At 39.8% G+C, this 60,948-nt stretch overlaps 2 long non-coding RNA genes across 7 annotated transcripts in view; one reads left to right on the top strand and one right to left on the bottom strand.

The window, feature by feature from the left end:
• Positions 1 to 1,175: 1,175 nt before the first annotated feature.
• Positions 1,176 to 40,982, bottom strand: LOC111250226 (uncharacterized). Of its 6 annotated transcripts, XR_002673226.2 has the most exons (6): positions 40,818 to 40,982; positions 11,715 to 12,120; positions 9,648 to 9,688; positions 7,765 to 7,922; positions 5,549 to 5,854; positions 1,176 to 1,515 (listed from the first exon to the last, which is right to left on the bottom strand). It is a non-coding gene; the product is annotated as an uncharacterized LOC111250226 (long non-coding RNA). The 6 variants fall into 6 exon arrangements; XR_002673228.2 differs by lacking the exon at positions 9,648 to 9,688 and having other exon boundaries at positions 11,744 to 12,120; positions 40,818 to 40,978; XR_002673227.2 differs by lacking the exon at positions 9,648 to 9,688 and having other exon boundaries at positions 40,818 to 40,958.
• A 9,360-nt stretch (positions 40,983 to 50,342) lies between these two features.
• LOC147755786 (uncharacterized) overlaps positions 50,343 to 60,948 on the top strand; it is an 11,251-nt gene continuing 645 nt past the window's right edge. The window contains exons 1-4 of the long non-coding RNA XR_015326558.1: positions 50,343 to 51,034; positions 56,806 to 56,946; positions 57,139 to 57,879; positions 59,757 to 60,948. The exon at positions 59,757 to 60,948 is cut by the window's right edge and continues 645 nt beyond it. This is a non-coding gene — a long non-coding RNA (uncharacterized LOC147755786). The remainder of the gene's footprint in view (positions 51,035 to 56,805; positions 56,947 to 57,138; positions 57,880 to 59,756) is intronic.

The raw sequence follows: 60,948 nt of genomic DNA, 5'->3' as shown, positions 1-60,948 counted from the left end.
TAAAAATAATATTAAAATTGATATAATAAAAAAACTAAATATCACTGAAAAGCGACTCCAACAACCTAACCGTAATCGTACGGTACAATTCAGTATATAATATTACCAATACTATAATAATAAAAAGGAATGTCCACTAAGTAATTATAGTTTATTTATCTAGTGTTACGCTTCAGGCTGTACGTAAAATTGGCGAAACGGAATCACATAGATATCGTCGAACGATCTTAAATACTATCAAAGCGTATAATTTGATAGTGTCTTGCGTAACCTGGGTAACAAATAAAGGTCATATTAATCAGCTGAATAGGCGGTTTGGCGCGATGGCAACGTTATAATCCCGAAGTGGATTGGTTTATGGTGGGGGGTTCGAGGCGAAACGGTCAGCCAAAAACGAAAATTGTCTCATCCATTTGCAGCATGAGCTTTAATGTGACCCTAAAGAGTAGAGCCAAGTAGATAACGCGGCCATTGCAATATTGAATCACAATTAGAAACGCTAACTGGTGCCTCAATTTGTAAAGACTCAATTTGTTTGATCGATACCATTGCTTTTGGGGCAATAGGTTAGCGATAGACAGAAGATTTTCTATGGTAAACCTTGAAGAAATCGTCTCTGTTGAGACGATTTCTTTGAGTTGAGACTTTGAGTTGAGATCATTCGACTTCCTAGTTTCCTTCAGGGAACGGGCGACTTTCATTCCGGTAAGAATCGCGGCTCACTAAATCAAAATAGTCAAAAACTTTAATCTATAGATCTTGTATCAATCTAGATAATGAATAACAACATTTCAAATCTAAATAGTTCTAAGGTTTGACGGGAAAGCACAAAGAAAAAAGTTTCCAGTTCAGGTGGAAGGTGGCTTTTAGCCCCTTGAAAGCTAGTCAGGACCGAGTTTTGTCCTATGGCAAAATCACTTGGACATTTTAACGACAATTCAAGGATCATTCATTTATCAACTTAGCTGCTTAGTTTACCCAGTTGATATCCACAGAATTTTGCGCTAATTTTTTTCGGTTGGCATTTTGCAAACTCAACACTAGGACACTTTTTTTTTCCTATTTTGCCAAACATCCGGAACAACCCTCCGTGTATACCTAGCCTTGCGCTGAGCTAAAATTGAAGTAGTAGTAGTATACTACTAATCGAAAATAGCAATTGAATACGCGTAAGGTATAGTATCATATCAGTGTTTAGATTTATACCCAATAACAATTCTATGTTCTCGATCCTTTCCGTGATGCGCAGGCGAGTTGAAGTTATGTGCATAGTCTCTAGTCGATAAATTCCCGTTTACTTCGGTCCAATAGTGCCTGAAGTTTTGTACTTCCGAAACATCATTATCGCTAAACCTTTACTTGAATGCCTATTTTACTGCGACTAATTATAGGAAAAGCTAGTTCAAATGCATCAGAATACGTAGATTAACTGCAGAGCGGGGGGGGGCAGATCAATTCGGGAGCAAGCGATACTTTTTTCTTAAAGCCACGACTTGTCTAATTAGCGTCGCAAAGCTGAAAAGATGAACAATACATTATCTTATTGAACTGTATGATGAAGAGATAAGTAATCATATTATTTATGGACGTTATTCCTTGGCGTCGTAACGAGCCGATTGTGGCAGTGGTGACCGTAAGTTATATCATGAACTACACGACATTTTTGTAACAGCTCTGCTCTTAACTAGAGTCTCAAAGGGCGCATTGAATTTTAAATTGACATGCTTCTATAACTAGATAGGCACATATCTTGTACATCAACAATTTTCCCAATTGGTTTCCTAAATCGCTATCGAGGCTACCAGCTTATTACAACGCCGGGAATCGAAATTATGATCGACTCGGTAGCAGGCCAAGTAGTTCTTGGTCGATGCACGCTTGTAAGCCATGTTCATTAAATTTATGCTTAATTTTTCGGACACAGCGTATACGCTTTGCTATTTCTGAAGTCGTCTGTAGAGATCTCTTGATCTCTACAGCCAATTGATCGAGGATCTGTCGTTATTTTATCGGAGTCGTTTGAAATTCCCGAAAAGTCACTCTGGATCTAATCAGCTGTTGTTGTTTCTTAACATTTATATTTTTCTATACTCATAGCGTTTTTTTTTTTATAGATACAAAGAGCGCAAGTGGGCAAATTGCAGCATATCTGGAAACCAGTGTTATGAGATATACCGATAAAGGAATTAAAACACGAGAAGAAAGACAAGCTGGTAACTGATGATTAGAAAAATGTGTTTTTACGTGAGACGTATCATGTAGCAGGAAACAGGAACGGTAAATGTTTGTACGTGTGTTATCGATAAAGAGCGAGAACATCCGCTAGAAGGGTTTTTGCGAACCTATATAAAGTGAAGCTCTTCGCCGGCAGCTATCCAAAGTGGTACGACTCGTTTACTAATGATGAAATGAGCGGCAGCTGCAAATGGAAGCTTCAGCGGGCCTGCATATTATAGTACATTGTCATTAGTTAATAAATGCAACATATTATCTCAATAGATAAATAATAGGACGTAAGTTGTAGATTGTAAAGTGCTGGGTTGATTGTATTAATGGCAAACTTAACCTAGTGAACAACGACGCCAACTATCCCCGTACCCTAATGGAAAGAGTTCGCTATTTCGGTAACTTGCTTTGAATATTTAGAAATAGAATATTTAGAAAAAAAAACTTGCGACATAAAAGAGGTCTCTTTTCTTCTGGTAAATAAAAAGTCCCGTGTATACATTAGCCATTATAGAAACAAATGAAAAATGCACAAATATAGCAATTATCAACAAATACAGCCAGGCGCCTGTAGCAGTTAACAAGCGTTCCATAAGAACACAGCATTGCCGCTATGAGATGAGTGAGTTAAAATGACTTAAAATAAGTTACATCGTTATTGATTATTACCGCATGGCTCCAACAATTCCCCTATTGGACAAGTTGATCGTATTAAAACCTAACGCTGGGTTACACGGTTTTATAAGACAAGACAGCAGAGAACTAAATGAAAGCCTCGAGGACCAGGTTTATACACGACGCTACGCCCATTTTCATCTGTAATGGGTGCACGACAGTGTTACTTCCAATAAACACTTTTCAGACATCACCGAACAGTGTTACTCTACGATGCATGGTAGAGATATGGAGTTCCATCTAATGGATGCGGCAGTAACGGATCCGGTACGATAGGTCAGTTCAGCGTAAGTAACTTGCTCGAATCTGGATATACGTGCGAAACGCGTATTTCCCACACAAGGTTGATAGCAAGGCACAAATTTAAATCATCTATGCCACTCTTGCCTATACATACTTTCATTATAACGAATAATTTATATCGATACACGCGCGAAGGACGTTAAAATGTAGCTGGTGAATGTGTGTATTCGTACGACCAGCGCTCGTCCACCAGAGTCGAGTGGCTCAGCTACCCCCAAATAAATTTGGTCTAGTCTGGCCTCTGTTGGCAAGATACGTTCATCTGCATGAAATCATATGCGTGACCCCTCCAATTTGCTCCACACAGGTTGGCAGAGAGTGTTCAATCCTTTATGCTGGCCTTGGTTTGGACAGAATGCTCTTTTGTGGATAAGAAAGGAAACGTCGTAAAACATAAATGGGCCCGCTTTCCCGCTCGTATTAATGCCAGCGGGAGCCTGTCAACGACACACAGACGGATACTGTTCAGGCTATGTCATAAGCCAACTCTGGTCTAGATCGAAGAGTTGATCAGTGGTTAGGCGATCCAGACGAGGAATCGGTCGAGTGCTGTTAGGCTAAACACGAAGCTGGTGGGTGAGGTCGGAGCTTCGAAGTGTCATCATTGAACGAACGGTATGAGGAGACATTGAGGTGTGTTCAGTGAGATGGGGTCGAAAGCAATGAAATTAGTATTTGTAACTCTGTGTTGTTGATGTTTAATATCATTTGACAAAGAATATTTTCGATGGCTTTGCTTGCCCGTAGTAAAACAGTTGACAGAGCATGACTTCTATAACGCAGTACATAGTATAGTCTTCGTACCACTGTAGACTGTACCACGCTCTACGTGTTTGAATCGTGAGGTCCATTGCCAATGATCTCATTGGTCTACAGGAGTTGTATATTAATTATTGTCTTGTTTCGAAATTGGACAAAATCAATTATATATTTCGAATAGTTTCCAAATTGATGCAGTGTGAAGACGGGACTGAATGAGCTGCAGCTGGGTTTGACTTTTTGTTAAGGGAAACAAAAGACCTGTATAGAAAAAAAAAAACTGGCCTTTAACTAGACCATTGACTTGCGTGCCTGGAATCAAACGCGTGCTAAAGACGTATTACAAATGGGTACCTCTTGGCTTTACTAGTCAGTACATTAGAATAAACGGCAGGATAATTAATGCTGGGCCTATTCATCTGACGGGCCGTTCGTACTTAATGCGAGTGATTGTCTCTCTGAGCGTGAGTCCTGACTTTTCGGGCTCTCGCCTGTATGTATACACTATCCTTGCCAAAATCTCTAAGCTTACTTGAGTGATTACAAGATCTTACATAAAATGTACACAGGCGATCTCAGAATATACAGCCTGGTGCCCACACTCCAATGATTTTCGCCCTAGTGGACAATATTTCCATACAAGGGGCCACAAATTGTGTTTCACGTGGCGCATCCGTAACAATATGACATTTCCAGTTGAAAAGTGTGTTACCCTTAAGGTGAAAGCTGATTATGTAATTTACGTAGCATCGAACCAAGCTCGGAAACCTAAGCGTATACAAAATCTTGGGATCACGTTCAATTTTTAAGTAAGTATCATCAAAACGCGATGAAAGTTGCCTCCTCTTCTTGTAATCTTTTTCCTTGAGTTTTTCTAACTTGAAATAGAAAACGTGCCTTCATTTAGACGAGACTTTATCATATGAACGCTAACGTACTACATTCGTGTTTGAGCACTTTTTCTAGTTAGAAAGATCTTACCCCTTTACGACGTATTTATGATAAATTTTCTAGGAAAGATAAAGCGATCGAATAAAGTAAAGCACACACGAATGTATCGTGCAATGCTAATGTTATATAATTTGGGCAAAGAACCCACTGCCTAATGCAAGGCAGTTAACCTTACGCTGTTACAGAATACTGCAACAACTTTAAATAATAGGGACAAAATCATTAACTGTTTTACCTAGCAATCGAATAATTTGCGGTAATTCAAATAGGCCGCATCAAATTGCTACGGCCGTCGGCGCTAGCAGTGCTTTCCCTCGTCGCGTAATAGTTACCGTTAAATGCAATAGAATGATCAGAAAATCTAACCAAATAATGCTTAAACTTCTTTTTTTTCTAATAAATCTATCTTAATTATATTTGCTTTTTCAATCAATTTTCCACATTTGTTCCACACACACACACAGAAAACCAAAAAGCTCTATTACGATATGAGGAAATAGCATATCATCGTATAACTAAGATAAGATACAAATGTTAGCTGCATTATCACTAACAACCTGAAGATTTTTGGAATCGGAAAAGAAGTCCGATAACAGTACTTGATAAGTAACTACTTTTAGGAGCCTGCACTTACATAAAGCCATCGTTGACGTTTACTTCATTCACCTTTTTTCTTCGGTGTAGATCGCCAAGATAACGGAAATGGCATTGGCAGTTGGGCAGACCATGGCCTACTTGATCGATTCTAAGGCCTTACAGCTTTTCGGGATGGCTTGGCCTTACCCGTTTTTTGGTACACTCGCCATATACCACTTGGGTTATTAGCAATCCAAAGCCATAGTGCGAGTTAGCCGCACAGGCCTCAAATAGAACAACATCTGCTCGTCGTAACTCTCGACGGCAATCTCAACGACTACGAGAAGAGTAGATTTTGGGCACCCTGGAAAAATGTAACATGGATGCCTACTGATAGATTAAATTGAGATAAGGTGATAATCATAATAATTATGATTATTTAGATTGTCGCAGATTGCCAGGCGTTAACAATTAGTATCGGTACTAGATTTTAACTCATATAGACAAGTGGAAATAAAGGCCAGTTGACATTATTATGCCATTTAGCAATTGTTTCTTTGGCTACCAACAAAGTCAACCTCGTCATCGAAGGTCCGGGAACCCAACCCATGAAACGGATACGGATGCTTCCTTTGAAAGAATTTAGCGCAACAATAAAACCATGAAGAGTTCGCGAACATAGCTATTTCGTTAGTACGATCATTTCGCGGGTTTAATGTGGTTATCTAGAATTCTTCATTTGAATGCGGACCAAAAAAGATTTGTTGTTATTCATTGGAGCCCACGTAATTAGAAGCGGCCCGGTAAACCTATAATGTTTGCATTACATTTAGGGGTCTAGTATTGCTGAAGAGAATTAGCAGGGACCGTCTTTTCTGCTGACAAACGCTAGTTTATGGATTCACGATCGCAACTACATGTAACGGGTATCTGTAAAGCCAGTCAAAGTTACCACAAAACCTCAGTTGGTATAATAGAGTACACACTTCTCGTTTATCTATGAAAATTCAATCTTGACACACTTAAAAATATACAAGGTATATATATATACACGAAAAAATAACACAAGAAGACCCGCACCTAGCATTTTCAGTTACAATAAAAATGTTTACAAGTTTTTCCACCTAATTTCTTTCACATTTAGATGGTTAGATCTGATGAACTCGTTCACTGAACGTAAAAACCGAGTCGTGCAAAGTGAAGCGTCCTAAATGAAACGTAATCTGATGAGTTGCACTTTTCGAGTTCGTTAAAAAAAGTTGAACTTGAGGTCATGAAAGTATTTTCACACACAAACCCTCGTGAGGTTGTGCAATATAGTCTCTGTTGAGGGTAGCGAAACCTTTTTAGGACTACGTGGAATTTTTGACACCATGAATCATGAAATTGGTAGCAGTATTCTGATTGATGGACCTTAATAGAAGACATCATACAAACCATAATAATTTTTGTGACTGCACAGCGAGGTACATGAACCTTTATAGATAATTTTAGAATATATATAGTAATATTCCATACTTTAGAAACCCCGGTAATCCTAGCTTCAGATAGGGCGATGTTCGACTAGAATTATTCTTTTAGCTACGATAACGGGGAACTGTAGCAGCTATTCATAGTGATACTGATTTGTCTTAACCTTGTAAGCTTAAAGTTGCTTCTATAATGCATCAAAATAATTACCGAGAGAGATATGGGTTGTTTTACTGAAATGGATAAAAAAAAAACTAGCTGAAAAGAACAGTAAACGTCTTTCTCATTTCAAACGGGCATTTCTATTAAAAAAAGAAAACGTGCTCTTTATACTATGTAGACCTGCCAACTTGAGCGCCTAAGCTTTTGCCTAAAAAAAATCAGGGCCCGCTGATCCAGCTTACCGCTGACGTGCACCGTACATCACCTGACATTAACAAAAGATGAATTATTATTCGCAATATATATATACACACCTCTAAAGAATGATTATATGTTAATCAAGTTTTTGTCAGCACCTCTAACCTTTCAATTAAATTGACTTGACCCATAGCCTAGTTCCGGCCGTTTTTAACCACCATCTCCAACCCTTTTAACTTGGTCTTTCACCGAAAAGGTTCCCTTTACCAGTATCAATTCGTCCCTAACTCACTTCTTCATCTATACATGTTCGCATGCAACGTATACTCCTTAATAAGCTTAACTGTCGTCGAAGGCCTCCTTCTAGACCATTATTTTATAATATTATCAAGTTCAGTATCGATTTAGTAGGCCTTTGAGCCTGTCTACCGCAGCCTGTCTTACCAATAAACAGGCGAAGCAGGCGATTGTCTAATTTGAGCGATATTTCTGCAGTGCGGTTTGCATTCGACAACCGAAGCGATAGCTGAAGCGGGTATCCTTTCGCTGGTTGGCCGCCAGTGTTTTTTTAGTTTCTCCAAGGCGAAACAGCTGGCCCTTAACTGAAAATGACATCTCGATGTCAAAATTACCTTACGATTGATAGCGCTAGACCAGTCTGTGTAGTAAACTTCCGGTGATTTTCCCATGATCTTTGCTGCCTAGAAGTGCACAATAAAAAGCGCAGGATGTACGTGTCGAAGTATTTTGCCACCCTACGACAAGCGCTTAGATTGATCCGGTGTATAGATGAATATGTGACCCCACCTCCGGCTGTTCTACCCCACTGAATTGCCCGCGAGTGAGCACGGGACGTCCGAACAAATTCGAAAACTTTCAACGTCAAAAAATGTTCGAGGCCAGAAACGTGTGAACCTAATACTCGTCGCTGATCACAGCCGCAGCGATAAACAGGAATTTGTCGCCTGGAAAAAGAGCTGATGGGGACTAAGGCGGCAAATAAAAAAAAAAATAGCCACCGCAGCGATTCCGGATTATCGTTTGGTTGAATAAAGAAGTAAGCCAGGAAGTTTTTTTGATGTTTGTAAGTCTGTTAAAAGATCTCCATCAATGCGTATAGTCGTGGCCGTAAAGGCATCACTATTAGCGATTAAATGAAGGTTTACCCCAGGAGTATATACGTATAGATTTAGAGAAGGGAGTCTGAGTCAACTCATTCAGAAGAACTGGCTCAATTTGAGGTATGATTCAAAGTCCCTTGATGAAAGCACCAGGAGCGTATAATTTTTGAAGAGATCAATTTGTAAGTATAACCCATATCTTGGTCTAAAGGTGTTATTGTATGGATATGCAGCATAAAATTACATAATGAGACTATGAAACAAGGTGACTAAAGATTTATAAAACGTTTGTAAGTCTAAGGTGGGCCTGAAAAAAGGGATATTTTCAAATTCCCAAACCCGCGAGGTTGCATAGCGATAAGAATGAGCTTTACAGCTGTAATGTAATAATAATAATAATAATGATAAGACGGAAGATATGGAACGATTCAGGCCGGGGCTTAGCGAAGGGAAGTGTAGAAATTTGTGTTACAAACAAAACAGTCATCGTTATTCGAAAGTCTAACAATAAGTGAATCTTATTCTTACCCTGAATTTTCGCCAAATTGAGTACGGATCGATATAGACGAAGACAAGAAATACAGCTTTTATTTGCAGATCTTCATTTTTAACGTAGAAAGTACGAAATGTGTCAAGGCTTAAATATTTACAATGAACACAGGACATCTGCATAAAACGACTTGCGTATTTTATATGACCAGCAAAAGCTGCCTAATAAAATCATAAACAATATCTATCGTTTAAATAAACACCGTTAGGTTTAATATGATAACGTTTAATTTTTGTCGTTTTGCTCCAAATGTGTTTAAGCTCAATAACAGCAATGCGTGGCCAAATTCAAATCTAAGCTTAAAAAAAATCAGTCTGCCAGCCTACAAAATGAGAAACCGCTCGACCTCACAATCAGGACTTGAGACGGCTGCACTGAGGACGACAACAATTTCTCATTTCAAAAATAAACCCAGAAAAGCTTATGCGTCACGTTTTTTCCAGAGATGAAAAGCAAGCCATGTTATTGCAGGACAACTGCAGCATATGGCTAGCAAGGATCTGCAATGTAATTCCAATTTGAAGGCTTCATTTTAAGTCGTTACAATTGCCTATGTCTGCATCTATGATTAGATGTTATACGGTATGTTGCTTGCAGTCAGGATGAATAGGGTAGTTAGTTCAGAGGGATACTGATAAAAAGTTTCAGTACTTTACCTTGCAGGATAAGAGGATCCTCTTAAGAGAGCAGCTTGAACCTTGGATCATATGTGAGAAACATCGATTGATTATTACTGAAACAACTAATTTAAACGAATAAGCCACAACTCTAGTATAATTTAAGATCAATGTAAGGTCGGGTAATTTTTTTTGCAAAATTTGTCTAGGCGAGCATAATAATAATAATAATAATAGTAATTTTTGTTATTTCGTCTATATTTAAACAGATTTAGCTCGGGGTACTGCCCCCAATGTGCTGTAAGAATAATGATAATAATGTGCTAGTCTGACCCATAAATGATCGTAACAGGCATCTTATTAAAGGTATGATTCCAATTGGTTCAGGAGGTTATGTCAGACAGGTTCTAATAACCAATTCCTCTGCCAAAAAACCAACCCGTTAGTGATGGATCAAGGTTCATGCCGAGAAGTTACGGAGTAACTTTGGACACGCATTAGCTGTATACATTTACCTTATAATACACCAAAAGCCACATATGCCTCACACCAAACTTCATTTGAATAGCCAAAATAACAATGAGGTTGAAAAACAAGGCACGTTACTGAAAACTACAAGACTATGCTTTCAGTCATTCACTATAAGCGGCTTTACTGCCAAAAAAAACGATTGGCACCGCCTTCAGGCAGCGGTTTCTGCTCACAAAAACCTTCATAGGCCATCAGAAATCCGTTAAGACTGCAAGAGTGAATCTAAGAAATTATCCACGTATTTGCAGACTCTACTGCTCAGACTGTAGCAACGCAGCTTTTCAGAACAATTAACAGATTTGCCAGTTTTTAACCAACAGGAGGTCTTAGTAAATGACTTCGTTTGGATTCGCAGAGCGAGAGTACGAGACGCGAAAAGGGAAAGCTGAATGTCCTTGACGTGGTGCGCTCAGCTTTAGATATTAGTTCTTCTTAAGAGACAAATAGCGCGAATGCAAAAATGCTTTAATTACTGACTGCTGCCGCCGCTGCCCCCGGTTCTGGCGTAATGCGTTTAGGTTTCGTAATGCGATAGCGCACATCTGCGTGCTAGGAACGGCCAAGAAGATCCTGAGAATGGCCTTTATGCTAAGGCCACTCAAGCCTCCGTAATAGTGAATGAGTCATATTTTCTTATGCAATATAAGGCCAACTTAGAGCCCTGTACAACGGTAACCCCAGAAACAACATACATGAACGTCTCAGTTTGTTCTGTTATGGACATAAGCGTTGTTATTAAGTTTTAAATGTTCGATATGATCTTTTAGTAAAATTTCGATCACGTTGAAGTAGTACTCAATCACGTATGTCAAAAGTGTGACACAGCTTCAAAATGTACAATATCGGCCGCATCGGCAACAGGACATCATTAGACCTGCAGCTCTAGTCCTGACAGCCGGTAGTAGGCGCATCGAGGAGAGAATGTTCATTAACGCATAATGGCGAGCGTCGGCACGAAATAAATTTGCGCGATTCGTTAGAATGACCACATTCGAATACCCTGTTTAATTAGTGTTGGCGTTGAAAAGATCAGAACGGCGTTTTCAGTTGGCGACGCCTACCTGAACCAATAGCGGTGTTCGACTGGATGTGTCCAGAACACGTACTTTAAGAGCCCTTGTATTAATAATACGTGCTTATCGTACGTAAACTGTGTATCCCAGTTAGGCCTTGATCAAATGACCTACTGTTGCTCCTCGCTTGCCCAAAGCTGTGTGTGATCACAACATATGCCTTATTCTTAGCTTTCGGCTCGAAAAGGACTTCTTTAAAATGAAGTGTTCCTTAATGAAGATAATACTATTTCTTTCCCATAGCCGACCTTCAGCATACTCAAGCTAGAGTAAGTATATGCTACAAAATACGGGCCGCATGTAGTAAGGCTATTATAAAATTCGAAAATGCATATGGCCCTTTAATTTTACGGAAAAAGACAATTTGCTAGCAATTCAGTTTCAGGCTTATACAGCGGCACATAATGTATCTTTTTCTCTATCTTGGGATAATATCTTTCTCTATTCATGATCTTCTAATCGCTAGCGACTCTTTATTCGAACAGCTTAAACAAGAAAATACCTGCTTATCCATCAGAAATGTTTGGCTACCTTAATGGAAGGCAGCACGGTTTGTTATCGTTCCATTGCCTTTGCTTATTGTGGGTCGCTGCTTTCCTTTTTTACTGTCTCCTTGACACGAATGGAGGAATATTATAAGTGCTTGCTCTGCCAAGGTAAGGTTTCTTCAGTCTTGCCACGAACATGCGGCCCTGCTCACTGAACAGAAGCGGGTTTCAAACGTGCCCTGCTTACCAACGATGATGAGACGTTCCTGTGGATTGGATTAGTGCGGAAGAGACGACAGTACTTGCAAGATGTGGCCGGATTGACCTCTGATCGTGCAAAGTCAACGTGGGTCGTCATGGGTCTCTAAGTTCTTAAGAGGTTTGGTTTGATCCCAAGGACGAATCTATAAGCAGCGTTTTCTTCGTAATAGGCAGAGAAATGCAAAAAAAAGTCGTGGGTTAGAGCAAAAACTTCTGATCCTGTTTTTATTCTGTCTCGTAAACGGCATAAATACGCTGCGTAGAATAATCACGTTTTAAGATGAAAGATTCGTTCGTTAGTTTTTTAAAATAACCTTTTCTATTGCAACGGTGATAAGGTAGCGTATAAGCTTACAAACGTGAGGTACCGAGCTCGATCTACAGCTCAAACGTAATGGTTTTTACGAATCATTTGTGTTCTTAATAGTTTCGCGAAGCTACCGTCACAGATGTCGTTGCACTTTCCGTCTGCGAAAAAACGTTTATATATATATATATATATATATATGCTCAACCTTGGCTCTACAGTGTCACTAAAGTTTACTGGAATGCTTATTTAGTTAATAATAACATTTTTTAAAACGCCACTTTTCGAACTTTATTTATTGGGATTAACCGAATTGCTTATATCAGCGGTATTTTTGATAAATTTTAATTACAAGTTTTTAAAATATTTTTTTAGAAAGTTCGGTACATGATATACAAACGTATTATGTACTCTACCCATGTTTAAACAAAGCTCTGTTTGAACAAAAGTTCAAACCTTTAAAGTAGAACTATGTTCAAGTGTATATCCTCCTATATATCTGTGTAAAAATAAAAAATAAAGAAACAATTTTACAGAACCCAACAAAGGGCATTTTCTAGCTTTTATAGGGGCTAAGAGTTTTATGGGTGTTATTGCCAAACACTGAATGCCCTTCATACGTCCTCGAACAGTGTTGGTGTGTAAATGTCCTTGACACAGATTATGTTTTTTTTCAAATGCAGTTCAAAATGCAGTCATTTCCCATCATCCAGTATCGTAGACCACCGACCCAGAGTTCGTTCCCATTTCTACGACTACGTCATGCCAGTAATGCGGAAGCTGCATACGTCGTATTGATCAGACTGCATAACAAACCTATTTTTTGTAGTTCTCAAATCTGACATCACTAAAGCAACCTTTCTGGCCCAACATCGTCAAGGGACGCTATCGAACAAAGGCCCCAATTGATCGCGGTACGTGAGATATATAGAACGTACTTCGTTATCACAAGCTATTCGACAGCCAGGTCTAATAAGGATAGAAAACTCCTGAAGTCTCATTCAAGAAGGATGCAAACATGCGTCTCGATATAGCGCATTTCAATAATCGTTCACAATCACGCGTTTACCTGATGTTTTGGAATTAATGGTATGGATCTTCAATAATGATTCCCCTCTAAATTTCAATCGAATGCTCTCAACTGATGAATGATGTAATCAACTAGCGTGCTAATACCAATCAACACCATAATTTTATGCGATGTTATAGACCTACGATAGCCGTACTCGCTTAGGTATCTCTATAGCGCATCGGTGTTGAATCCCGCCGAACTAACGATTACCAAGCCATCATAGTGCGTCCAGGAGTGGCCTCAACACAGGCTACGGAACTAACTGTTTCAAAAACCACAAAGAAGAAACGATCATAGCTATAGGATCATCGAAATACCTCTTTTTGGAGGTACGACACCTCTTGAGCGATATTTGTTGAAAAAGAATTGTTTCCCTTATTGTGTACATATCCAGCGAGCTCATCAACCGGAAGTCGTAACGAATATGTTTCTCTATAGGCATTATGATTGCAAACTGAAATATTAAGACAAGATATTTATACAAATGTATTGGATGTACCTCTACAAGGTGTGTTCCCTTACGCGCTGTCATGTTGAGGAGCGTTTTTTTTTTGCTACTTGGTCTGTTCTCCATCAAAAACAGAGCCGCGAAAACATGCGCTCTCTAAAACTGTCACTACCTTACCTCCAAACGCTTAGCGTGACGACACAGTGCCGAATTCAGCACATGTAGAAACGTCACGAAGCTATGATAGACTTCCTGTATCATTTCGATATGTATTCGAAGTCTACTAGCATCAGCTCCCTTTCAAATTCAGTACGCAAAGAAGTACATCTAATTGTATTGCAGCTGGATATCAGCTACGTTGCTGACTATAGGCAGGATGCTGACGGTGTTTGCGCTTCAAGTTTAAGTAGTGGCTAGTGTACCTGCTCCATGTATGAAGCTTATAGTCGGCGGCGTAATTTGGATATTTGCTTAGATCTTCTAAGAAATGTAGGAGACCCTGTAAGCAGTTCTACACATGTACGGCGTGCGTGTGATAGTCGCCGTGAAGCAGAGCATCGTTAGAACGAAACTTTCAAAGGATATTGACTCTCCTCTTCGACTGAATGGACTTTCGTCCTCTCCAGATGACATCCGTGACAATCGGCAAAAAGAGGCGCTGACGATTCAAGAACTATATCGTATTGTACTGTGCTTACTAAAAATATAGATCATATGTGAACTTACAGATGCCAATATGTGTCTACAGTAAATATGTCATAAAATAAAGTAGACTTTTACTAAAATGTACAAATGTAGGTTCGCTAATAGAGGTCCGAAGGTTATAATATCCAAAGAAGAGAAAAAGAGAACACTTAGCTTGGGACAATAAGGAATATATTGATCTATAGAAGCGGTGACAATTTTCGCGAAGCTACATCGTTTATAGCTTTTCTGCTTTCGACTAATAATAATATTGCAACCATATTCATTTTTTAACAATTCAGTATTGGATCTCGATCGGGCGTACGTCTCGGATTAGGCCTTAACTATAAATTACGAGACACAAAACACATGCTCAATTTGGTAATAAGTACGCATAAATAATTACGTTTGACGCTTCCCGTCATACTCTAGCTGTCACTTATTCGTCAGAAAACTAGTGCTCAATCGTAGTAGCGTACGCGTATTAATAATCGAACCACCAAACTTTGATCAGAAGTCTTCAACGTACGGTATTTGCAATGTTCTTTTTACGAATAGATGCCATTTCCACTCCAATTTTCCGTAACGTCCTAGCATATAATCTAATCTTGCGTCTAATTAAATCTGGAATTTCATCGGCGGTTACATTACTCCAATACCAGCTGATTGGCCAGGTCCGTGAGAACGCACTGGCTACGAAGTGCAAATGCTCTGACTGGCAGGTCTGCGATAGCTCATTGACTAAGAGAAATTTGCATGGCTATCTACGTCATGCGTCTGTCACAGGATCTTGTTGGAAACGCGCCCATATGTCATGATTGTGTACGAACGCTTTTTTACCTTATTGCAAAAGTAAGCAGACCTGTCCCCTCTGGCGCACAAACTTCGCTTAGCATAGCTCCCCCGTATCCTACGTCGCTTCAGACCCCTTCGAGAGACATCAAACTGTTCCACGAAACTATATGCACCTCCAAATCGAGAAACCTGGGCTGGGTCCATCTTTTTGGTTCCTGTACCCCCACCACTCAGCAGGACACTTTTGGCGGCTTTTTTGCCGTGCTAACGACCGGCCTGCGTTGCTTTTCTAGTATCTTTTGGTCAGCGAAATAAATTTCGATTTTCCGCAACATAAGGACACGAACCGTTGCACGCTATCTGTAAGTGGATGACAATGGGCCAACTTATTGGTCGCGCACATGCTGAAACCTATGGTCTCAGTCGGTTGCGCCGCTTGGGGTTTAATGAATCTTCGGGCTTCTAGGTACCCCAGATCTATTGTTATCTCAATTCTGGTCCTAATTATTACATGGCTGTTCCTGCTTCGTTTATACTACCCTGGTAACGAAACGGAGGACGAATACGTTTTGATCCGCCACCATATATTGGCTACAAACGCCTGTTAATTAGTCGGAATGTCATTAGATTGATGAAGTTTTCATCTAATAGTCAGTAGTTTCCAAAGTAACTTTTAATCGAGCCTATTACGACTCAGGACCTTTTTGTGTTGACCTTAAATGCCTTCCGCTATTTCTTATTTATGCCTTTTTTATTCACTATGAGTATAATCGTAAGTTAATAAAGTAACTTACTATTCTCTATTAAAAAATTCTCATCACAAGACTGCATTGACTTGCATGTGTCCAGCCATATTAGAACCAAAAAGTTACCGGTTTGAAGCCCTTGGGGCTACCGCCTACTATATTTCGCGGGCATTTAATTACACACCTCTCGCATAGTATATATTATTGTCGAGGCTTGAACGAACTTTATCTCGCGTTCACCTTATATACAAGCAGCTACTTTCGAAAGCTATTGAAGTTTTCGCTGCCCTAAGCGTGCGTAAGGAGAGTCAGTAATCGGTGGCTGTTGTTACTGCTGGAGTAAAGGTGGTTTAGCTATCTAGACAGTCCAGCGGCCTGTATTAAAGTCTACCGTTTTGGGTAAAAGTTAATTCCTCAATTCGCTTGTGTTTTCCATAGCGATGAGGTCATACCGTGGAGGAGTAAACGATGTGTACGTTACAGGGTAAACAACTTCCCTTACTTACACAAATGGTTTATGGTAGTTGTGTATATAAATATGTAGTCATTTTTAAGCACGCAAACAAATCAAAGAAGGTAAACTAACAGTACAAGTGGAATGGACAATGCGCAGGTTTTTTGCTGTTCTACCAATGGAATTTTATCACTTCGGTCAAGTCTTTACTGAGTATTTGACCGGAGCGGCAAGTAAGTCAGTACTTAAAGCCTGCACGCCTCTTGGCGATATTCTAGCAATAATAATTTGGCTTAGTAAATTCACTTAAGAGTGATCGCAGATCCGAAATTTATTTCTTTCGCATTATTTTATTATTTGCGATAAGGGTAACTATTGCGTACCCAATGTTATACCGCTGTTCCGTTAATTTTGGGTTTTGTGGAATCACCTTGTTGATTTCCTTTCTTCGATCGGCGTCAGCCATCATGTACAACATCTGCTTATATTTGCCCATAAAGAGCAAAGAGGATCGCTAAATATTTTCACATATTCGTAACTTTTTTGAACGCGAAGACCATAATTACGTTTTGTGTCGTTACCGGTGATTGACACACTATAGTGGAATTGAAGATGTCGCTTTTAAAGCATGTACTTCTCTCTGCCATGCCAACAGAATTTAATGGACTAGGTTCCTGCTGACTATGATTGTTGCGACATTACTATATCAATTTGCGTTATTTACCCCATTAAAAATGTATAAATTATTGACTACTATTGATTTAAAGCTGCGCTACACCGTCTTCCATAAGCCTGTGTCTGACAGTGCTTTTTGAAAAAACACTGAACAGTATATATTAGTAACTCTATTATTATATATATTCCAGTTACCTTTTTCGAAGACTATTTCGCCCTATTCTACATGATCGTATAAGTTGGCCTATTGAATAGTCACGATCTAAGACGCTGTTTCAATGGCCGCCAGTATCATGAGTTTGGTACCGCCCAGGCCTGATTGCTTAAGCTACCAATTTCAAGATTCACTTGGTCGTTTCCACTTTGAAATCTAGTTTGAACATGTAGCGCCTCGAGATGCGGTCGGAATTTGCTAAGCAGGAATATAAATGAACCCTCGACACACCTGATTACCGAAAATCCCGAAGAGATCCCCGACAGCAAGACTCTTCTTCTTGGCGCCGTCTTGGAAAGCGGCACAACTCCACAGCGGACCTTGTTCCAAATGGAAATAGATTACCGCCAATAAATCTTATTTTCATGACATGCGTTGTATCCTGCTGTTGTAAGCAAGCTTTTGTGTATGTGCATTCCCGTGCTACCTTGAGGAGTTTAATGGCCACCGCAATCGTACTGCCTACGTTGTCATCGCAACCCAAGATCGCGAAGCCATTATTACGGAAGAGCCCATTAAGGGCAATCATCACGTAGATTACCGAATGAATAGAAAAGTTCTATCCACGTATAGAAAAACAGTTTTCAAACACTAACACACACATCGATGGTGGGCTAGTTAACACTGTTAGATATCAGGGTCGCTTGGAATTGCTCGTTGAAGTGCACACAACGTACGTAGATAGTAGCAGCAGCAATGGCGAGGTAGTTTTTATCATTTAATGTCAATTGTTGGCTTACCCAAGTTGAATAGTAATAATAGTCACGCCACAGCGGACTCGTGCGTTGAGGATCCCGAGGTGGACGCTGATAGACGTTGCATAGAAAAATGTCTTTAATAAACATGTAAAACCACATTGAACTTCCCTGTATCATTTAGGGTCTAATCTAATAATAGGGTCGATGCAACGACCTGACGTTGGTGTCGTCATCTTGCTTCAGATTTGCAAAAATGCCCGTCAACAGACTGCGCATAATAAAGCATAACTGCGTAATAAAGCTCGCTTCAGTCACCCCTTATAGTTTATTAGCGAGCACTTCTGACACGGTCATGAACCAATTCCGATCGACAGCTTGGGTCTCCTCATTACTTCTACAACATTCGAGTAGTCTCATTTAGGTAACACCGTAGGCGCTGAATAGCAATTAATTCTATGGGCTCAAAAAATAGCAGCAACTGCCCAAGCCTACTAACTTGTAACCAATGATTCACGCTAACTAAATCAATCGGATTTACACACTAACGGATCTCCAATTCTACAATTGCAGTTTGAGTTCAGCCAGCCGGATATTGCTATCCACACTCGAGCAATGCCAGCGAGAGACTGTAAAATTGAATCAGCCTCTGACGGAGTAACCCTGACAGTCTCCATATTCAACGCGCACCCTTATGAAATGGATGCTGCAGCTTCGTAAGCTGTGAATCTCTACCGCTATCAACACTCAGCTATCTATTTCAAGACAGAAAAATCTAATCAGGTAAGATGAACCAGTTGGCACGCCTCCTTCACTCGTCCCTTCGTATCTGCGAAGTTCGTAAGGTCAAAGATGTTGAATAGATTGACAAATCAGTTTTGCTCCTAATGGTCAGCTGTCTTCATCGGGGCCGTATTTCGGACCATGGAACTTGGCTAGGACAATGTTCTCTGACTATCGAACGCCAGCAATCGAACTCGTTGGTCAAACCCAGTTAAGGTTGACTTGAAGAACTAGCCTAAGAACTCTAGAATATCGATTTGAGATTCGGGTAAAACGAATTTCATAGGTAACCGTAGCAATGTTTCTTGAATTCAAAGAAGCCAACAAAAAAGCAATCGAGGAAGCAATCAACTACTAGTCTGATTGAGATAGTCCTGTCTCTCGAGCAGGTGTTCAACTAGAAAAGAAAAAGGTGGTCCAGGCAGAATGTTCCGTTAAGCACTCAGACAAATAGAAATAGCGCGTTGCTAACAGAATAGCTATAATCGGCCTTCCAACGCTACACCTCTGTGTGGACGATTTCATATCATTTGACCAGCGACACATAGGCTGATATGATGTATATACGCAATAGTGTTTCCTAGTTAGTTTTGGAAGCATTTATATTCTGAAAAAATAACCATGTTTATGAATTTGGATGACCTAGTCCTATATTTTTATGATAATTGACCACAGAAAAATATCGCCATCACCGACTGAGTCGTTTATTTGTGCCTTTCTTATGTCATTTTTACGTAAAAAAGGCATAAACGAATGTACTGTATATATGGTATAAATAATAGAACCTGGAAACGAAAAATGCGCATGAGGCATAACATTATATATATGAGATATATACATATATCTCTGTGTTAAAAACGAATATATTTTTTATATTTAACGTCTCAGCACCCACATGCGTCGTTACTCTATGAACATTTTGCACAACCTTTATTTGTTTCCGCAGAATCCTGTCTGGTTCTGCAAAACTGATCGTGTAATTGGTACCCACTTACCCTGTAAAGAGATTTCAACAGACGCTACTTGCTAGGCCTGAAAAAACTCTGTCTGTTACAATGTAAATAAATGGTACTCGAGGGTGAACGTCAGTGGAGCAGTTGCTGTTTCGTTTTCGAGCTTGAGCCGCCATTGAGCGGGGTGGCCGAAGAAGCCATTACCGGAACCACTCGTCGGTGCGGATCAGTGTGCGTAGAATAGAAAAATGTCAAGTGCACGCGGCGACAGAGTACAAGGTAGGCGGTTGAAGAATAACTCGCTTTCAGACGACGTTATATGGCAATAAAAGATCAACTATCATCGCGAAATACTGTTCTGCAAATTGGTATTATATAGGAAGAAACCCTCGTCATAAGAAGTTATAAGAGTAGGTTTACACACGGTCTAACTCGATGAGGATTTGTCTACAGCACGATTTTTTAATTCGCCATAGTAATCTTGTTGCTCTATTTTCCGTGCGAAAGTCCGTGCATGAAATCGACGTCATCTAGCTTAAAGATACTGCATCACAGTATATTTGCGCATGCCCTGCAATGTCAACACTGCTATATTATTAATAATATAGAAGTCTGCTGAGTAAATTCAAAACCTCGGGTTCAAATCCAATCATATATTCCATCAGCGATGGTCGAACAAGGGACCGAAAGGTTGGGCCGCATTTGTATTTGTACCCACTGCTCGTTCACAGCGAAAAACGAACGCCATATATATATATATATATATATAAATTGGAATTTCCTGTTATATTTTGTTTGCATAACTGTAATTAAGGAAAAGCAAACATTTCGACGAATTAATTTTTATATATCATAAAAATGCCATTATTGACGGTCGTGTTCGATATATCTGTCACCGCAGTTTCGGTTTGAACTGGAATTCTGAGCTGCTCATAGGTTCGCCTTTGTGATTCTTGTTTTTTGGCAGCACCGAGTGAAATCTCTCGCTTAATAAAGTCCTATAGATGATAGTGAAAAGGGTTCAAGCCTGAGTTGTTTGACGGCCCCATGCCCCTGCCTATCGCAGGGCACGTTCGAATTCTCAGAAAACCTAATCGATAAAACATAATTTGATACGCTCTTTTGTTGGAAGACGTATAGTCTTTCTATGGCGTATAGCTGAAACCTTCGTGAATAGTCCATGACATCGTGTGCTCATACTCACATCAAACTTCTTCACTAGCAATCTGATCGAAGCAGAAGAGTAACGAGAAATACACTTTTATAGGGCGAGGATATGTTTTGAAGTCTGCGCAATTCTGAAGTCGTTTTGAAGTCCGCAAATTCCCCGTTATTCTGAAAGCTGTTTTTGCTTCTTGTGCAATTGCATTCGCATTCGCAAAACGGTTAGCTGTCAACTTAGGAAAACCCAAAAAGTTTGTAATGCCGGTTGGACTTCGTTCAGCGCATAGGAATTAGATTACAACTATCTTGCCCGAAACAAAAGGCATTATTCTGGGTCGTGCCAAGTTTTTTTTCATTGTAGAAACAGCTTGCTCTAAAATTTGCTGCTACAAGCAGTTCTACTTAACCCATACACATATGTGCTATTGTGTGATTTCTATACCTGTTATATGTGTATATATATATACGTACATGTAAAGTATATTCTACAATGTTTAGTGCAACATTATGAGAATCATAAGAGGACGGTCGCATTCATACATGCCATCAAGGATGGGCGGCCCATCTTTTCGTGGCCTTCGTTGGCTTTCGCTTGGTCAGTTTTATACTGCGACAAAAGTGTACAGGAGCTACCGTGTTCATCTCATCTGTAGCATATGTTTACTCCAAGGATCGCTACCGTTGGCATCGTATTGCCCATACACGAGCTATTTAACAAAATCGTAGTCAAACACCCCGGTCCTTCACTATTGGCTATCGAGAATTCATGGCCTGGCTAGCCAACGCGATACAAAGGGGACTAGTGGGTTTTCCGATTTGTATGCGGAAAGCCACTGTTGTGTCATCGCCGCAGATGTTGCCACAGCAGCTACATTGGCAGAAACCGGTACCGAAAGCACTCTCGAATTCCGACATCTTTGGTCAAAAAACGAATCCGCGGGTCTTTTGTTTCGTGCGTTACTTTTTTCGTGGTTTGACTTAAAGGGGTTAGGTCCTTCTACATGGAGAAATACGTATTGTCTCCGGGGCGAACCGACAGGCGGCATCGCCGATCTGGCTGGCGCTTTCGGCGAAGACCAAAATAAGTGCATCGGTTCAGAAAAGATAGGAGTGGTTCGAAAATGAGAGCGCTGTATGTGGCTTGCCGTATGTTCACTGTGGTCACTTTGCTGTATTCTTCTTCTATTGAGAATTATCATAAATCTAAAGTCGTGCGTTTCAAGTTCTTATTTGTCGTACAGTAACATTTGCTCTGACCGCTGCTTTGGCACGGCCTGCTTGTGGTTACTTTGTGCCTGGAAGGCCTTATAATGCAGTACAAAACTGTAGTACAAATACTAGTTATGTGAATTGTAGCACAACTGCAATCATTATTTTGCTTATTGCATAATTACAAATATCACGCTATGTTCCCTATAGCTGTCACGGCGGAACTTACTCCGGTAAGGTTTTGACACTGGTGCAAATGTATGTCATGGTAACTTCGACAGAGAAGTATAAAGCTGGCAAGTAACATATAAGGGGCGGACTTGTTTTTCGTGGTTTACATTTTACGACAGGGTAACCGCCCTATCGCAGGTTTGCTAAGAAAAAAAACGGCCCAAGTACTAGTCGTATACTAAATAACTAGTATATGTTTCACAATAGCTCTTCGCAATGGAGTTAAATTTTTCTTTACTAACACCTATTTTTTTTAACGTAAATCATAATTACTAAGTCAATATCTTCCCTCGTAAGAAGATAATACGATAATCGAAATAAACTATCTTCTTTTATCATAGTTCTTTTTTCGAGAGCTTGTCGATCCTTGAAATCATACTATCGATAGGTGTTATAGGGCAAAACTTGTACACACATAATGACGATCATTAAGCTTTCTCTCATTTTTCAAATGAGAACTCACTGGAAGGGTCTGCACGATTGCAAATGGCTATTATAATATCCTCAATCTATTCTATAAAAAAACAAACGTTTGCTATTGTCAAAAAAAATTGTGTCGAATAATGTATCACCTGCATATCTTGTGGCTCTTTCCTATTACATCGGGACCTTACACGAGTTCTAGCCCTATTTCAATCAGCAGCTTAGGTGTCGCGGTGATTCAGCCTCCGAGCGCTTTCGAAATTCATCGTCTGCGAAAGCCCCAAATGCATATCTACCAAGAATATGCGTTTAGGCGGACCTGTGTTGCGCTGACCATCTGTAGGCTGTCTCCATTCTCCACAGTCTTGAACGGAACAAAGAAAGCTGCGTGCAGAATCTGGGCTTTATTCTTCCCTTTAGCTGTTCTTCCTCGACGGATAGCAGAGTCGGTAGTGGTTTGAGCTCGAGGCGAATTAGCGTACACATAGCTCGTACGCACGGTAATCGATGGAAGATCGTTTTGCTTTCGATTTCCTCTATCGGACGACCAGACGAACCTTAAGTTTCCCTTTTTTTCACTGTGAGAACACGCTTATAAGTTGACCTGATTCGAATGTACTCCTAGGGCTGTTTTTGCTGTGATAGCCGAGGAGGCGAAACGATGGCTTGACCCATCCATAGATAAGCGTGTCTGAAAGGCTTCCGGGGTTGTTCATTCCGATGATCTAGTCCATATTGCTACGTCAGCGATTTTCTATTTTGTAAGGTCACAGACGTGGGTCGAATAGATTACGTAATTGAAGGATTGGATTTATAGACTTTTAAGATTGTATCTGTTCATCTAAAGTTACGCACCCAAAACATAAGATACCTTCTTAATATTGCGAGTTTGTAGAACCAAATTCTACGTGGCTGAAGATGCTTTTTGAAGTGCTTTACGGAAAGATCACGAAGGTGTGTACGTAATCACTCTAATACACAGTGCTTAAATGAGAGGTTACTTTAGACATTTGGCATTTTAAACAGTTATCCTATCTCTGCAGTTTCGTTAACTGTTTCGATACCGCTACTTCAAGCTCCAATTAAATCCGAGTGAAATTAAACCGGGAATGACATAATCCGAAATAACTGACAAGCTTTATGGACTCTCACTTACAAATTGTCTTTTGTTGAATAAACGTCATTTGTTACAGTCTTGTTACAAACAAATGTTAATTTCCCTACTAATAATAAACCCGTCTAACTTTCGTAGATAATGTCACTTATTATAAATACATAATCGCAGTTTAAGTACACCTTGCTGAACCATTTCGCCAAATGCCAAATATCTACAGAAAAAACGTCTACTATTTACTGTAATAAAAAATGTCACGTCCATTTTCACTATTTAAACTGATAGGTATTGTTTCCAGCCCAGACTGCACCCTATTTCTTGGGTTAACTTGAGTTCGAGATATAATCGTACTTTGTCGTCTTTTTTGATGAGGCTGATGACTTTGGTTGCGGTTTGTTTACGTTATGTAAATCTAACGAAGGAGCGCTTGAGAGCTCCGTGAGTAGAACAAGGGAATTCGGTAGGTCTAGAGTGCCACTTGCGGGCTTAGTCCAGAGTCTATTTTCCAATTAATTTTGTTTTACCTCGATGAAACGAAATTCTAATATATAATAATATATATACAATAGAGGTCGGGTCAACTAATCGTCAGCTATTCTCTGTTTACTATAATTTAACCGTTTTCTTCATAAAATAGTTTAAGCACAGTTTGTCACGATGGGAACACTTGAGAAAGTGTAACATAATTTTTACAGAAATATGCAAAATGTACAGTCGATGGCATATCGACGAGGAAGATGTTGTTAACCATTTTTGTGTTCTTAAAGGGCGGCATTGTCTTTAAACACGGAAAATGATGAACAAATTGCGACTTTGGTTCATGTTCGACCAAATTAACTTCACGCTATAAGAAAAACAACTGTTTTTCTCTGAAGAAAAGTACTTGGCAATTGCTTCTACTTTTTACGCAGATTTTTCCAGAATGAGACTTTGGCAACCCAGGAACAGATCAGCCCAATTCGACCATTTCAAAAGGCCGATTCGTGTCCGACAGACAACATGACAAACAGGCCTAAACAGTTAAAACAGGACAAAATTTCAACGAATGATATAATCGTTTAAAGAATGTCGCAAGTTACCTTAACAGAACGAAAAACATCATTGTGATTTTGACACAACGCGAAGTAACAAAGATACTTATATACATATTGACTTCGTTGAAAATTGAATACGTGAATCTGATATTGGCTACCTATCTGACGAGGAAAACAGCTCTCAGTTAAATACTACGCGTAGAGTTCGCATGCCGTAAGTTGTTGGGTATTGAGATAACACCTGAGTCTGCCATTGGTTTTGAATTTGTTCAAAGCGACGTTCGGCAAGTCTTTCACCTAAAGGTTTCTCGTCTCGTGCTGATTCTTCGCCTGGGGTGCCTCGTAGCTTCCGGCTCTACGAGTCTTTTTGGACTTTACTAGTGAAGCGGAGAGATGCGAATGCTCAGCCTCGTAAACGAGCAAGCTTCATACGTGGTAATGCACTCGTGATGTATTTCTTCCACTTGAAAGCACTGATTTCCTCAAATGGTGAGGTTCTATGCTCAGTCAAAGAAAAGACGAAACTTCATGTCGTTATATCGGCTTTCAGCGTGAAATCACCAAAAATCTAACGACCATTTACTAAAACCGGAAAATGCTTGAAGTGTCTTTTTTAACAATTATTTATTAAAATACTTCAGAATAAATAGGTTAATTTATTGATTATTAATACGTTACATTAGTAACAAGGTAAAAGCAGAAACAACATATGCACACGTCTAAAAACGGGGTTTCTGCTTTGCGATCGTTATTTGTTTCCATTGGATCATTTAATGGACTATTGTAATCAACGTGTTAATATCTAGTAATATAATACAACAAGTATATCTTGGTGTACGCAATTTCTGCCCGTAAAATATAACATAATTACGTCTTTCTCTGGCTCATTCGCATCGTTAAGCAACGTTTCGCCATCTTCATCATAAATCTGAGTTCAAAGCAGAACCCCTATTGTAATATTCTCGCTGTGTGCTCCTGTTTTATTAGCTTCATTTCCCCTTCTGCTATTTTGGGTTTTTTATATAAAACGCTACTTATAACGAAAGTCCACCAGTGTATTAAGGTTTGATGCAGCCTCAAAAGTTATATTAAAAAATAAAATTCGAATGCACGTTCTTGCAAAGGTTCTATGAGATGGTTGCAGATAACGCTGTCAAGCCACGACTTGCTAGCTTCCCAAGGCGTTACCTTGACTTTGATCCGAACGATGGGCATAATGGCTGGAAAAGCATTGCTGGAGGAAGCCAAGGTAATTAAACTATTATTTTAAAACAGTTTTCATTTATGAATAGAGCAGAAAACACCACTACTGCCTACCAGTGAAACTAGTTTGTTGCCCTTAAAATTTCATTGCCTTCAAAAGATTCTACATAAAAACCTTGCCCGTGTAGGCGAACAACTCCTTCAATAATGAAAGCTATTAATAAAGAATTAAATGATGGATTATTAACTCAGTTTGCGAACGATATAGGTATTCAGTCTGACAGGCAACAAATACTAACTAGAAGGCTAAGGGTGATGACTTTAGGAACTTTTACAATGTCTTGACAAAGAGCTATTCATCAATGGATAAGGCAAGCAACGCTAATCGTAAGCCTTATGATGGTAACTTGCGGAAACGTTTTTACTAAATACAATCTATTTTATGTTGTAATCTATGGTTGAAAGACATATAGGCAGTAACGATTTCACCTGAATTGCAACAGAAAGCGATACATTTGTAGAAAAGTCTTTATTTACAAAGAGTATATTTAAGATGGACCACGATATTTAGACTTAGAATATAGGGAGAAATCTCTTAATCTGAACATGCTAAAAACTTTCACTTCTTTTACAGTTAACGATAGGGAAAGATTGTTACTCCTAACAGAAATATAATTATTTTTACAGGCGCATAATTTACTGTTCATGATGGCTCTATAAAAAGCTTTAAGTATGTATACCAATAAAAATTACGTTTCGTACAATAAAACACACTTCAGATTCAGTCAACAAAATTTAAATAAAACAAGAAAAATATAGTAATTGAAAAGAAAGTTAGATAAATACATCTTGGTCTTAAAGAGAAGCAATGCCCCTTATATGAATCGACTTCAGTTATAGCATAATGAACATAGAACAGAATGATACTTACACTCCTTCAAAACTAACTCCACGGTACCCTGGTACGAAGTTATAGTTCGCACACACTGACACAGTGAACTGGATCAAAATAAACTTAAATGTTTCCATTTTTATGCCCGAACCGAAGCGTGTTCCTACCCATATTTCTCCACGACCCAAGAAATGTGTGATAAAAGCGTTTCGATAAATAAATTCACGTTATTATTGATAATATACACCGGCCTTACACATTCACTTCGTTCGATTAGTTTATGGAATAATTAAATTATATAAATAAACAATATTTGGATTTTCCGGATTATCCCTGAATCTTCGACCGATCGTCCAATACCTTTGAGGTGTGTAACAGGCAACAACTTAGCAAAATGTTAGGTCGAGTATACACTGGTAGCACCTTGATAAGGATTCTGCTAAACTCCAACCAAGAGAGTGAACTAGCGACCCAAGTGACCCAAAACATTGTCTCGCATCTGATTCATTATTTCTAAATCAAAGTGATTCACAGACTCAATTTAATTTATTCTGATAGAATTCGTTAATTTAATATACAACTCAGATTACTATTTCGTTGTTTTAACAGTTCACGATTCCAACATAGCGGAAAAATAACTTGAAAAAAGCCATTAGTATAGCTTATTCTACAACAATTTCGCATTTGGTTTTTTTAATCAGGCGAAATTCGAGCAAATCTCTTGGAACACAGAAACAGTTTATGATTATTAGTTTTATTAGAGTCTTTTTTTTTTTACTGATTTACTTACTGATTGAAACGTCTCCTATACTTGTAATACCACCAAAAGGGTGCTGGAAATGATAGCAATTGAATTTATGGAAAATATTAGTAAAATTAATTTGATCAGAATGACGTTAAGTAATGTTGCAACCTAACAAAACAAACAACACCTGGAGATGCCAGCAACAATACGATATTGAGATAAGAGTTTTACACAGGCAACAATGGTGATTCACTTTTACACGAAACTTATCAGTACTTTTATGGAATTATTTTTAACCTAATAAACAAAAATTTTATAAAAACAATAACATAGGTTTTTGATAAAGTAAAATATGGTAGCAACGGTATAGCGCTTAAATACGTGAACTGATTTATCGAGGCGATCACGTTGACCGATAGTAGTTATTTTCGTGTTCATAATATATTAATATATATTTTAGCAAGCAGTATTTAATAATAAATAAATGATGACACCTGTTATTCTCAATGGTTGCTGTTATGAATGTAATAAATACTTATCACCAAATTCGTCTGCTACTGGGCTCATGTCCAGGTCGCGCGGTTTTTTCGACAGCTGTACCCTTTCCTCAGCTGTTGCAGCTTATTCGATCTAGATGAAAGCAACTATTGCTGATAGCTGAGAAACTATTGTTTAACAAATGTTGCTGACACCTGCGTGTACAACGAGTGTTACATTGTAAAGAATAACTGGTATACCGCCAAAGAGAGTGCCAGCATGTGACAAATATATCGCCGGTATGATGAACTTCGCCGACAACGTCGAACGAAAGTGCAGAGAAATTCACTGAAGATGGTGCCACGTGTGACCCAACTACGAGTGCAAAACTCAATTAGAAGGTTATTCAAGACTAGTCTGGTGTACCCGTAGAGAAAATTACGTAGGTGAGAAACCGTTATGGTTAGGAAAAATATTTTACCCGCGAAAATTTTGGACGCGATGCAATCGACTAGTTTGAATTTGCGTGCATCGGCCGGATCGTCGAATCAGTACCAGTGGGAACAATGTCCCTTCGACTTCACGATCGAATGTGCCGATGGAATTGTTCATGCTCACGGGAGCATCCTCATGGCATCATCCGACTATTTCAAGGCGCTCCTTTCTGGATCCATGGTTGAGAGCAAATCGCGAAAGGTATATCTTAAACATATATCGCTAGTGGACATGACTAAAATCATCGATTTCAGCTACGAACGGCCTGTTGATCTGGATGCCGAAAGCGCTTTGAGTCTACTGATAACAGCAAGATATCTGCAAGTCCACAAGTTGTTTACAAAGTGCTTAGGGGTAGTGAAAGCTCATCTGACCTTTAACAGCGTGCTTGAAATACATCGATTTGCGAAACAGTATTGTTTAATCGATCTCAGAGAAGTTGTCTTCAGTTATATGACAAAGAACATTGTGTCGCTCATGGCCATCGATCAGTTTCTATACGACCTCGATGCCAATCTTCTACGAGCTTTGCTCGAAAGTGATGAACTGAGTGTGCCAGACGAAGATTTCGTGTTTAACTTTTTCAAGGCATGGTTTAATAGAGATCGGGAGGCTCGAGTAGAGTACGTAAACGAATTCAAAGAGCTAATACGATTTCCTTTCCTTAAAGTGGCTACCGTGGCAACCTTAGAAGAGACCTTTGGCCCGATTAAATTTCTGTTAGAATTTCGAAAGGCTGAAGAGCATCATGAAGCAAACGTGCGACGCTGTGGGGACGCCCTCATGGACCTCTTTCGATTTGCGTTTCTATCTACAACGTGTCTTGGCGTTCGTTTAAAGGAGACTCTCGGTTCAGCCATTGGCCTAGACGAACCAGCCAAAATTGGACGAAACCTGCAGCTGTCCGCGTTTCGACGTCGGCGGTACACTCAGACCCACTGTCATTTTCTATGGCAACAGGAAAATCATGACACTCCCCATCCTCACCGTTTGGTCCTCACGTGCAATGTTCTTGGAGAATCCCAAAAGGTCCTTATGCACGGGAAGTGGATGCAGATGCCGCGTCTAGAGGATGTGGTGGCTAGCGGCCATACCCTGTACTCCCGCACCTGTAAATCAATACACAGTTACAGGGCTAACAACAGCAAAATTCATATAAATGCAAAACACGATTCCCTACTCAAGCCTGAGCAGATATATAAAGTTCGAAATGTGCAGCAGGAATACCCGTTTCGGCTGTGTGCGACAAAAGGCGGTGTTTTGCATATGATCTCAAATCCAAGATCACCAACTATACATGTACTTAATACAACTACTGGCCAATTTAGAAGGCTAAAGACCACCAACAGCAGGATCGGAACACAGCCATTCATTATTGACTCTGGTGATAAACATTTGTCCGACCAATTCATATTTGACGAGTTTAACAAGTGCTTTATCGACCCGGTAACAGGAGCTCTCGAGACGCCCTCCAATCCACCTCTGGCTAAGGACGGCATCCGTTGGTACTCGGCAACACAACGAGGTGACACCGTCTTTCTTTGGTACGGTTCATATAAGACAAAAAATCACTTCATGAGTGCGCTGAGCCTATCCACTGGACAATGGAGCGGAGTGATCGAAGTGCGCGACCGCAATATCGCCCTGGGTCATACGAACTCGTTAGTTATTCAGGGTCGAGTCTACGCCATAGTGAAGTTCCGTGAATATCACCGATGGAGGGTCATTAAGCGGATTACTATACATATGCTGGACGAGGAAAATGGCGTCTTTCAACGAGTGCAGGAGCTGTCGTTCCGAAATAGCTGTTTAGTAGGTATGGCACCGGTCGATGCGGCCCCTCCCTGTTCTATGGATACATGGCTCTCTGCGGAGATTCGCAAACTTCCAGACGAAACACCGAGTCAACGAGCATTAATTAAGCAACTAAGAGAGATTGTATGATAGAATGCTAGTACGGCCTGTGGATAGTTCGGCAACTGTAATTTTCGTATTTCCAGTGAAATTCAACGATTAATGTTGGATTTATTTGCCCCCGCACTCGTTACAGCCTTGAGTCAAACAGAATTAAGTTAACATTCTAAAGTTCGGAATAAACGTGTCACTTACATGATTTTGTTTAAGCTCTGCTCACCTGATTTTTATCAATAATACATCCAGTGTTCAGTGAGAAGCTTCTGTGAGTATCCCTACTAGCAAAAGAATATACAATTATGAGTAACTGTTTGTAAATGTCCGCCATCCGATCTGTGACAAAGTTTACGCATACAGGGAAGAATGATGCTTTGTGAGAGGTTTTGTACCATTGAACAAATGTAGATAAACCCATAATTACTCATAGAAAGCACAGAAAGATATGTAGTGTAGAAGAAAAATAAATGGCTTATGGTAACAACGTAGAGATGTGTTTATCATTTGCCAATAACCACGTTTTTTCCATATATATATATATATACATTCATATGTGTTTGATATCGACTTGACACACATACATACACAGTACAGACTATGTGACGTATGCCAGAACATATTATGGTTTTGCGTGTGTATGGTAAAATTAAGCCTCCAAAACGCACATAGATCAATAACCGGTATGAGCACGCTAATTGCGTATGATGGTAGTATTTCCATAAACTAATTGTGTTTAACGTGTATATATACACGCCAAACAACGATCTCTGATGGTGGTCTGTCTATGCATAAATGGCAGGTAAATTTTTTTTATTAGCCTAGTAACGTAACTGTGTTTAATAACAAAGTGTTGAGCCGTGCTTTCTGTTACGTTCAGGCTACGTTTCACTTAACTGCAATAAACCGTGTAGTGCACGGTCGTTTGGACCTTATCGTCAGTCTCGTATACATATAGTGACATTCTTTGACGACAGACTTGACATTTTATAGCCCTTCACAAACAAAACAAGTATTTTGTTAATTTGCTTACTTCACACAAACACGTTACTTATGGACCTGACGTTTATAGACAAGCCTTACACTATCACAGCATATGTCGCTTTTTAACGATCGCTACTAATAATTTCCTTCTACATAATCTGAGATAAGGGGCTGATTTTTCCATCATGAACCGTTATGGCGAGCAGTCAGTCGTACATCGAAACATGATGAAATCTTCTGGGGTGTTTCATGGAACCATCTCACTCACCTCTGAAGCTCTCCATGTTTTAAATTTGCGTCGCTCGATCTCGTGATATTCTATTGTACACCAAGCGCAAGTGGAAGTGTTACGATGTCAGATGATTTACCGCTCTAGGGACAGCAGAATCCGTTTGTAGTACGTAATATAGCCTATAGAATTTAATTTATCTGACACGGATCATCATAAGTATGTAAACAATTTCAATTAGAGACGAACAATTATTCGATTTGTTCTAATTAACCTTGTACGTGTTAGCTAAAGTAATGCTAGTGCTGCTTCCGAGCCACGTCGTAATAAAAACAGTCGACGCTCATGGAGAAGACCCCGTAAACGGGCTAGTTAACGTAGAAACGTATTAAAAATAAAGCCAAAAGTAGAGCGGCGCGTGTAAACAAAGCTACAATAAAGTACTGTGTCTATAAGTACGGCAAGATTCAAGCAAGTTTCCATGCTAGTCTTAGCTGAGGTATTATTATATAATAAGATAATATTATGTATTATCGTCATAATAACTACGGTGGTAATTATTAGTTTTATAGGCAGAGAATACGCAACCTAAGCAAAATGCAGCTTAACGCCGCCTGCAGATATAATCTAGTTTCGACACTGTAATCAGTTCGTAGGCGGTCCTACGCCGGCCTGATCTATAGATAAACGTGTTTAAGAGAAACAGGCCATCGCTGAAAAGAGCCCAAACGACTGATGTTCACTCTAATTGCTCCATGGAAACACAGTTATCTGTCTGTCCTTGATCTGCTAACGAATACTTTAGGCAAAGGATCATCGGATACTTGTACATGCAAGTCGACTCGAAGAGCTGAGGAGGATTTATGCAGATGAAGGAATTAAAGGCTACAAATAGCTGTTTAATAGAAACTTGTTATGCAGGTCTCTGGTAATGCAGGCAGAGTAGTTTACTAAAAACATTTTAAAGCTCTCTGATGGTATTCAAAGGGCGCTCGTTAATTATAGCTGTTGCGACACACATCTGAAGATCAGAAATGAGAAAAGTACACGTACAGATTGTTGAATAGAGACTTCGGTAACCTAATGAAAGAAACTGCGTTCTTCACTCGAATCGCTTAAGAGCCCTTGCCATGTACGAAATAATTTGCGACGTTCTAACAACGTTAGCGTTGTATCTTCACCACTAGCCATTAACTCTAGTCTCTAATAATAAACAGCATTAATAAAACGCGAAGTAAAACAGAGTCTTGGATAAATTTCGTACACAATTCCAAGTTCGCATCCGACAAACAACAAGCAAGCTTGTATAAACAAATATTTAGTTTTCTATTTAATTGTACAAGGAGTAGAACAAGCACATATAGGAAACAAGCCAAAATAATAACTGTATGACATTTATTCTGAAGTTAGTCCGTAAGACCACGAGTGCCAGATCCGAAACATTGAGAGCTTTTGATTGTCATGCCAGAGTGAAATTACCATGTGGTCTGAAGGTCATTTGTGTAAGAGATTGTCATCCATGATGAGTGCTACGTGTGGATCTGATGACTGCTAGCCCTTACATCTCTTGACAGCTGGTCCCATTTTTACTGTACGTATCGATCAACTGCTATAGCCGTCCATCGTCCTTAAATAACAAGGTTAGTCTTCTATATTTCCGCTGAGTGTCTTCAGTATATGCGATGTACATCGCTACGCTCTGTGTTTATAAGAGACATCATTATGAGCCCAACGATAGGTTGATAGAATTTCTTCTAGGATAAAAGGCGCCAACCAAGACTTCATATTGTCGCCATTGAAGCTGCATTGGCTATCGTGCGGATCGATTGGCAGTCGACGTCTACCACGACTCGATCCGGCCACTGGAATTAAACGTGCACAGGCAAACGAAGCTTTTCGGACTCCATAATCGAACATGTCGATATAAAAAAACAAATCGGATCCAACTGTGTCAAAGCGCTTTCTGCTGGATCTATTTTGGTACCGACAACCACTGATTTTGTCTACATGTAGTGTTCTTTAACCCAAATGTAAACGGGTTTCTGACCTTGCTAGTACATCATTGGGTTTAGGAAAGCAATATAACGCACAACATTCAGTGTAAACTTTATTTTTTCATTCATTTTTTGTTTCTTTTAAATTACTTTCTGTAAAAGGTGAAACTTTCATTAAGGTTCGCTATACTTTTCCAGTCATTATAGGATTTGGATCCTGTACATGTAAGGCTCACTTAAAGTTCTTTTTTTTAGTTGCATTACGAAATTCGAAATAACCTAGAACAGATTGCATCCCTTTTTTAGGTTTATATAAAAAAAAATTTTCCCCCATTCTAAGCAATGTTATTAATCATTATATAGCCTTAGATACCGGTTTTATTGCTATTTATCTGTGTGGTTCCGCTTCAAGGCTTGGCCTCTATTAGTTGTTGGAGAATGATACTTTTTGTTTTTTCCGATTATTTGAATTTCTTAATTCTCCGAACTTAAGCGTCTTGCTCTTCAAGTTCCCATTTACGGTGTTTCCGCAATAATGCCGTTAAATATGGGTTACGAATGAAACGCGGCATACTTAACAGTTTGACAGGTTTATCTCTCATATTACGTATGTATCATAAATATTTTTGCTATTATTTATTCGGCTGCTGTTTCAGAAGGCAATTTCGACTGCTAATATTTCAGAAATTTTCCTATTAAAAAGTCGATATTTTTAAAATGATTATCTTATGATATAATGAGATATTAAAATGAGCAGTGTTTATTTAGTGAGTATCGTGGATGATAGATGCTTCTATTCTGGATTTCTTCAAGCCCTTCTCGAATGAGAAATTACCAGTCTTCGATGGTTAATGTGGAGATTTTTCGTTGTCATTAACTGACGGTACAGTACAATCGTAACCGATAAATCAGCCCACTGCAACGGATAATACCTACACTAGACCATCGAACGTACCCCCTAAGTTACTGCAGCTGTAATGTTCTATTCATTCCACTGATCAACTCGCCGCTGTAACCAAGGGGAAAATCCAGTTTTCATCATAGTCAAGCATTCGATGCAAAAATCGATCACCGTTGTTGGAAAAAACAAAAGCAGGCGCCCTGTAGCCTTGGTTTTTCATTTTTACTCAAATTATGTGGCACTCAGTTAAGGTCCGCCGGGTTTTAGCACAGTTTCAACTTTTCGTTGCTCAGCTGTGCAAAAGATCTTCGACGGGACTTGAATACGAGGTCCTGTTAAGTTCAAAACTACAGTGTTTAGATTTTTCAAACCAGTACAGCAAGCAGGTCTTCAAAATCAGGGCCGCAGTCCCAAAACTGATCATACGGTGCCTGACCGAAAAAGCAACGCTTAGTACAATCCTTATCGAATACAAGGTTCATACGACGAAACATCTCAACACTCTAGTTTCAAGTTGAAATTCATATATGCAACTAAGTTTTTCTTATTTTTCATCTTCTTCACGACAACTCATCTCCTGAAAGCCCGAAGTGCCGCTATTCGAGTGGGCGGTCCTTAATTTCAAAAAACTGTGCGTGCGTCTCGAATACACAAAAGTGCTGCATGGAAATATCGCACCGCTATAAAACGTTGTCATTTTGAAATTTAAGGTTAACGTTTCTTGTGCCCCATACTGAACCACCAAAAAGTTCAATAACTCATCCATGCATAGGTTATACACGCAAATTAATAGCTTAATACAAGGGCAAACGTGATGCCAGGCGTTCTTGTTATATTGAACTTCCAAAATTTATGAGAAGATTACTCGTTGAGTTACGCTATTGCTCTTGCTTTCGTAATGTTCATTGAGAATTCCTTGCAAGTACTACTATGGCTTTGCTGAGGCTATACAGTCATACGGATTCGAAAGTTTTCCCACTGCAATTGGTCAAAGTCCTTCATATTGATAGAAGGCCATGTAAGCAGGCACTTTTGTTGATTAATACTGAGCTGATTTTGAGGTTAAATATTGACTGGATTTTTGATCGTTCATCGGCTAGCTGTTCCGTAGGAACCTGCGTCTCTTTTCGATCAGACACTGTATCATCAGTTTTGGGACTGCGGCCCTGATTTTGAGTACCCGCTTACTTGTTCTACGCTTTACTGTAGACAAAGTTTTCACATTTGCCACTTGCCTGAACTTTGTATAGAAGTCCAGGCAACTAGAATGTAAGATTGAATATCTTCGGTCCATTAACGTTTCCGTTTCTACAATATCGATGTCATCATGCGAGTCATTGATTTTGCAACTGAGAACAGCCCGGACTGGTCCCCCAAGCCCAATATTTCTCAGCTAAGTACTGCAGAAACCAGCCTTTTCATTTCTGAAAGTAAATGCGGTACTAAACCTACAATAAAGGTAAGCCACTTCTAGCATCGAAAGGTAAACCATCGTAAGTTCAATAAAAACGTAAGGAGGGTCGATAGAAATTAATAATGTAATAGGTACTAAAATAAGCAATTTGTGTCTGATTTTTCAACGAACATTCAACGGAATCGTGTACTCCGAAGCAACAACCAGATTATACGTCTGAAAAAATGTACACATGTGAGTTCTAGAAAATTCACGAAAAATTTTCAAGTCATTTTACGCATGATAGGGTCCCGCATCGTTTCAATTGAACTGAGAAATGACTACGCTTACTGAATTCTGCGAACCAACTCAAGTTCTAATTTCAACGCCCTACGCGACCACGTTCAAATCGTCTCACGTTGAACGCATTAAGTGGAACGGAGACAACGTAAAGTTCGAAGAGGGAACGAAATAAACTATCGCTGAAGTTTTTGGCCCCGGAGACGGAGACCGTTGACTCGTGTCTCGTAAAACGCCATACAACCGCAATGGAAAGAGCCGGGGAATCATTACAGCTGTCACGGCCCCCGATGTAAGTAGCCGTAAGGAGACGCTGGACAGCTGATTAATGCAGTATCCTAATGCTGGCACAGTACTTACACGAACGTAGCCAAAAAGCGAAAGTTCTATACAAAGCTAAAATAGAAATGAGTGAGTCCGACACGAAACGAATGTGTCACAGTTAATTGTGAAGTCCGATCAAATTTCGAATCATCTGAACCCGTAAGGGTGACGATTTGTTTGAAATCAACAGAATTTTCGTCTTCTTACCGAACAGTCCTTCAAGGGCCCCTTAGGGTAAGGGGTTCAAAAAAAACTAATCCGAAGAACCGAGAATAAGTGTTTCTGACTATATTCATCACTTTTTTTATTATGTTACCATTTTCACTTGGGGACCAAAATATGTTAACGGTCAGATTCGAGGCTAGACCACCTGTCTCCCTATGGCTAGTCAGGAAAAAACATTACCATTACACCATCGTGGGACATTGTTATCCGCTAATAGTGTCAACAGACACCTTTGAATCCTCTATTCCTTCCTGCCTATTGCATTCCTCTCACAGCTGCCTATTCTTACTGGACGAAAAAACCAGTACGTATGGCTCCAAGTAACATCATAGATGAAGTTAACGATGAATGAAGTGCTCAGCGTGGCAACACTCGTGATCGACCTATGATGGTCCGTACGTAATCACACCATTAAACATCTGTTTCTATTTAACCTAAAGACGAAGGCAATAATTGCCATCAAGAAAAGACGTAAATGATACTTAAGAAGCGCTTTCAAACAAACGATAGTTCGCTCGCGCGGAACCTAGGAAGAATCGATCGCTTTTGCACTTGTACGTGCAGCACAGACCCCTAGCGTCAACCTAATGAGTCTCAGCTTTAGTGTAAATGAAGTTTTTACGAGTTTACGATCGAGGTTCTTCGAAGTTTTATTGCATTGGTTGCTTGAGCGCACCACCGAGTTAGTGAGTGCTTAAAAATGAGTTTATAATCTAATCGCTGGTATAAGAAAAAAAGAAAAAAAAAAGACTGCAAGGTAGATCGGAAGCACAGCCATGTTGATTTAAGTTGTCGACATCATCCACGTACGACCCATTGATATTGCTGTAGGCAGCGTTAGTGACCTATTAATAGCTTTCTGTTATCTCTAAGTGACCTAAAAGCTACCAAATTCTCGGAGACATAACATCAAGCTAATGGGCCGTGAAAAAGCCTACTTGATGAACCAACCGATCTGTAGCACTATCCTAAGATCTGAGCTGATTCGGATGTAATCTAATTAATCAAAGTGTTTCGATAAGCTTAAGTACAGCATTAGCTCACGCAACGGCGTTATAATACACTGTATTGCGGATCAATACTTTAACTCGACTTTTGAAAGCCTAGCTATAATTTCGTAATTAAGAACGCTGCGTCATTTCTTGACAAAGATTCCAAAAAATCCTAGCTAATGTCAATGCCAAGTTATGATTTCGTTGTATCAATTTTCAATTAACTTACTTTCCAGTTAACTTCGAATCGTAAAATCAGAACGAGGTACGCGAACGATGAAAACAAGTCGGTGCCATAATTTCTGTATCTAGGAGAGAACACGGCCATATGTACCTAGAGATTCTAGAACACCGAGAGACTATAAGCAGGGCACGGTAATACACGAGGATGCATTGACATTCATGGCGGGTGAGCGGGGCACCCGCGTCCTGAGTGTCGGTTCAAATGTTTGTATTATTCATCATAGGAGGAAAGCCAACGGATAAAGCTAGAAGCATATGTTGATGTGCATTTATAATTACATTCAACTTATAATGCACAAAACGCCAAAAGTCCAAATTTCTGCTATGATAAACATCACCATGTTACTATCCATCGGTGCGCCCCACGCCCTTTGTGATTGGTTCTAGATAGTCGCATTTTAGCGCATTTTTTAAGGAAAATTCGCCGTTGGTTTTCGATAAATCTATCACACTATACGCCTTCGTTATTATTTTTTTTCATCAATCGCAGCTTTCTAGTATAGTTTACATATTTACTCGTCGCCTGTTTCATTGAAGCTACAACCGTACCGTTCGGGTAATTCGTTATATATATATATATATATATATATATATATATATATATATATATATATATATATTAGTAATGCAGCCAGATCGTTTCATTATTTGCTTTGATTGTTCAGCTAGCTTGGTTGGAATATTTGCTCGTCATATTATAGTCTGTCGATGATTCCATGCCGCGCGTCTCTTACGTTAATTACCATAGCGTTCCTACCACCTTCCGTTTATCTATCGATGAAACTAACCTAAACTGTCGTTGATTCTATTAAATCGGCCCAACAACACACGTAAACACATCAATAATTTTTCAGCCGTTTCCTGGGAACAAGAGCATGGATGAGGACGAGGAAGACTCAATTTTATTTTTTACCCATAATAATGTTTTCAGCTAAAATCTGTACGCTTCACAAAACACTTCGGCAGTCATTAAAATATCCATCTACAGATTAAATTTTTACGTACAGGAAAAATTACAAAAAAAAAATACAAGAAAACTATCAAAATCCTCAGAGCCATCTTTTAGGTAAGTAATCGGGTGACTATAGTTAAGTAAATAGATGGTGCGTGTGTTTACATCTGACACCGGCGTTAAACATTGCTTTAGAGGGCTGGCTGCGAACGCTGAACGAAGCGTTTACGTTCGATCTCGAACAAAGATTACATGGTGAACATGTACACTAAGACTCAGACATCTTCATCGCTCGAATCATCGAGACTGCCCCACGTCTAATTTCGTTGTTACTTAGCCTGCCAAGGGTCCAACAAACGTTCTTATCGCGAGCGAAGTCGAATTACGGCCAGCGTACGCTTTCCTAATGTACTGTCCAAGCAAGCAAACGTCACGTAATCACTCGTCTCCAACTAAGCGGAAGAGTGACAAAAAAGTTCACTTGCCGAATCTACATACGTGGACGGATGCAACGCCTCAGAGGAGATCGAACCGTATATGCACGCCCTAATACCAGGCACACTGATGCAGTGGGGCGACCTACCCAGCATAAGCTTCAGTCAGTATTTGTATATTTATGTATGCAGCGTCATCAAAATCAAAGTCTAAGATTACTCGACATGCCAACGTTTACCCGTTTGCTGTAACTTCACGCAAAATCAACAGCGACGTTTTAAAATGAGTTTCGAATTGAAGTCGTAATTGAAATAGGTGGAAGCTGCGCTAAATGAATCGGTCCGTACGAGCTGCGTCTGCGTAAAAATGAACACAGATTATTTTTATTTTGGTACAGGCATATGGACACGCGGAGTTTTCCTATTTATAGTTTAGGCTTAATTAACTTTTTTTGATCTTTCTAAATATATAAAAGCACTGTATTTTGCTAGGTTGGGCGAATATATTTCTATCAGGTTCAGCGTATCGCTTGTTTTTAAGGATCGGCTCCGCGATCTTATTTTTGCTCTGGTATTTCATAGAATATCGGGATTTGTTGTTATAATTAGGTTGCCTTTCCATAGATAGAAAGGCACCGTAGTAGCTCTTTATTTAACGCTTTATCAATAGTGATACCACTGATAATGATTATAGCTTTTACTGTTCCGCTTGGATACATTATGTACATTGGCGTCCATAATAAATGAACTGTACGTGAGGGTAGAATCAGGGCAAATTTTTTACGCATTCATAGCTGCATGTTATACCGAAGTGAACATGTCGTATATTGATAACAAAATTAGCAGAGTTGGGCATCGAAAACGAGGAGCTACGCTCAATGTTGCTACCGAAAAGAATGTTTGAGTGCACTTCTTTTACATCCATACCATAAATCGAAGTTACCTACATTGATTTCTTTATACAGTCCGCTTCATAAAAACTACTTAAGGAATGGAGGCCGAATAGTGCCGAGGCAGAGTTTATAATGAAATGATTATTAAACCTTTTCCTTGATATTGTTCATTATACCTATACAACTCGGGCATTAGCAACCAGTTGTGATTTGTGTCTGTATTCTAAAGCTCTTTGCAGCCTATTGATGACTTCGTGATCATGGAACTTACCTTGCAAAAACGAACTTCATCATGTGCCCGCTCGAAGGTAGTCATGTACTTGAATTGTTTTAAAACGGACACATCCAGGACAAACACCGTCCTGGATGAACACATCGAAAGCTTTGTCACAATCCACTAATTGATTGCGCGTCACTTCTTTATTGTCACAAAAAGCTACGCGCTTGTTGTAGACTGAAAAAATATATCAGTGCGTTGTAAACAGCAAGCGGGCGCGGCTTGTTTAGGTCGTTCAACAGTTAGACGTTGCGAGTAACGGTGACATAGCCTTCGTTGAAGGTGCGCGCTTGCAGCTCGAAATGCTTTGGTATAAGCAGGAATCGTCATAGACACAGGTTTGTGGCGGATAAAGAATAAAAATCCTACAAGCTACAGTGTTCATTGACAATATAGACCCAGTCTAGGATAGTAAGGAATACCTGACCGCCGAAGGACTGGTTTATTGTCGAAGCCTATAATTATACAGACGGGTTTGTTTAAATTGAGATGAGATGCATTGATTGGCTTGCCCGATGCCGTATAGACTGCAGCAGTAGTTATCGCACTTTTACCTTGCGAAACAACCCCCCTTCAGACATCCCGCCGTGCCAAATTATCGGTAATATACCCAGTAAGAGGGCCATCGATAGCGGCACGCGACCGTGAGATTTCAAATTATGTTATCGATAACGTTGACTTTACTCTTTGCGCTAGTCCTTCATAGCATCGCTTGGCGTATTTCGACATGTTTGAATACTCTAAAAATTCCATCGGTCTGCACCAAACTATTATTCAGTTTTCACTTTAAGCCTAAATCATAGATACGGATCTTGTAATGGCAGCACGTGCCTACAGCAAATAAATAGAATCACGATCTAATTTGCAGATAAGTGCCCTGATGACGTTCTCTATACTTGATGCATTGTGGTCATAGACGGTATTGCGGTCACCAAATACACTGACCATTCGGCAATGCGATCGAACTTCCTTTTCATATACTGGTCCTATCGCACGTAGATTTGTGATGATTCTCTCTAGGACTGAGAGTCCTTATTGAAGAGACGTCGAAGATAATGGTGCCAAGCGATATGGTGCTAGTAGACGACCTCTGCCCCTACAACTGGTGCGGGGATGAAATTCAAGTTGTGTCCGGCAGGAGAAAAAGAGTAACGAATCTGCGTTGTAGTACCATTGAAAATATATTTAAATTGTATATTTAGCTCTAGCAGTATACCTTGAATACTGAGCTTTTTGTGCTTATAATAAAGGAATAGCACGCGATACCACATAGGGAATGCTTTCGGCCACAGGGAATATATTGTACAGCGAGGCAATTGCGAAAGCTGTGAAACCGACCATTTTGAACCTGTATGTCTAAAGGTATGATGATGAAAGCTTGGAATCCTTGGTTAAGATCTCGACTAATCTCTAGTCGCTTTTCCACGTTGCCAGTAACGATTGCACGGCATAAGCATTACGTTCGGAAGCACACGCGCAGACGCACTATATAATACACGAACAGTTTCCCGACTTTTTTGCCCTTTTTGATTTGTTCCTACCGCATACGATACAGTGTCGTTTGTAAATAATGGCCAATGATCTTCAAGACGAAGGTCTGCACCCACGATATATCCGGGTAATAAGGTGTTTGTGCGTTAAATGTTAGCGCTATCCGATAACGAGAATGAGTGTAAGGCTTGTATTTCAACTGTTGTATGTCACACGGAATTGTGTTGCGAACGTAATACAGTTTAAAATTAGAGTTAATAACAAAATGTACCTTTGACCGATATCGCTGAAAGTAGACTTTTCCTAGCTTTACTCGTTAACATAAGCCTCAGCCCTACTCACAGTACTGTCTCACTTAGTATCTTAAGGCTTACATAGTGTATATGGTTTTAACGTTCCATAAGTATGGGAACATATATATATATTACCGTCGCGAAGTATGTTTTATGGGCAAAACTTTGTGAAAGTACTTCAGAAGCTATTCACCAAAGCTGGCGGATCAAGCTGATGCCACACCGCATAGTCATTGTATCTTCTACGATATTGACAGGCCTATAAAACGAGCCTGTCAGGCAGTCAGTCGATGTGTTCTATGCGTTTTGCGTTCGATCGCTTCCTGAATGGAGACGAGATTGGTTTCCCTTAGGATTGGTTCCGCCATAGCAAGCCACCATACAAATTTTCGATAGAGCTAGACTGGGCGATGGACCTGATGAACGACCTTGAACTTCAAAGGTATCAAAAAGGCCCTTCATGCGTGTCTCCATTTCGTTACTCGATTACCTTGAGAGGCCGATACTTCAAAGACAAGCATTGAGAACTTTAGCGCGGTATTGAAATCACTCGTTCGAACGCTGAGTTGAGATTGGCCTTGCGTTTGCTGTTCGGATGAAATTGGTTTTGCAGGCATCGCTTTATGAATGTGCTGGGTCCATTAAAACCACATGGTCAATAGCGGGTCTATGTGCGTACGTTCGTTAAACATGTTTAGTGTTAAATCTATACCTGCACGAGGAGCCGAAGTCATGTGTACTATGACCATAGGCTATTATCACAATGACACAATCTGAAAGAACTGAAATAGGATTCATGGTCTGTTGTATATACATGAGCGAGTTATGTCCTATTGACTCAATTGAGCGAGTTTCAATATCCGTGACAATATTTCAACGAGTAGGCAGACTAATTTTAGTTGAGCGCGAATATATATCTGATCAGATCTGTCGCTACAGGTGGCTTGTGATATGCGAAAAAAAAAAAACTGTTACAGAGCATTACTGATGAGCTTTAGTTAAACCTACTAATAAATGACCACATGTTAATATACATATATTCTATGCAAAACCGTATGTCCCAAAAAGTGTCACCATACTTAGTTCACGAAGAGCAAAACATTATTCGCACATCTGCTGTGCGTTATGCTGCTGTACGTATATAGTAACAATATTCTTTTCCTGTTACTCATTCAGTTAATTATTAAATGTTTAAAGTAAAGCCAAGTTATGTAAGTTCACTATATGTATTCATGAGTCCCTATATAGCTAAGCAAATGATTTGCTGAGTCTGACGATCGGTGGCAATTCTGCAAAAAAAAAAAAAAGGAAAACGTTTCTCTGCATAGCTATCAACATTTCGTCGGTTGTGCTGCGCCAAACAGGCGAAACCAGACAGCCATCGCTGCTTCCTGCAAGAGTCTCTTTTCCGTGCCATAAATCAAGTAGTAGATGGCTACTTATTTACAAACCATTAAGTCTTGCAAGACTTCATGTGACGTCACACTTGGGCTCCTGCTGGCGAGCGCAACTCTACCATTGGAACCTCTAAAGGGTGACAAAATGTAACAGGCCGACCTGGTCTAATCACGCCTAGTCGAAAGGACTCGAGGAACGAAGGCAACAGTGACTCTATACTTAAGCGGCATAAGCTTTCACGCATTTCTTATGTTAATTACTTTACATGCAGAGCACGCGAGCGAGGCAGTCGTAAGGCGACAGTGTAAAGGGGTCCAATTAACTAGAACAGTAACTTCAGGCGCAACGAATAGTTTTCAACGTTAGCCCACATGCGGATGCGACGCCCCTTCTCCAAATTGTTGAAGAAAATAAATCTGCGGAACAACTGGATGTAAAAGGAATACGCAAAAAGGATGAGGAGCGGCAAAGCTTAAGCTGACCTTGAAACTGTTGGTAGACGGGGTGATGGCGGCTTGCGGTTTGTCTCCCGCCAGGAGAAATGCTTCTTGTAGGAAATAAAATAGATCTCGTTTAAATCTTGCTTGACGCGAGAAATCTATACGCAGCTCGTCTAATCTGTATTACGTCAATAGATTTTATGGCAGGTATCAAAACGATTCCTACTCGCGAAAGATGCATGTTTCTTCAACGAAGTCTTCACTAAATCCGTCGATATCATGAATTAACTCGAAAGAGTTAATTCGCTTCGTGAGTCGACTCACCGCACGTTTATCATAGGACCGGACGGACTATACAATAGACCAATGATTACGACACTACCAGGTCAGTGTGGGGAATTAACAATGTCCCGCCTAGAGATTTCTCCCAGTAAAGCCATAGATATGGCTACATGGCACTGTCGTGCCATCATCTACAGTAAACTGCGACCGTGTTACCCCGCCTAATAGGTGTCTGTAATTAGTGGTTTAAAAAATAGTTTTTCGTATATTTTAAACATAACATTTGGGGCTATCCCTGCAGTTCCACGTCTCATTGGTTTTTGCTTGACATTATCGTTAAACTTTAGGTGTTCGAAACGACAATCGCGGCTCGTTTGCCAAATCTACCATGGTGCTCAATAACAGATAAAACAACTCCACCTATCGAACCACGCCATTTAAATCCAATCGTTTATAGCGTCATACGCTTCTAGGGCTAATTTAGAGTTTGATGGTTCACGGTCATAGAGATTCTCAAATTTTATTTCAATAGACATATCTAGTCGTAGTGCTTAACTAATGCTTACCCTGCTCGTCTAGTGAAAAGAAATCTCATCCAGCTTCAAAGGCATTTTGATGGGCAGCTCGCCTTGACCCTCTATTTCTGGTGCCTTACAAAAGTACACAGCCCATTGTGTTTTGTGTAACAGTAGTGGTTTTCAAAATCTAATGAAGAACGGTTCTTACTGTATTAGGCTTACTCCGAAATTCCTAGAAATATATATATATATATATATGTAAAGTCGCCTCAAAGCCAATAGTTACTGTCACCGCTGCCTTCTTGCTTGGCCGGCAGCAAAAAGGTTAACGGGTCTTCTTACCCAACCTGTCATATTTCAGTGCTTCGCCATGGGTCATTTGGCTTACTCCCCTTAGAGGGGTTGGTTCGTCTTTTCTTGATTTGACTACTGACACTGCCAACGCAAGTGAACCTGCAGCAGCGTCTGGCTCTTCCGGTTAGTTTAAGTGGCAAATCCGCCCCCGGCACCGTTAGGTTCTACTAGTTGTAGTTGCGGCGGAGGGCAACCGACCGCAAGGGAGATCAACAACAGGTTCGATAAAACATGGCAACGGCCGTCTTCTTTGCTCCAGTGTTGCGCTACCAGTTACCATGGCCGGTCTCCGACAGCCAGATTGATTATAGGGACATTCCTCAAGCGTGTCCACGCACAAGCTCAGATGTATGCCTTCACTAATCGAGGAAAATAGCCAACCAATCCGCTAGTATTAGATGTTATCCGTCGTCTAGAAAGCGCTTAGATGGCAACGCCGGCACAAACCGAGTACAGGACTGCCTCCAACGTTTTGACGCCCAGAGCTCTGTCTGCAGCGGAGCAAACGAAGGTACAACCATGGACAAATTTTCTGTAAAAGCCTGTAGAGCCAGACCGCCCCCAAAAACTTCAGATGAAATCTATCGAGCAGTGAAACGGAGACGAATAGAATGAAACGAGAGAGAAAAAGAGGAAGATATGACCGTATTACCGTGTTGTATGTATAGCATAGGGTGATATTAGGTTATGGCAGATGTATCCAAATGATATACATTAGTGAATAGCTTATTTAAGCAATGCAATCTAGTACAAACGTAATAGTACGTACTCGTAAAAGAATGTATCACTAAAATAAACAGATATGGTATGCTTTTAGCTACAGTCCATCAAAAAATGATCAATTTTTACATTTAGCACACCGCATGAGTTTTATGTAAAAAGCAGAAAAGTAGAAAAACGGCAACTCTAGTATTCGTGTTTTGAAATGGACAAGTTTATGGATAATATGAGAAAATTTTATTTCGACCTTCATCTAGGTTACCAATACTTCAGCGTCTAGCTGCCAGTCTACTCTTTAAGAATGTCCGATAAGTCTTGTACACTGACTCTTTGTTTTTTTTCTATTAAGAAGAGATTGTAAAATTTAAATGCGTCTCAAAATGGGTATGCCCGTCTCACTTCTATTGTGCCCTATAGTCAAGATACATGTAGGACTTTGTCCACACGAAAACTTCGAACGATTATCAAGCGTCAATCGACTCGAATCCTCTGTTGACGCCTATTTATGCAAATACTATGCACCACAATTACTGGCCACCTCTTCTGTGACATACGTCAATACGAAATCTCGATTGCCGCCACTAGTAAGGCCTTTGTCGTACAACTGCTAAATAGTTGCTAGGGGAAAAATCTGTGAGATGCCTTATTTCCACGTCCCCGTCTCTGACGCAGTGGCCAGGATGGACCACTGGATGCCATTAATAGGCCTCCTATAACACACAAAAGCCTGTGTCACCTGAGCAGCAAATGATGTCCGGCTTCGTGTTTATTCGTGCTATCGGAACTGACGTTGTGCTCTTTACATTCACGTTAGAGTTTTGTGTTCGCCTATTTCACCGATGTTACTTCGTGTGTCCATTTGCCTTTTCCTTTACCTCTGCTTACTTTCTTATCAAAGAGGAAAAAGAAAGCAGCTTTCTCATCCATTCTTTTCGTTGTTTCTGTTCAGCTTCGAGGCAACAGTGACAAATGGAAACGGTCTGCTTGACCTCAATCCCAACCTAGGGATCTAGGGGCCCCCCATTAAGACTCTTGAGGGCTCTGGTAGGTTTATACCTCCGATGAGTTTGTAGGAGCTCTGGTCATTGGCATCTCGCGACGTCCTGACGATTTCCCTTCAAATTTCAATCTATCCACTTCCACAAACGTTGCAACAAGACACCAATGTTGCTTATCAACATCGCCCAATCCACACCGTTTTCTGACAGTATCCGCTTAACCAATATCAGACATCTGCGTACGGCACCAAGTGTGGAGAGCCCAAATGAACAGGACGTATTGCGCGACCAATGGAAGGGGCAACTAGGCAAGCTGGGCTGTGATTGAAGCCGCCGACAGATCTCGGATGACGTGTCCTTTGGTTGCGATAGTGAACATTGATGCTGTAGTGCGATAACAGTAGAGAAAACGAGTGGTGCCAGCTAGAACACTGATACAGGATGTCGTGTCTTACATTATTGGTTATCACTTTCATTTTGACTCTAGTGAAACCATAGGTTGACAGGGAAGTATTCGCGATGTGACGTATAAATAGCGGCAAATAAAGCAGAGTTTGAAGTTTTTCTTGAACTAAAAATCACCGTTCTTTAGATTACTATGAGAATAAATCAAGCCTAAATAATATAATAGCACTGTGGTATTGAAGACTCATGGAGTCGATAATATATTATGAAGTGATTTACTCGTTTGACAGATCCTGTCTCTATTTAGAGCTATTGTACTATATTGATACAGCAGTAGTGGCCAGTTGAGTGGTAGTACAGATTTTTAGTGATTTTGCCAGCGACTAAATGACTCAAAAGGACACACACACACTACGAAACCTAGCGTTGTTATCAAGCTAATTGCTTTAGGCAATTTCAACACCCCAAGTTTAATGGCAATTCTTGCCGAAATGATGATCCGTTCATATGTGCGCTGGTAAACAACGTACACTTCCAGACATTTTTCAGTTGATTGTTGACGGCTAGTCGACCCATAGGTCTCGCCTATGGAGCCGTAAACAAACAAGACGAGTCTGTGTGAAGTAGCAGACTGAGATTTCAATGTACATTTTGTACATCTCAGCCCTGTATGAGCGCGGAAAGGCCAGGTCTTAAACACGTGCACGCGCACACACACACATCCATCACCGGGTAAAGAAGGAAAAACAGCTCGCGTAAGTAAATGTATTGCGTTTGAGACAATGGCTGTACTGCTTATTCGTTTTCCAATTCGTCAAAATGATAGATTTCACACCGTGGATGCTGAAGTTAGGAAAGAAAGCCTGGCGCGATTTTCCTTTAATTTAACAGCCGTAGTCTACTCGTGATACTAACTTCATCTGTGATGAATTCCGACGATAAAGTAATTATAATCCCTCTTATAAGACATATTTACTTGCGCGCTAACATTAATATAGGGGCTCACGAACAATCAAACCCATGCGCAAGTCATCTACAACACAAAATAGGTTTAAGCTGCCCGTAGAGTTGTCAGTTGTAACCCACTGCACATTAAAACAACACGACACTGATGCAATACCTTTAGTAGCTAATTACAACGATATGTATTTGCTCTGCCCGGTCAAAATTCGACAAAAAACAGGTACGACCATGACGCACGTCATGTATCGTTTAATGTGTGAGCTCAGCATCATTTTAGGATGAATCTCTATCATTCACAATCTTTTTGTCGTTCTAAAGCCTTCGTCTCCTTCGCCTCATGAGTGAAAATCCTCCCTTACGTTTTCAAATGCATAGACTTAAGCCACAGAAGCAGACAGCAGAAACTTAACCCTTTTCGTCGTCATATATCTGTCACGTCATATTCTGTGGGGTTAGTTCCGAAAGATTTCGTGTTCTTTAGACCTGCTTGTGCCGCAACCCGGATGCTGATAGGTTTTCCGGTAGTTTCCAACCTCTCGGTCATGCTACGGAGAATGTGCTTATGGACGAAAGCTGCGTGTTTGCAGGACGTATTGGGCTCCGGTGGGTCATAATAAGATAAACAGAAGTCGCACAAGGCTTCAGCTACTATGCGCAATGCGTATAAATATAAAATGCGCAGAGATTTTTCTCATACCATTACCACTGCTAGTATTATTCACTATTATGACTATTATTCTCGTTGCCGATTCATAGCCGCTCTCCATAATAATAAGAAATCGATAAGCCGCTGTTGCTAAATCAGGTACGAGCCGATTCCACGTTCTGATGTGAGATCAGGATGTCGATGGCCATACTTTGTATGTCATAAAGACAAATAATTTTTATCTAACAGTTGTGAAATCTGCACTGAATAGCTTGTAGCTCATGATATCATGAAGACTTCCTAAATGATTACCTCGACCATACGTTTGCTTCTCCCTGACGATACTGGCGCGTTGAAGCACATGTAGTTGCAGCTCAAGCAAGATAGCAAAGTTTGAAAACATTATATATAACATGCCTCGATTCTGGATAAAGTTCTAAAATCTTTTTAGTCGATCAATGCACTTCAGGGAGATGCGATTCCCAACGCTTCGTAGATAGTAACTGAAATGAAGACACTGAAAGCGCCTTGTCACGCTGAAATTTGGTGAGAACATTTTTGAGTCGTTCTTTACAGGTCTTCGCACAATGCCCCATATTATACAAAAAGAAACGATCATGTAATAGACATCCCAAAAAGTGTTCAACTTTAGATCCCACAGGATTTCTAAGGTTCCAACGAACGTTTTACATCTTTATGTTATTTATAAGCCTTTCTAGAGGTATAAAAAATATTCATAGTTGTAGTACTACTACTACTACTACTACTACTACTACCACTACTACTACTACTACTACCACTTACTACTACCACTTACTACTACCACTTACTACTACCACTTACTACTACTGCCGGGTTATTACATGCTCGCAAAGGAAAAACGGCAGGATAAATCCTTATTACAATATAAATTACAAACAGTTAAAAAAAATCAACTTATTTTTTTAATCGATATTCGTTTAAATTTACAAGATCTTTTCTTACGTTTTCAATTGGCTGCATCAGTCCAATACTGTAGCCTGAACAGCTTAAATGCCTTTCTACGGTATGATCTCCTTCGAGAAAATCTTGTCAATGCCGTAGACACTAACGGAGTAGATATTACTCCAGGAATTGTTGCGCCGTAGAGCGCTTCTCGCCACTGCAACGACTATCGCTACGCGGAATGCTGTTTCTTTTTCCTTATTTGCGTTGTCTCGTTTTGAATACTCGGACCACCCCTTATCGACTCCCTCATGCCGATACAACGCTCTAACAGTAGAGCTATTTCCGCCATCTATCGTCGCAGACTACGCTCACATAAAGCGGTTTCGCAGTGTCGTCTGCGGCTGACGTGAGCTCTTTAGTTCGCCCAGAGGTCCGAACAAACAAGCGGACTTTATGCAAAAGCCACTGGATTAAATCACTTGTTGTTAGTGATGCGAAGTGTCCTGTTTAAACGCCCAGCGCGGCAGTTTCGAGGTTCCCAAGTTTTCCAAGCCTTTGTTCCATCCTTCTAGCACCCTGAGCGTACTAGCTTGTTATGCGACTTTTAAGAGTCAGGATGACTACAATTTATAGCGGAAGTCTGCGGAGTTAACAAAGCATCGACGAAAACCGACGATTCATAAGTTTAGGTTAAACTACAACTTCGGCTCTTTAACTTCGCATAGTGGCGTGCAAGAAACAAGCAAAAAGGATGGCGGATTCTCGGATAACTTAAGGTAACTTGCATAATAAATGAGAGTAAATAGACATTGTTGTTACTTGTAACAAGCAAAGGCAGCGAATGAAAAAACGTGATTATATATTAGCTCAAGCGTATGTTGTTGTGGTTAAGCGGTAGAGTAATAGCGGTAGTAAGGTTAAGGTGTTACTAACCATAAGAACGTATCGATTAATGAATATATCTAACTGCAACTGTGATCCTATATAAGGGTTTTCATATCTGCATAAATGTTTTTTTAGAATACCCATATACTTGTGTACTCTTGTTATATTAGGACATATCGTACTGGAGATACCGCCCAGTCGATAGATGCATTTGATGGTACTAACTGTAGCGCGCTGCTCGAAAATACTGTTTTTCATCGATAAGAACGCTTTCATCTTAGAGCTAAGTTTCGAAAATTTACCTTGGCGCAGATCTTGCCACCGTAATTTCAAATTCATTGTAAAACGCCCGCCGTCCTTCGCTCCTTTTATCGTTGCTGTGATTTTCGTCTACTCTCATCACTATTTGGCTTTACCAACGAGCCATAGGTTATTTATTCAGTTGCAAATGCACAGTATAGATATGTATTATATATAATGTAGCAATAGGATGACTCAGGATTGAGAAGTATAGGCGAGGCAAATAAAAATGTCGAGTTTCTGAGTGGGTGCACTGGATCGTATGGGGAGGCTCATGGCTAAACTGCACGTGATCAGACAACGGCCGCAGATCGCGGAACTCTACTTCGAAATAGAATGTCTTCAGAATAATATCGACTGTATTATTATAGTAAAAACGTATTGTTATTAAATTATTAATTAAACTTAAAAAATTATTTAAAAAAAAAAAGAATGAAACCGACTGCGTCGAACTAAGTAGGCACTTCCTGGTTTCTCGGCTGTATCTTGTTCATTTTTCAATATCCTTAAAACTTGGTTTAGGTATACAGGGAAGCTTTACATGGCCAACTGCTCCGGCAACTGTTACACAAGCAAATACCAACACAATTTCTATGTATTCCCAGTAGTGAGAAAGGCTTTTAGGTGTTACGTCTGAATATCACAAGACCGCTGGGAGATTTCTGCCTTATTTTATAGCTCAGTTGTTCCTTCGACCTAGGTAGACTGCCATTTATTAGTCCTTCAAAAGCCTGCTAAAGTGGATGGACGAGAGGAGTTCAATCTGTAGAAACCAGCCAGGAGATGAAATGGTGATGAGTAGACTTGTCGTTTTTCCTATTGGCTTTTTGTTGGAATTGCAGGACGAATCTCTGTGTACACTCAGATTTGAACGTATGCCATTTCTGTATTGCATGTCTTTCCGTAAGTATCAGATCTTCTGCGATTTTGACCGTTTTAGTGGTCCTGTTCGACAGTAGTGTAATATGCACGATTCATAGTAGACACATTTTTAAAAATACCTATATTAATTTTTTGTTTCTATTCATAAAGATGCTCAATGCACACACACATATATATATATATATACATATATACACGTAGTAAAGAGTAGATAAAGCAAAATGTCTCTCGTATGTTGCCTCTTTTTCGTACACACATTAACCATTTCTTCTATACCTCTTTACTTTTATAATTAGGAAGGCAAAGAGAAACTTATTGGTATCCCGTTCCAGGATGAATCTCGTTTAGGTCTTTTTTCATTTAAGCAATTTCCGTCCAACGTCCCATCAGCACTATCTAAATCAAAATCATGGTGGGCATCAAAAAACGAAAAAAAAACGTTGCTATGAAGAACGCGTGTTCCTCAAATGAAGTCCTCATTGAACCCTTCGATACGACGAATCAATTCGCTCAAGCGAAGTCGTCGCACCTTCATAGCTATCTTCAGTTATTCAAACAATAGCGAATACTTGTTTGTCTGTTTCGTGTCAAGGCCGCGTCCCTAACGTTTAAACCAGGTGTTACCTAAACGATAGAGCTGCAGCTGTACGCGTATGGCCTGAACCGTACCACAGCTCTGTATTTTCGATGACAACCGTGTGGGGGAGATGCGATCTAGGTAGTTTACGCCCATGTCATCAAACGCGTTGCCATGGTAATCATGCAAGAACGAGCTTACAGCTCATACTAGTTCAAAGCTCAGAGTTAGGAAAGATAACGTTTAATAGATATATTTGAAAACAGAATAGTTCACTACAGCGCTAGTATAGTTGTTACGCCGTTTCATAGATTTTTTTCGGAGAAAAATGCCCCCTCAAGACTTACCCCGACTGTTCCCAATAATGGAATTCTAATGGCGACGCCAAAATCGTATAGTATTAAAGAACCATAATTCCGTTGTCACTTCAAGATAGATAGTTTCATAATGAAGGAGAAATAATCGACTGGACAATTTGCAGATCGACTCTTTATACATTGAGCGTCTCTTAAGTTATAACCATTTCAAACAGAGGTTGTCAAGATGGATACGTTTGGTTGGCTCGGAAATTTTACCTGATGTAGCAGCCTGGGGTTACTCAGTCGAGTAACCTCGGGCTGACAAAGAAAGAAACTATTTGTTTCGTAAAGGCGGTTTAATAATTCCGCTATGGTAACGCTTCATAGGCGGAGGTAGGATTGGATTTGCATTACATAATAAGGACGAAAGGCTGATAATTAATCTAGTATAAAGCTTATTCAGTTAATTCCATACCAGAACCGTTTAACAGCCGTCTAACAGGATATAGTTTTTTCCTAGTGATATAGTATGACTTTCGAAGCGAGTGCTTTGTGTAATCAAAATAGCAATTCTCGGTATTATTAATAGTGTGTTTACATGGCATATCAGGCTCAGTAGATCCGCAAATGGGACAGATTCATATCGTTGCCCAGCTGGGCACTTTTTGCTCGAAACGTACGAAGTTCAATTTACTTGTATAATCTCATGATATCTGGTTTAGATTTAGCCTTCTGCTAGTTTTCATAGTTCGTTTTGTAGTGTCGACAGAAAAAAAAATGAACTTATGGAGTTGAAAACAAATTTGTGTTCCGAAGATGAAAACAGGTGCAGACACAAGAGAAATACGATCAAAGGTTTTGCTGATATGCAGCAGTAAATAAAAACTGGAGGGCAAAGGATAAACTCCTTTATATGTTTCATCGATAAAAACAAGGCCGTGCAAAGACGCAAAGTGTACAAACAAAATCGTTCAAGTCGGAACCTTTTGTTTGGAAAAGTTTTCTCTAAAAGTAAAAAAAAATCATCATTTCTTAAGACCAGTAGGTCGGTAATTTATATTGGGTTGGCGGCCATCCCTTCCTTTGTAGGTAAATGTACTGCGGAAACTTCTCAGGGTATCTGGAAAAGGTCTTTTGGTTGGAGGAAGATATATCTCAATGAGATAGGGTAAACATTTTTATGCATTGGCGTATCAGTTAGTAGAAGTGTTGGTACAAATTCTCTTCTTTACGTAGGTTCATTTTCTGTTTCCTTTGGTTTATTTTTGATAGTCGCAGTCTTTATACTGAGTAGATTTTCTTGTCAAATATTGACATTCTCTGGTCTGGGTTCGAACCCAGGGGCTAAAAGGAACCAGCCATCTAAAGTAGCAATGCCTATCCATAGTACCGGACGTAAAACAGTTCTAGTCTAGTGACACTGTCTAACCACTTTAGAGTATTCCATAGGAAGCGTCGACGGGCAAAATTTGACCAGACAAATGTGCTAGGTAACATGTTTGCTTTAGTGGACTTTTCAAATTCGGGTATACACAGGTAAGAGTACTTTGCGAGCCGATGATTGTCAATTATCTTTGCTTAAACACAGCTTCTTCAAACAGGAACGCTTCGCATCACTGATAAAACAGTAACAGCGACTTACAACATGATCGTTTATTCCGTATAAATTTACTCTAGTGTATGTCTGCTTCTGAATTTTCTCAAGAACCCATTTAAGCACGTTAAAAAACGTAATTCTAAGTTACGGTAACTTTTATATGCTATATATAGTAAGTATGGTTTTAAGTTGGGGTGTCTCCTGCCCAAAAAGACAATTAACGAACTGTTCCTAAATATGTAGCAGAGAGAACAGAACGAATTCGACCGAACTAGTTGTTAGTGTATATGTAAAAAATACAGGTTTCAATAAATCGTCTATGATAGCAGTAATAATGATAAAAATAAGAACACATTTAATTAGACAATGTGTTAATAGCTACGAGAACGGACAAGCCAGATATGAGCTGTGTGAAGCACATTACCTTTAATTGCAGCCCACGTAAAGAGGGAATCTTCTATTTTTTAAAAAGCCTTGACAAATATAGTTGACCGGCAATTTAACCGTTCTGATTCGCTGTACCGTCTGCAACACCTCTTCCGCTTGTCACGGGAAAGTTTTCGTTGGAAGGGCTCAGACTTGTAAACTTAACTCTACTAGAAGACTGCTAAGATGGAAACTAGCAATTTTCTTAATCTAATTTTTTTTCTTGGAGAATACACTTTTTTTGTTTTGATTGCTTTCTTCGTACAAACTTATGAGGGTGATCTTATAGGGTGATCTTCTGTATCCCTTGCAGGAAGTTTCTTCAGGAGTAACTCTTGCTATTTCTGATTTTTATGTTTAGCATCCCGTTTTTTTTCTATCTCTAGCCTTGAAAAACCTTTTACAGCACGTCTCAGACGTCACCGGCTCTAGCTCGCTTAAGCTCTCCTTTAGACGGAAAATGTGTTCTTTGACTTTGGAAAATTTTTTTCATCTGTCAGTAGTTCGGTTTCTATTTTTGGCATATTTGACAAGACCTATTTCACGGCCTTCTACTGAGAGTTGTTGTAGATTTTAACTACTTTGCAAGAGCACGTTCGAAGCGTAACATGCGTTTGACTACACACTTTTTTCCTCATTAAGAGGCAGACAAACAGAATGAAAACGGGCCATACCGAGCTGTATCGTTTGCTTTATAGTTAATTTGCCGTATGCAGTTGCTTCATGAGTGTCAAATCTATATAACCGTATATTTGTGATTTTTCTGGGATTACATAGCTCTGGGACCTTAATGTTGATTACGTCTCTTGAACAGACGTGACATCGGGTATCGATTTGGCGGCGGCGGCGGTAGTTTTGGCAGCGAGTGCGGACCTTCGCCAGCATTTAATCCGATTTTAATGATTATATCCCTGGGGGGGCATCAGAGTGACTTCGGGAGGGCCCCTGTCTGACAAAGTCGCCTGGCAAAGAATGAAGACCCAGCTTCCGTTGCAAGAGAGCAGCGGTGCATATATATTTCCGATTCGTTTATGATACAATAGATAAGGGACTGCTTGTTCTTGATCCCTGAATCCTTTTTTTCTCAGTAGACTTGATTCCGTTATGTATCCTATGCTGGACGGGGACTGCGAGGTATCCGGAACAATGTCGAGAAGTGCGCTTGATCCCGTTCGATTACTACAAAGAGTTTCATATGTTTGATAGCATGGGCCGTTGTCCAAGGACTTTGGAATGTTTGAGCTTGATAAGCCTTTTTTTTGCACGCCTTTGCTTTATCACACAAACAGACACATAGTTGGCGTTCTGATTGCATCACTATATTCAAAAACTACTTAATAAGTGCGCGTTGTGTGTATTCGACATGCTTCTTCCCTCAAGCGGATGTTATCAACTTATCGAAGCGATAAAATATCGAACGTGTATGTTCAAAGCTGTACTCAATGATTGCTAAGCTTACTACATTCACATATCTATTTAGACCAAACTTTGCTATATATTACTGAGTGCGAATATTTAAATAATGCATATACATATCATATTGAAAGGAGCTGAAGTAGTGCTTTTATATTTCCCTATTAGGAGCCACGTGTGTGTCCGATCTTCCCCCTGACGCAACAGGCGAGACAGTGACAAATAATTATTCTGTGTACTGTAAGCGATACTTCATCACTATCTAATGCGCTCATATTATGGGAATCACGTTGAAATATGTAAGACAACGTAAGTCTATTTTAATAATCCATACACTTACAAAACACTAATGTGACCGTTGCTTAATAGTCGAGAAACACATATTTTTATATTGTACTACCTGAGATACATCCTAACGGAACGCACTCGAGGCGCATTGCGAAATATAGAAAATCCCCACGTAATATATACATACTAAATCTTCGCTTCATTTTCCAACAGCTGCTGCTATTTACATCGACAGGAACATGCCCTTCTGCTCGCTTAGTTCAAATATCCGCGCGTTGACGGTACGTTCCTATCTGTTTTACTCTTCGAAACGATGCTCCGAGCTCTTATGTAACGTCTTTGCTAGATTCTACAGCGTGAGTTAATAGAAGCGCAGAGGTTGGCACAGTCGTCAGCATAACGTGAGTCGCCGAATCTTCGCGTCCGAGAGCACTGGAGAAGCTGCTTCTGGAGTTTTCCAGGCCGGTACCCGTCGATAGAGGACGCCCGAATAAGCTGGAATAGCATCCGGCTAAACCTGTTTCAGCTTCTTGATCGGCGTAGCCTGGACGTCCTCTGTACGTGTTCAATCTGGGCGGAACATCTGCGTGGGAAAAAGATAGAAAACAGCTCTCCAGAAAGGGAAGCTGCCAACGGTACTTTCGATAGCCGGCGTTAGCTTGCGTGGCCTGGTTGCCAGCGGTGGGGAGTGAGAGCTGGATGGCCGGGGGGTTGAAGTGTCACGTTTTATGTGTCTGCGCCGAAATGCCTTTCCTAAAGAACATATCTTGCCTTAGTGCATCGGGACAGAACAAGTTTTTTTCTCCATACTCATAGCTGATGTGGAACTCCGGGGAAAAAGGTGCCTATTTAGCAGCAGCTCTTTGTTACCGCCTCCAAGGGAATGGCCAGCCAACTAGATGCTTAAACTATCTTCCAAACAGCGTATATCACCCGGATTGTGCACAGTCAAAGGTGTGTTGAATATACAATATCTGTATCTGGATTTTTCACCCCACAGAACACACAAGTAGACCCCGCTCAGTACGAATATGGGTTGGACGTGCGAGAAAATAATTTCTCAAATACGACGTCTATCGAATCCATTTCTGGGGCATGCGAGTAAGCACGTTTCATTTACAGGAAGGTGAAAAGACTTGGTGTAGGTAAATTGAACAAGGCCAAGTAAAAGGGATGGGGCAGGTAGCGCGTTCCGTTAAAAATAGATATAGTTGGCCTAGAAAATTTGTTCACCTCGTGTTTAGTGGCTGTTTCAGTTGTGACCACGTGCGAGGATGAGCTTGTCTCGGCCTCCTGTGTGCATGGTTAACCTACACGTTAACACAGAGAGCAGAAGTTTTTACTTTCATTTTATTACAATTGATATATATATATGTCGAAACGCTTTCACTAAGTAGTGTTCGAAAATAAGATGTTCGTCCAATTTGAAGTATACATTCTGCTGTATTTTCCATGTCAACTAGGCTCGTTATCTAGGTTTTTATAGAGATGACGGAATCATGAAATATCTTTCAAGTGGGATTACATGGGCATGCTGTGTAAGTTTATTCCAACTTAGATTTTGCCATTGAATATTCTGTCAGCATCGTTAGCAGGTATTGAAATTTAAGGTATGATACATTCCTGCAGTCTCCTTTTTCATTCAAAATGCAAATGGTTAGGGCTGTTTCACTTTTTCAAGGGCTAAGGGTATCTGTATGAAATATTCTAATCTTATAATATATATATATATATATATATATATAAGTAGTCACATTCCTTTGCTCGATCTATCTTTAAAACGTTGTTCTCCACGTCAAGAGAACGGCCTCGTTCCGTATTAATTTTATAACTTAATTTTATTTTTCCCCTGTATAGAGAGTTGGCGTTAAACTACTGTTTGAAATGCTAGCTAACTTTCAAGTCAGAGAAAAGGAAACGCAACACTTAATGCTTCTTCCAGTCCTTTCATTTTATCTGGGTTGGTCATTTCCCTATTCTCTCCCGTCTCTTGCCAACTAAAGCTTGCTTATTTAAAGCCTGCTTATACAAAGAACGAGAACATCAGCCGCGCGTAGTACTGACAATATAATAACAACAACATATGATACTGTTAACATTGTAAAAAGTTCATAAATGAACGGAAGTTCGACGGTGAAAATGGAACTATGAGTCACTGCCAATTCGTTATTAACACTACTGTAACTAATCAATAATACAGAGCCCCCCTTAAAATAATAACAGATACGTAGAGCTTATTTTTATCTATATCTCGCATAATCTGTCGACCTATTTTCTCAACCTGCGTTTCGCGGAACTTTCTGCTATCGTATTGAAGTCGAACATGAGGTAGACGTTATCCAGCGTTTTGATAACTTAAGTGAAAACCTCCTAACAAATGTAGTTTAGCGCATTCGGTATCGAAACACTTAACGCGTCTTTTAGATGATAACCCAACCTACCACGTCAAATTTTGCGTCTTGTATGATGAGCTCTCATTTTTGATTTAATTCACTGATGATTTCTCTTCCTTCGTATACGTGGTGCCAATTATAACACTAAGCGGCAATACGAGATATTCATGGATTCATTTATAGAAGAATACGGTTCGATGTTTACTCATCTGGTTACGGCGAAAAGCAAGCTAGCTTAGTGAGGTCGGTATTTGTTAAAGTCAAAAAAAACGGCAACATGATTTTCGAGAGCGTCAGACTTTCATTAAAATATTGAAGATGTTTTAAAAAGGTTAGATGTCGTATAAAATAGCTTTCTACGCAATATAAGATTCTCGATATTGTCTAAATAATTTAGGTTTTTTATTTATTTATTTTTAGATTATTTATTAATTTCAGGTATTTTTAGGCTGCAACAACAAAAAGCGGAGGGAACGCTAAAGGTTACGTGGTCAGCTTCCATTCAGCCGGTTTGACGTACGTAAGAACAAATAGTAACATTTCAAAGTCGTTTGCTGCTCATAGCCTGTATTATCATTCTTATTCGAGTTCCTATAGCTCCTGGGGTTTTTCTATAGATAATTATCGGGGCATATGCTGTGCAAAGCGGAAGCAGTATTTGCACCAGAGAGTACCTTAACAATGTTGATTTGCTATTGCGATTGTTGCAAATGTGCGATTTCCTGTTCTTTGCTCTATCTCAGACCTACGAGTGTTGAGCGATCGATAGAAGTATGGCCTAAAAGCTCAAATCTGTGCCGTGATGAGGACCAATGAAATACCGTGTGAATTTGATTGTACACTGATAATTCATGGCAGCGAAATTCAACTTAGCTCACTGAATTAAAGTTAATTTTGTTAAATTTACATTCTTATCTAGCTACCTAAACCGTGTTCAATGAAAATAACCCACTCGTAAAGAAAATTCTTTTTGTCACAATATACGTAACTTTTCAATGGCGTTGCAATGGCGCAAAGTTTGGTGTAGATGTGATAACTTTTAACTATGTAAATTTCTAAAAAATCCAAACGGTTAAAATGATCCCTAGTAGTAGTATTTTGTGTTAATGAATAAACGACAATATTATAAAGCTAGAAATCAGTATCCTTTAGGCTACAGGTTATCAGAGCTTTTTACTCTTTATTATTTTATTTTTTTGTTGTAATTAACAGTGTGTTTTCCTATAGCTTGATAAAAAGCAGCTAAACGGCGAGCGAAGGCCATGGAGGGTGTACCGAAGTCATACCGTTTTGCCAAATTGAGACTACAACTAATACTTAATCAAAATTAAGTTAAGACTAATGCAACTTACGCATGGCTTCAGCTAAGACAGTACGAACAGATAAAAGCTTTTTGGATGCAATCAAATAAGTGGAAATTCTATTTTCTTAACAAAAAAGATTCTTATGCTATAGTTATTTTACGCCCACTAAGATGTTGCCTCATCATGTTGTTCTGCTTGGCCTAAATCAACGTATTTGTGATGCAAAGCAGAACAACAAGTGAGCTTTTAAGTAGGAGAAGGAAATGAGTCATGAATGCAAGTTGTTGTGGTTCCAAGAAAGAAAACTATACTTAATTTAAATAAAA

This window comes from Varroa destructor, unplaced genomic scaffold (genome assembly GCF_002443255.2).
Source record: "Varroa destructor unplaced genomic scaffold, Vdes_3.0 BEIS01000004.1, whole genome shotgun sequence".
NCBI lineage: Eukaryota > Metazoa > Arthropoda > Arachnida > Mesostigmata > Varroidae > Varroa > Varroa destructor.
This window is presented reverse-complemented; position numbering and strand designations above follow the sequence as displayed.